Raw genomic sequence first — 52,207 nt, forward strand, 5'->3', positions numbered from 1 at the left:
GCAGAGAAAGTTCAGGTGTGTGTGTGTGTGTGTGTGAGATAATGTTGGATGGATGAAAGGATGTTTGCTAAAGTTCAGGGTAGAATAAAGTTCCTCTGTGAAAAAGAAAGCATGTAATACTCAGAGCTCGTGCGTGTGCATGTGTTTATGTGTGCGTGCTTTTATGTTTGCAAGCACACATGCACATATGTGTTCATCTAATGGATGAACATGCTCCTGAACACTAAATTTTTCTCTTATTTTTGATCTCCCCCATTAATTTTCAATGGCCAGTCATTTCTTTTTAACCAGGAACACCACAAGTGTGACTTTGTGCCATTTTGTACAAAATAAAAGCATTTCAAAACAAGCTTCCTGGTTAAATATTAAAGCACATTAGTGTTATAAATAGTCCAGAATGTTTTCACACTTTATTTAATATTGCCAAAATTATCCACAAATAATGTTTTAAATTAAAAAATTAGGCGCATAAGCTCAGGTCAATGAGGCCTGCGATCAGTAAGTGAAATAAATACAAAACCTGTGCTAATTGAAAGAAAAGTTGACAAAAAAATGTAATCCAATATTTGGTAATAAAATAGCATAATGATTGATTTAGAAGCAATTTTTAATAGGCTGGTCATTTTTGACCAAGAACACAAAAGTGTAACAAAGTGAGGGGGGGGCAACTATTTTGGGGGACATTTTTATACCGTGTGTGAACAAAGTCAAAAAGTTTTAGTCCAACAGGATACCATTATCTAGCATTTTCAGACAAAAGAAAATCCTTTTCGGGTCTTAATGACCGGAAGACAACATGAGGATTAATAAAATGTTTGATATAAGATCTGTGATTTCATCCTAATTTAAGAAAAAACTAATTAGAAACGATTAAAAGTATCAAACTTCAAGATCAACAGATTCAGAATGTTAGAGACAGAACTCACTGAAGGCAAAATAATCCCACTTTTCCATCCAACAAACTCAGTCAGATTTTAACGCTCAATCTCACGTCCAGATATATTGATTTTCTTTATCAAGTTATTTAGTGACGAGTTGCAGTTCTTTGGTGCATGAGTGACGTGTTTTCTGTGTGGAGAATGAATGAAAGACCATAACTGTGAAAACAAATCCTTTAGTTAAAAAAACCAAACACACACAAACTGAACTTCATCCGCTGCAGACGAACCGTCATTACTTAAGATTCTAAATAGAAATAATTCTATTGAAACAGGTGATTGTGTTAAACTGTTCTAAATAAACCAATGTTTTGTGTATCAGTGTACACTGCTTACAGATCTATTTACATAATATACAGAATAGATGTAAATGTTTAGGCACACAAATGAGTTTTATATCCATATTTTATTTCATTTACAAATTTACAATGAACAGAACATGAAGTACACAAACAAACTTTGTGATAATGGTAGAAAAACTGAATAGCTCAATGAAAGTCATGTACATGGTACTAAATATCCAACAGCACAAATAAACTGTAAAAAGTGTAAATACAAATATGCAAATATATGTAATTTCAGGACTGGAATAAAGTCAAATGTTGCAAAATAGGAATAAAAAATAAAAAAAACACACCAAATAATTAACTGACCTAGAAATTTGAGTTTAAATAGGAGTTTCCAAGACAAACCAACTGAAGTGTTTTAGAGGCGAGATGAGACTCTAGGTTTATTTAGCAAACTTTATGGCAAATAAAATTAAACTTTTTTTCAACATGCATATTGTAGTAATCCCGCTTCATGCGTAGGGGGTCGCCAACATCGAGCAGTTTCATCGTTACACGAGTTGATTTGGTACGGCAGCATCTGTCAGTTTTTTCTCAACAGTATTCAATGTCAAATCAAAAGGCAAAACCAATAAAGTACAATTGTGTTCTTGTAATTCACATGTAAAACTGCTGAAAAACACTTTACAAGACTTGATTAGAAAAAGGTGCAGCAACACGATGCAAACTCATGCTTTGGTATTTGTTCTCGTGTTTCAACATTTCACTGTTGTTATTTTTTTTTCTTGTAATGCGCATGCGAGTCGATGACCTGCTCTGAAAACCACTGATGTCCTCGAAGTTTTTCTTCATGAAGCTAGTGTTCTACATACATCATTCTGTAATGTCACTTACAGCCATTTTCTGAAGCGTCTTTTTCGACAATATGTTTCAGACTAAAGAGTCGACACCGCTGTGTGAACATGCTGAAATCTCTCCAAACACTCTCTTCTGGAGTTTCATGTCTGAATGTAAAGTTCCTCAGACGGTTTCATTAAAGGCACTCGCTCAAAAACGCTTGAGTTACAGCGACACCCTGCAGTGGTGAAGAACTATGATGAGTGTTTTATTAAAGGTGCACTCAGTACGTTTTTATGCATGTCGTCTTGGACTCACACTGACACTTACAGCGGTTTGGACGCAGCATCATTCAAACAGTTCAGTTTCCGATTTCATTGAAGAAATTCACTATTCAGTCAGCCATGATGAGTGAGTATCCAATAACAGGCCAGTTACTGAGATTAAACGAGAAGTATTCAACTGGTCATGTGATCATAACATGAGGGGACCCTCCATGTAGAATAAAACAGCTTTTATAAGGTTACTGAAATGACTGGAGTGCTCATGATTTTATACATGTTTCAAAATTACCGTTCACGTGTTGAAGAGTCAAACTTTTTAAATGAGGAAACAATTACTGAGTGCAGCTTTAAACATTACAGTCTTCTGGTGCCTGTAGACAGTTTGTTGGACACTTCCTCTTTCTTCAGTCCTCTGTCCCTCTCTCTGTCAGAATGATCTACTGACTCTTTTGAACGGCCCTCTGTGTTTGTGGAGATCTCCAAAAACATACACCTCAAGTCACTGCAGCTTGAACTGTGCCAGCGGTCGACGGCACTAACGCTCTCTGCCCACACGTCTCTCTGCTCACCTGTTGCTCAACGCTGCCCTCGGTGAGCGTCTCCGTAAAAAGAAGTCAAATAGAGGCGAAGAGCTCCGAGGTTTCATAAACTCCTTCCTCTACATGGGCGGCTCCTCTTCCATCGGTTCATCCTCCGTTCTGAGGAAACAAACCAAATGCCGCACAGATTGTGTGAGAGGACCAAAAGCGAGATGAAAACGAATCTGAAAACACAGCCGTACCGTTTCTCCTGCGTAGTGACAGATAAAGACGCCATCGCCGTTACGGTCTCGTTCTCTTCAGAATCGCCCCTCTGAGCTTCAGTCAGCGATCGGCTCACGCTGGACTTGAAATGCCGAACAGATCTCCAGTACTTACCTGAATACACACACGCGCCAGGACAAATGAAAACTAGTTTTCATGAATTGTGGGTCTTGGTTCAATATAACTTCTATGGAAAAAAACTTATCTGTGACATGCTGAAGATTACCAAAATAATTTTGACTCGTCCCTCAGTGTTCACAAACAAACCAAAAACGTCATGATCATGTAAATCCAGAAACTTTCGCATAATACATTTGAGTTGGAATATTAAATATAACTTTATACAGAAGGGGTTAATAAAATGTTTCTATCACTCAGTTTCATAATTCAGTCCTTGCCCATAAACTTACATTGTAAATGCATAAATATAACTGTGTGATTTTACAGATTGAGGGAAGTTGTTATTTTCTGTGGTCATCAACAGCAATAGAGTTTAAGTTGTTTTGCAGCAGAATATTCCTGAAAAGACAGAATTCAAGGATTTACATTCAAACATTATAAATCAATGAAGACTCACTGTGAATTTCAAGAACTTTTTCGATAGTGTTCACGGCGTTGTCATTGGGTCTCTGTTTCAGGAGTTCTGCTGACAGTGGTTCCGGCTGTTTAACACAAACACACACAATCAAATCATTTTAAAAGCAGCGTCTGAAGAACAATCAAAAACACAACAGAAAGTAACACAAACACCTGACAGCAAAGCATGATGGGAAATGATTTGCGTCTCACCTCGATTCCCAGCAGTGCGGACACACACGCCTCTGATGCGTCACATATGGCTCTGAGGTCATGACCTCCCTCCAGCGCCAGCACCACACGACCACCCGCTAACCCCATCAGCTGTTTAGTTAGGTGACCTAAACCTGCCACAGTGACGATACAGTGAGCATCAGATGATCTTAATTACACAGAGATGATGAACTGGTTTGTGTCATGAGCAGTTAAAGAGACGGCACTTACATCTGGAGGTGAGTTTATAACCTCCGAGTGGAGGAGGATGTCCGTCCACGGCATCAAAACCTGCAGAAACCAACACGATATCTGGAGCGAACTCATCAGCGATCGGCATCACCACCGTCCTACAACATCAAACATTTCAACGCACAAATAGGAGCAAAAACATGGTGCAGTTTTCTTCTTTCTTCTGAATATTGAGTGCTGGTGTGAGAGAAGCGACTGTGAACACTGTGTGTGTGTGTGTGGGCATATTCAGGAACTTTTATGTTTGGATCCTATTTTTACAAAACATCAGCAGACGTGGTTTTTAAGAGATTCACTAAAGTGTGAAACTAGTGTTTGAGATTTTAGAGACGTTAGGATTTCCACTTTAAAATCATTAAAACATTAATCAAGTGTTCATCTGGAAAAATACGCAACAAACAAGTCTCGTCATTTTAATAACTGTTTTCGCCGTCAGATCGGGTCTGGAATGGGTCAAACTCGGTGTTTGATTTACAGCGTTATTCTCGTGGTGAATCTCTCATTTCATATTCACACATGAAGAGTGTTTCATTATTTCTTGACAAGCTGTCCTGAGAAAAGGAGCAATACGATGTCCAAATTACATTTTAATTGGCTTAAAAATGTGATTGGACCTTTTGGAAGAATCCTGAAGCCACTGATCAGCAGAACGGCTTGAATGTACTTTTCAAAAATGAGCATTAATATTCAACTCAGTCTTCTGAAATCAGTCTGTGTACTTACAGTAGTGTTAGCAAACATCAGATTATTATTGACATGATTGTGGTTTAAAGAGAGAAATCTGATCTCACTGTTAGACAATCACAGACTTGTACAGCACATGTGATGATGGTGATGAAGATTGTTTACAGAAATTAGTTTTCCTGAGTTTGTGATTTCTCGTCTGAGCTGAAGGGTAATGGTGGGTGAAATCAATATTTCCACCTACAGCTACACACAAGAGCTTGACAAATAAATCATATGTGTGTGTATGTGTGAACAGGAGTCACTAAAACAGAAATGATGTTGTGTAGAACTGAAGTCTTGACAAGCTGCACTCACAACAACACAAACAACACAACTGCTGAAATCTGAGCTGAGAATGAACAAATCTGATGAACTTCAGCAAATGAACACACTGACCGACGATGGAGAGTCGTGAAAGGAATAATTCACCCAAATATGAAAATTGTGTCATCATTTAGTCATCCTCATATTTCAAACTTGTTTGACTTTCTTCTGTGGAACACAAACAAATGTTTAGCAGAATGAGTTTCATTGTAAATAAAAAAAGATGTGTTGAAAGTGAATAGTGACTGAGGCTCTCGTTCTCATCACATGGGTTTGGAACAACATGAGGGTGAATAAATGATGACATTATTACTTAATTTCCAGGTGGATGAGTTTTACCTGAAGGCAGCGAGATATTCTGCATCTCCCATCGGTGGCTCCAGACCGCCAGTAAAAGCCACATTGACGTTGAATCCGACACCTGAGCTGCTGCCCACCTGATGACGGTCAAAAGAGAGACACTTGCTCACTGGGGACATGAACACACGACCTTCTGTAAAGCTGCTTTGAAATGATACAAACGACCTGACACGAGTTATAAAATAAAAACAATCCACTCGCTAATGTCATCTGTACAGGTATACCTCTTCAGGAGCTCCGCTGCCCGGGAAGAAATTGCCATCATCATAACGATGAAGCGAAATGTAAAGAACGTTTGGATCGTCGTAGAACGCTTGCTGAGTTCCGTTGCCATGATGAACATCCTGTAAACATCATTTCATCGAGAGGATTCAATAAAACGTTACGGTGAGAAAATAAAAAGATCTTTTGCAGAAAGTTTAACGTAATTCTTCAACAAACTCACCCAATCAACAATGAGAATTCTGCTAATATTGAGTCTTTGTTGCAGGAGTTTAGCTGCTATGGCAACAGAATTAAAGTAACAGAAGCCCCTGTGATTGGACGAGAGTGTGTCAGAGTTTATTGATGTTTATAAGTTAAAGAGTGACAGGTAAATAACAGTGACGCATCTCACATCGGTGTGCTCTCCTCTGCGTGATGTCCTGGCGGCCGAACCACAGCAAAGCCGTTCTGAAAAAAGAAAAAATTTGATGTTTTAGGCATGAAGAGTGAATCACATGATGAGATGAAACAGATCAGACAGAAACCTTCAGCTCTCCTGTTGCCACTTTAAAGACGAGCTCAACCACAGAACCGACAGCTAAACGCGCGGCGCTCGACGAGTGAACTTCATTCCAGATCGTGTCGCTGTCCACCTGAATGCACACATCAAATAGATCAGAAACACACAACATATAAATGAATAACTGAACGTGTTACCACATGACAGACACGTCATCTTTTATACTCACCCCAATACCACCACACGGCAACCGCACGAACATTGATATGACGGAACCTGAGCGAGAGAGAATGACTTAATCACAGATTAATGTATTATTCTTGTACAATAATACTCGAGTGAACACATCCAACCGTCCGTCATGTGTGTGTTATCTGAACATTATGTTAGTTTGCATTGATCTGTTAGAGGGGTAAGTGATAATGTCTTACTGTCTAGTTTTTGTCGTAGTGGGTTTGTTCCATACAGCATCACATGAGCTTCAGAATGAACTGTCTGTAGTTCCTCTAATGAAGCTTTTCTTCCACGAATGCACTGAAGAGAGTGAGAGAGAGACATAGAGACAGTCAGCACTGGCACCCTCTGCTGATATAACATGAGAAGTGCACTACATGTAGTTCTGTTATAACATCACCACACTGATGATCAGAAACATGACTGTTCTGTTCGTACTGCTACATGATTGATTATTGGTCAGTGATTATGTTAATTAAATTAATCACACCTCACACTGGCTGCGCAGCCCCGTCTCCTGCAGTCGAGACCAGATGCTTTGAATGCGACCGGCGTGTTCCGGGTGAGTGTTTGTGTTGCCGCACATGCATTGGTGCTTCTGCATGAGAGAGTCATACACCAGACCTACACAAACACACAGCACCCATCACATATATGATGATTCACACTTCTAGACATTCAAACACTTGATATCACTTCACAGCTAGTCTCGTGTGGCCACTAAAATGCCAAAGATTGGCCAAGAACAGTCTACTTGCGTGCGGTTTAAGGGCAGGATTATCGGAGATATACGATTCCAAAATAAAAGACTGACATGGGGAAAGAAATCATTATGGCACAGCAATCTCCGCTTGGTATTCCACAGAAAACCTCATCGCTGAGAATTTCAAAAACTTAACTGATAAACAATACAGAATATGCAGCTCTGCTTGTGGATTCCACTTTCTGCAGCGTGCCTTAAATGAAACTCTGAATATCTTTAAAAGGTTTGATGTCACTAACCTGGCAAACGTGAGCAAATCTGGTGATTTTTTTTGTCCTCAAAAGCGCTCATTGTATCAATGCGTAACCTCGTGAACATTACTGTTTCCAGGTTGAATGTGTGCTTCTACTTACAGCAGTTCCATCAAACCAGCTAATCAGATTTGTGCTGAGTGTTTGAGAAAACATTTTCCACTTTTGTGTGCTATGTGCATCAGACGGTTAGTGAACAGACTGTGGGCGTGCCATCTGAAGCAGAGACTACTTCACAGCAGACACATACATTATTACTGCAGCAAATACAAATGATTAACTTCTTATATGTATATATATACACAAACACACACACACTGGCGGCCAAAAGTCTGGAACAATGTACAGATTTTGCTCTTATGTTAAGAAATTGGTACTTTTATTCACCAAAGTGGCATTCAACTTATCACAATGTATAGTCAGGACATTAATAACATGAAAAATTACTATTACAATTAGAAAAAAATCTTCTTAAACTACTTCAAAGAGTTCTCATCATACAGATCCTCCACGTGCAGCAATGACAGCTTTGCTGATCCTTGTTATTCTAGCTGTCAGTTTGTCCAGATACTCAGGTGACATTTCATCCCACACTTCCTGTAGCACTTACCATAGATGTGACTGTCTTGTCGGGCACTTCTCAAGCACCTTACAGTCATAATCTCTTAATAGAATTAAAGCTCCATCCCCCAGACTCTGAATTAGCAGGGAGTAATACACTGATGCCTCATGACCTTTTCCAAAAGCAGTAATCACCCCTCCCAGAGTATCTGCTGCTTTAGGAGGGTGTTTGCTACTCCAAAAATAGTACAGAGCAGGTGGCACAGCTGTAAATACCTAAAGAACTGAGATCTGGGAATCCTAAAATGTTGAACCAAATTCTCAAAAGATCTCAACACTCCACCCTCATATAGGTCACCGAGTGTAGTAACCCCCCCTCACAATCCAATCTGACCAACAGAAAGGGGACTTATTAATGCATAATTTGGGGTTGAGCATAATCATATGCTCGAGGCAACATTTAAATAAATATCCCAATTAAACACTCTGGACACTTTTGTCCATACCGAGTGTAAATGTGGGATAACGGAGTGTAACTTCACTTCTCCAGTTAGTTTGATAGAAAGGCTTTGCAATGGCAAAATATGGGCAAGGACTTCCTGTTCAATACAAAACCAGGGAGGAGCTCTCTCAGGTGGAAGTGACCAATGAGCCAAATGTCTGAGACCGAACGCATAATAATAAAACAAAATCTTGGGTAGGCCTAGCACACCTTTGTCAATCAGCCTACGTAATTTATTAAAATGTAATCTGGGACGCTTTCCATTCCAAATGAAGGACTTCGCTATGCTATCAAATTGCTTGAAATAAGAGAGGGGGACATCTATAGGGAGGGACTGTAGCAGGAAGTTAAATATTGGAACACAGTTCATTTTAATAACATTAACCTTCCCAATCATCGATAAACGTAATGAAGCCCACCTGCCCACATCACTCGAAAACCTTTTTATTAAGGGGTCAAAATTAACTCTAACTAAACCAGACAAATCTGCTGGGAATAAATTGCCTAAATACTTAATGCCCTGTTTGGGCCACTGGAAGTCGCCCGGCTGAAAATCCATTACTGGACAGTACGCTGTCAGAGCCAAAGCTTCGAATTTACACCAACTAATTCTGTATCCTGAGAATTTAGAAAAGGAATTAATAATTCTGTGGAGGCAAGGCATAGATCTAGTGGGGTCGGAGACATATAATAAAATATCATCTGTGTAAAGCAAAATATTATGCGCCATACCTCCCGCCACCACCCCTGGAAAATCATCTACCTTTTTTTTATCGCAACTGCTAATGGTTCCAGGGCAAGACAGAACAATAATGGGGAAAGAGGGCAACCCTGCTGGGTGCCCCTATCCAGAGTAAAACGATCTGAAATTTGTTCTGCTACTACCGGGTGTCTATAAAGTAACTTAATCCATCCAATAAACGTACTCCCAAACCCATACATTTCCAAAATCTTAAAAAGATAATCCCATTCTACCATTCCAAATGCCTTTTTGGTGTCAAGTGAGATGGCAGCGATCGGAGATTGTTCATTTGACACTGACCACATGATATTGATGAAACGCCTGATGTTATCAGAAGAGCTGCAGCCCCGAATAAACCCCACCTGATCTATATGTGTAAGTGATGTCATTGCTTAATCGATTAGCTAAAATTTTTGACAATATTTTAACGTCTAGCTGGATCAGGGAAATTGGACGATAACTCTTACACTTGCTTGGATCTTTGTCCTTTTTAAGAATCAGACTGATCCGGGCTTGTGTCATGGTTGGCGGAAGCTTTCCATTCTTTAATGATTCCATATAAACTTCTAACAAAAGTGGAGCCAGTTCTGTAGCATAAGATCTAAAAAACTCAGCGGCAAAACCATATGGCCCCGAAGCCTTGCCTGTAGGCAGATCCTTAATTACCACGCCAAGCTCCTCCAAGATTATCTCAGAATCAAGAGAATTTTTTTGCTCAATTGTCAGTTTAGGAAGATCTAATGGTTCCACAAAGTTTCTAATATCCTCATCAGTAGACGAAGACGTGGAACTATTGAGATCAAGATAGAATTCTTTAAAAGCATTATTAATATCAATGGTTGAGATAAATATTTCACCACCAGCAGATTTCACTGAGGGAATGATAGAAAAAGACTCTCTCTGCTTTATATATCTAGCCAAAAGCTTCCCTGCTTTGTCCCCCGACTCAAAGGATGACTGTCTTTCCCTGAATAGCCAAAACTCCACCTTCCGTGACAAAATAGCATTATATCCGTATTTCAATCAGGTCAATTCTCTGAGGCGACATTCGACACTTCAGCTCTGCCTCGGCACTTTTAATATTCCCTTCCAACTCCACGAGTTCCTGTGCTTAGGATTTTTTGGTGAATGAGGCATACTGTATGATCCGGCCCCTAAGAACCGCCTTAAGTGCCTCCCAAGCCACGCCCACAGAGGATACTGAGGACCAGTTGGTCTCCATATAAACATTGATTTCAGTCTTTAACATTTGTTGGAATTCAGGATTTTGCAAAAGGAATACATTAAAGTGCCAATTATATGATTTCTTTTTCTCTATATGTGGCAACACCTCTAAACTCACCAGGGCGTGATCTGAGACTAAGATGTTTCCAATTGAGTAATCAACAACAGATGAAATGAGGGACTTAGATATAAGAAAAACTCTATACTAGAATAAATCTTATGGACTCTTTTTATGGGGTGCCCCAAGCAATTCACATTCCACGTGGAGAGAGACAAACTATTCATATTAACATTTGACATTTTGACATATTAGAAAAAATTGATTGTGTCAAAAACAAGATTATAAAGATCACTTTCCAACATTAGTGCAATAAACAAACCCTGAACTTCCCCCAGAACAAAAGAAAAACACGCGCATTAACCCCACATATGACAGCGCCAACTGGTGTCCATCCCTCTAAACTCAAACAGTCCATGTACGCCTATTAGAGCCCCCGTGACAACTTTGCCGTCGGATTGCTCAAGTCCGGTGATTCTATACAAATTTTGTGAGACAGAATTACACAACAGAAAATAATCTATAAAACAAACTTCAGCCAATATGAGGCATAAGCACAAAGAGCATGTAGATTCATCCACATAACTGTCCCGAAGGTGTGTTCATACACAAAACAAACTCCAGCCACTAGCAGAACCAGCATACATTTTTTTCTTTTTTTTTTTTTTGTAAAGACAGTTCAGTTTCCTCAGGCAGTCAAACGAATGTTCAGTGAGCCGGCCCATTCGGCTGTTACATGAGTGTAACCCATGCCCTAATCACTCTAATGTTTTGCAAGAAATATTCCACAAAACAAACTCCATCTAATAGGAGGCATAAGCACAAAGAACATGCAGATTCATCCACATACTGTCCTGAAGGAGTGTTATTCCACAAAACAAACTCCAGCCGCTAAGCGGAACCAACACATATATATACACACACACACACATATATATATACACACACACACACACATACATATACATATACACACACACACACACACATATATATACACACACACACACACACGTATATAATACCTTCTACAACAACATTATACACACAAAATTCACAAGCAGGATGTACCTGTGGTTTTGGAAGGTTGTTCTTGCACACTAATGAATGATGCAGACGCAGGAGATGATTGGGCCCTGGAAAGGGGGCGGTGCCCTGGAAAAGTGATTGATGCACCAGCTGCCTCCATTGATGCCTGATAGTTTTTTAGCTGATGAATTCTCTGCTGTTCTAATAGAAGAGCCTGCTACACACACACAGATTTTTTTTTTTTACCAACCACCACCACAAGAGGGCAACATATACAACAAACACAGTCTTTCTCTGCCAGTTTCACTGGCATGATTGTTCAACATATATCAGTACTTTGTTTCTGTCTCTCACCTGTTTGAAGAGCAGCTCTTGTTCATCCTCTTGCAGATCAGGAGGTTCTTGTTTAATGTTGATGTTCATGTGAATCTGTTGTGTCTGTGTGACGGCCTGTTGCTCTCGCAGCTCCTCTTCCGTTTCCTCCGGGTGACTCTGGTGCTGTCGCTCATTCGGTTTACTCAACATCTAACACACACACACACCCCCCAGAAGAGTAAAGTATGGTACCTTGTTTTTACCACATCTGATGTGAATACACAGTTTTAGTCTTTAGCTGATGCTTTTTTATCCAAAACCTCTTTTACAGAAGTGTTTGAGAAATCAAAGTGAGTCAGGGTGCGTGTGCGTTCAAGCAAATATTCAAGATCAAGGGGACCAAGTGTAAAGATTAAGAAGCAACTGAGCAAGTGACTTTGTCATTAACAAGCCAGCAGCTCCTGCAGAGGTCATGACCCTACTCACTCTCTTCTGTGACTGTTAGTGGGCGGTCTCTCATGGACCTGACAGTGACCAATGAGCTGCAGGCAAAAGAACAATTCAGACTGGTTCTGACTGGTCACTCGTAATGTTGATTGAAGATGGACTGTACTTGGTTGTAGATGACACATAATCTCTGTTTTCTGCTGGCTGATGGGAAAGAGAAAACATTGAGAGAAACGCTGTAGAGAAACGGTTCACTATCGCTGCAGTGTTTCCTCAGTGTGTGTTTATCTGTTGTGAAGAGCTGTTCTGAAGTCAGTGCAGGTCAAATGGGACGTAAATTCCACGCAGGTCAAATGGGACGTAAATGAAGCATGTGGCATGATGGGAAGGTTCTGTAGAGCTGATCTCACCTGTGTGTCCTTTGTGTAGCTGCTTGATGACAGAAGAACAGTACTGTCACAGACCATACAAGTCCTTTGAGAGATTAGTGTCAGGGGTCATAGAGGCTCATAATCTGCTTTTGGCACATCACAAAGATCGCTCAAACGCCACACAGTTCCATCAACACGACTCTTAACAGCCAATACTGACTGAAAACCACTCTTGTTTTATGAAACATTTATGTGTTGAACTGCTTCTTAATTTATGCAACATCAAATTAACTTGCACTGAAAACATTTGTGCTTGGCCAGTGACACAGACAAGCACCCTGAACTCAAGTCTGGAAGTATCCTGTTGTCATGGATACAGCTGCAGCATCCCAAATCAAATACACGGCTGTAGCGAGTTGGCTAATGCTGGCCAAACACCATAGGAACATTATTGACATCAGAGAGTGTCTCGTGTTGATTCATCTTCATACTCATTTACAAACAAGCGTCTCCAAATCCAGGGCGTGCTGAGTGACTCCAGTCAGGCTTCCTAAGCAACCAGTTGGCCCGGTTGCTAGGGTGGGTAGAGTCACGTTAGTTTAACCTCCTCGTGGTTGCTAAAATGTGGTTCTTGCTCTTGGTGGGGTGCGTGGCGAGTTGTGCATGGATGCCGCGGAGAATAGCGTGAAGCCTCCACGTGCGTTAGGTCTCCACGGTAACGCGCTCAACAAGCCACGTGACAAGATGCGCGGATTGACGGTCTCAGACATGGAGGTGACTGAGATTCGTCCTCCGCCACCCGGATTGAGGCGAGTCACTATGCCACCACTAGGACTTAGAGCACATTGGGAATTGGGCATTCCAAATTGAAAAAAAAAAAAATAAGCATCTCTTTCCCCCGCTCGACCGGAGTCCTGCTGCTGAAAGTTTGATGTTCGGTGGCGTGTTTAAATGAAGATGACAAACACATGCAGGGCTCGCTAACCCACACTAAAGCATGCAGCGCACTGAAGGTTTACCACACAATTACAGAATGAATCACACTGCACACACAAGCCAGATTCTGCACAAGCAACATTAAGTATTCAAACACTGAACGTTAAATCACAGTATCAAACCAGACTCGTCTATTGTATTTGCTTTACAGTGTATGAGCTTCAGAAGGTCATTGCTGCAAAGATGTTGGGTCATTTAGCAGACACTTACTCCAAAGCAATTTTCAGTACAATAATGACAGGAACGGATCGCATGGAGAAAGCTTGTGTTCCAGTGTTACGAATACTCTCTAGCGTATGTGTCGCCTCTATCAGGGTCTGAACTTGTGACCTTTGGACTTCCATCTCAGAACCTCAGCTGTTAATGCACCACCAGCTGCAGGTAAAATGAAAATTCTGATTTCAGCGCAGCACTCACTATAACGGGAGTAAACTGAAGATATGAATCGCGTCCAGCATCTACCTGAGAGATTCCAAACAAAGGAGTCACTCTCCGCTCGCATGTGACATTCATCCTGCTCAAACAAATACGGGCTATTTCCTTTCGGTTGCCATGACACTACTGTGACCGGGACAAGAATCACGTGTTGTTCTTTGGATCATGTGCACCATAGCTAACCACCAATATAATTGTAATAATTAATGCAATCAAATGAGAAGGTAATGCATCTTCCGTCTGCACTATTTCACGGACAAATGCATTATGGAACAGTTTACTGATTGCTGTTGAATCTGTCACTGAAAGAAGTTTCATTTCTCACCTTGTTGATGTGCAGCTGTTGGAACTGTTGTTTGTGTTTCTCCAGGAACTGTTGATGCTGCTGTTGGACCACTAGCTGTTGAAGAGCTTGTGTGCTCTGAGGAAGAGGAGCCGACTGCGTGCGGCCCAACGGACGGTGCTGCCGCAGCTTCTGTAGTGGGACACCCCCCATACCTGCAGGAGAAGACAGACCCGCTTCATGAATGCAACAGGGGGACCAGAGGTCATGATAAAACAGGGGCAGTCCCTATTTTATGAGCCTTGTCTCATATCTTGGAGTTACACTATGTATGACAATCAGTCTAGCTGGATGCCATTTGACAAAGTTTAATTGATGAATCAATCAATCTAATAGCTTCTAAAAACAAACTTCTACTCAGAGCTCCTACCTAAACCTGTTTAAATCATTGTAAAATCACAACAAGACAGCATCTTAAGCTGACTTCAGGTCAAAGAACTTTTGCTTTGTGATGGATTTTAATATCAACTTTTAAAAGAACAGTTTAAGGTTGACACGTTGTGCCGCGTCCCAAGATCAGATGTATCCAAGCCATTTTCAATAAACAATGTTTCTTTAATTTCCTTTCTGTTCTTGTCATGCTGTTGTGAATTACCACTTAAAACTTAAATCAAATCAGGATTCTTAACATCTTAGTATAATGATGAACTCATTTAAGCTGGAAATTTTCAAAAGCGCCAGTGACAATGAAACACCCAGTACAATGCGCTCCATTAACAGTTCTCCACAGACATCACAACTGTCATGCATGGCTGCACTGGCAGCTGAAAACATTAGGAGGCTTTCGGAGGGTCCCTGCACTCATCTGAGCTCCTTCATTGTTTCATTTACGTGTTCCATTCAGGGAACTACAGATATATTCTTCTGCTCTAGTGGGAGTGCGAGCGAGCCCCCCCACCCCCGTCACTTGGCCTGGCACACTGTGTTCTGTTGCTCGGGCCTCCTGCCAGGAGTGGATCAGAACACAGATCTAATTAACCAGACGGACCCCTGACTCTGCTGCACTCGGAGTCCTGATAGAACTGCGATGCAGACCGGGTCGTTCACACATTTCAGTGTTTATGTAATCCTGTGACAGTGGCCTGGGAAACATTCGGTGAGGCCGAAACCCTTCTCGTTCTGAGGTGATGAGACTTTCAGCCACACGAACACAGTGACACAAGAGAGAGACTTCTGTGTTTCGTGTGCCAGTACACGCTCGATAAATATTATGCAAGTCAAGAGGTCTGACAGCTTCATCATTACTGATGGGCACTTTGAACAGCGTCTTTATCCTCGTACAACCCTGCGTCCACATGTGTGGACGTTGTAGTTTGGCTTCGCTGTAACTAATGCATAATTAATTATTTTAACCGACTGATTTCTGTTCACAAGACTCTACACTGTCATTTAAGGGTTCAAATTCTGGCGCACCAAGTCACGTGACAACAGCAGGGCGCTGATTTCCATGAATCGCTTTTATGGGCGTAGCAGCAACAAAAGTGCCTCTGGTAAGAAACCTCTGAGTTTTTTATTGAAACCTGTTTGGTTGTAAAGAGTAGCATCTCTAGTTTCGTTTGATATGCTGCTTTAAATTTTTTTACAATTTTTTACGCATCAGCGCACTGATAAACATGATGTCCACATATGTGGACATTAATTTTTAGGAAAACGATTTGTTCTAGAATTTTTAAAACATTTTGTTGCTTGTTTATATGGTGCTACTAGTTACACATCAAAAAAGGAAATGGAAAATGCACACCGCAGTCACACTCGGGTCTCAGGAGCTTATGATAGAAACTTTGAAAAGCTCAGACTGAATCAAACTGGACTCACCTGCTACTAAAGGACTGTGTGGAGCCGATTGCTCAAGAAGGACCATGTGCTGCATCAGTGCATTGTGGGAATTTGCGGTGTCAGAATTGCCAAGATATGACGGAAGGTGCGAGCTGGTCAGGAATGAAGTTGTTATGGGTAAACTGGTCATAGACAAAAGCTCGCTGTCCTGCTGTGTAGGCGTCACCTTGACAAATGAAACATAAATTGAAATAATTTCAAAGCATCTTATAAAAAAAACAAATGAAATTGGCAACTGACTACACATGGTCAAAACCAGTCCAGAATCACAAGGCCAAAAACACATTTCAAGATTATTGGGACAGTTGCTCACATACAGATAAGCATTGGACTAAATAACTGAATAATACTTCTTCATTGAAAATCCGGCATTAGCTTCAGTGTCACGAGCTCTTACTGGTGGAGGTTTTATGTTAATCTGTCCATGGCAACCTGTAATTGTGGATGAGTGATATATGCGGTTGGACACTCACATTGTTGGCCGCAGAGGCGGGCAGACCCAGTGTAATGTTGGGTAGTGAAGGAGACGTATACAGAGATAGTTGACTGACTGAAACATCATGACCAGCTAACCGTTGAGCTAGAGACGACTAGAGTGCGCGCACGCACACACACACATACACACACACACCACACACAATCATCAGGAGTTTATAAAACAACTGTTCTCTTTCGTTACTCTTTACGACACTCTCCAAACATGACACTCATTCACCATGTTCGTCAGCGTTACCTCGTTCGATGATGTGGAGATAGTCACACTGACGCCGTTCTCGCACAGGTTGCCGTGTGAACTGTTGTTAGGGGAACTGGGCCCTGAACCAGGTGCACTGCTGCACGCCGAATCTACTGACAGTCAGAATAAGAGGAAGAGTGAGTATACTGCATGAAAATATTCAGGTGTCCAGGAGTGATGCGTGCGTTTCTAAAAGCACCTGCCATGTCCAGCGAGCGCTTCTTCACCATGTTGATGGGGCTGTCTTTCCGTCGCAGTAATGGGCTGCTCCGCCGCTCCGTCACTTTCTGCTTTAGGCGAGAACGCAGCTTTAGATTCGGCTCCGATGCTGTAATGGAAGAATGACAGCAGAGAGCGCTTCACATTTGACATTTATTACAGTGCTGCATTGTTTTACATAGAAACCATCAAGGGAGTCATCTGGCATGATTCACTCAGGACACGGTTAGGTTAGGGTTAGGTCAATCACTTAGGGTTAGGTCAATCAGTGCGGGTAACGCTCTGAGACATCTACAGCAGCCCGCAAAACTGATGATGCAAGTAATACTAGAGCTCTCGACTGTTGATGCTAGTAACATGAGGAACAATTGAAAATATAACCCTGAAGAGCAGCTTGACAATAAGGGTGAACAGCCTCTTTATAATAAGAGCTTTGAATGTAAATATTTCAGACACTCCATAATGCATATGATTCACATATGGTGTCATTTCTCAAGAACTGTCAGTTAAATGGGCACAACTCATTCTGTCTCTTGTGAAGATCAGTTGATATTGAGCAGTAGAGTCTCATTAAAGTCTCATTAGATGCTCAACTGTCACACAGACAGTGACGATCATCTATAAAGACAAGTGATCATTAAACATCAATGAAAGATCAAAAGAACAGTTCATGTAAAAATCATGATTCTCTCATCATTTACTCACCCTCATGCGCACTCTCAAACTTGTATTCTTCTGCGGAACACAAAAGTAGATATTTTGATGGCAATATGATGGGTTGGTCCATACAATGCAAGTCAAAAGGCCATAAAGGCACCATATAAAGTTAATCTATAAGACTCCAGTAGTTTAATCCATGTCTTCTGAAGTGTGTACCGCTCTCTGCACATGCATCAAGTGCAAGGAAGTGTAATCAAGCTTGAAATCATGATCCTGCCTACAGACTTTAAATGTCAATATTTATAGTGAAAAAGGAGTTACATTTTGGTCTGTTTGGTGTGATCTTACAGTTTTAACCCTTCTATGGTCATTTTTTATTTAATAAAAATGGTTTCCTTTATCTGAGTGGTACAAGACTTGGTGACTTTTCCTCCACTTACCATCTGAACATAAAAAATAAAAAAAATGTGGGCATGATTCGATAACTAAGTAGGCGTTAAAAAAGCAACACCTATCTTCGCGGTCAAAACTGAACAACCATTGAAAATTAATCGGAAAGACCATTACACAGAGCAATTTTTTTTTAATCTATCAAACACAATCAATAAATCAGCCACAATGCAGAATAAAACACACTCAGAAATTAAAGGGTGAGACCATAAAACATCCAGAGTGCAAAACATACACACCTACTCACTCACACAAAAACTGGTGAGACTATAACACAGAGCATTTTTTTTAATTTGATGAAATAAAACCAATAAATCAGCCATAATGCTAAACACACACACTCAGAAATGAGGGGGTAAGACAATAACACAACCACAATGCACTACTCACACACACACACACACACACACACACACACACACAGCCAGATGGGAGAACACAAAACACACACACTCGTGCACACACACACACAACAAAGAACAAATTCTGAGTGACCCCAAATGTATGAAAGTATACATTTTCCAATGTGGGAATGTTTACACTTAGGTGCAGGTGCCTCACCTTCCAGACAAAACACTGCATCTTTCTGTTATAGAAACAAAGACATTTTCCCAAAGATCCAAGTTATAAATGTGGCCTCGTCGAGCCTTGCTCACAGATCATTCTGTAGCAGCACCATGGTGAAATGCTTTACTGTTCAGGAGACCCTGTAACCATTTACTGGCTATTATTATCATCACGCCATGATTTTCGATAACTAATTTATATTTTGTTCACCAGATAGCAGCAATCTGCCTCCAATATGTCACATTTTCAGATTTTCTTCATGTTTCAATTTATAGAAGTGTAGGTTTTTACTGTACTAAAGTTTCATAAATAAAAATTGCATATGCAAATTAATGGTTAAATTGAGACATTTAAATACACTATATGGCCAAAAATATGTGGACACCCCCTTCTAATTAAAGAGTTTGGTTACTCCGTTAATACCAGTGAAGATTAATCATAATTCTACTCCAAACAATGGTATTCTAGGGCTTTCGGTGCTTCCAATTTTATGACAACAGTTTGAGGAGAGCCCTTTTTTATTCCAGCATGAAAATGCCCCTGTGCACAAAGGAAAGTCCATAAAGAAATGGTTTACTGTGTCTGATGTGGAAGAAATTGACTGGCCTGCACAAAGCCCAGACCTGAACCCCACTGATCACTTTTGAGGTGAACTGGAACAGCAACTGTAAGTCAGGCCCCATCGCCCAAGATCAGTGCCGGACCTCACTGATAGTCTTGTGTCTGAATGAGAGCAAATCCCTGCAGCCATGTTACTACATACAGTATAGTGGAAAGCCTTCCCAAAAGAGTGGAAGCTGTTATTGCACCAAAGGGGGAAATTGATGCCTATGGTTTCATCAAGCACATATGGTGTCCACAAACTTTTGGCCATATGGTGTATAAAAAAGATAAAAAAATAGCATAAAATAACAAAAGGAGTGCATAATTTTATTGTTATTAATTCAGGGAAGAAGAAATGGTATCATTATCATTAAAATCATTATCATATCATTTCCGGTCAAAAATGACTGTGAGGACCAAAGTTAGGGCTCATTCACGAATCCCATAAGAGGGTTAAAAGACATGGATTAAACCACTGGAGTCAAATGGATTACATTTATGATACCTTTATGTGCTTTTGAGCTTGAAAGTTGGGACCCCATTGACTTACATTGTATGGAAATTTTCACTTCATATCTCCATCAAAATATGTGTTCAGTAGAAGAAAGGTCATTTGAGTTTGAGACAGTACAAAGGTGAGTAAATAATGAGAGAATTATAATTTTTGGGTGAACTATTCCTTTAATGAAGAAAACTGATGTGAGGAATCCACAGATCACATGATGTCTGTATTCATAGGCACACTGCTGCTGCATGTGCGCTGTGATGATGTCAGCAGTGAATTACACGATGTCACCTTACACATCATGTGTGTACAGTATACTGAGCTGTTATAAAGTGGGTTAGGGTCATAATCACTGAAAAAAATGAAAATGTACTGTATCAAAGATAAAAAGAGCAAATAATAAATGAGGAGGAAAGTTTAATGAGAACAATGCAAGACCGCTTTATTACACTTTGCACTTTTCATATTAAAAGGTGACCATCAGTCTGCATTAATTGCATGTGACAGACATTGCTGTGAACCCGCTCTGCAGTAGATTTTCCTCTGTGTGAGATTTTTTATTGGCTCAGAATCTAACCGTTCATCTACACACGAAGAAAAGCGCTGTTGATTTATTTGGCTGTTACTGGAGGCGACACTGGTATGGTGCACACGGGCTGTGAAATAAAGGAGGCTCCTAACTAATGGATTGCCATTAATATAAACAAATTCCACAAACTTGTGGTAGCTGGAAGAAGCTTTGAGAATGAATCGTGTTACTGAGGAGAGACAGTGCTGAGAGAACCATAAGATTATTTACTGTACACCAACATCGCAGTTTCCTCTAATCTGTCTGCGACACCTGACATGCATCTGTTTGCAACACATACGCTTTAACCGCCATCAAAAACTCTTGAATATTCAGCTGAAATCGGTGACACTCATATTCCACCTGTGCTTCCCTGCAGAATTTATCCATCGCTTCGAGAAACACACGAGTTAAACTGAAGTCATCGTTGAGTCATGAACGACCTGCAGCGACGAACCATCATGATGGAATCAAAACAAGATGATTTACACAACATGAGGCAGGACAACACTTGTCTAGTCAAAGTGCTTCAATGGACTCGACCAATGCTCCAGTTACACACACACACACACACACACACACACACACACACGCACCCACGCACGCAGTGGTGGTAGCCAGAGTAAACGGTGGCGTATTTCCAGCACTTGAATCAACAGCATCTTACCCGCTTCACCACTAGGTGAATAATTATATTGTACCAGTGGCACTGAGCTGTACAGCTGTCCGGTAACCGCTTAAACAGCCTTCTGAAGAGTTAGTTAAGGGTTAGTTCTGAACAGCTAGTTAACGTTAACACTTACAACATGAACAAGTTATTTCTTTCACTTTGAAAAAGGTCTGACGAAACATCTACAGAAAAGACCATGACACTTCCATGTTGGTTCAGGTTGGTTCATGTCGGTTTGGGGCTTGTCTAGTTAGCTTTGATTTTCACCAGTAAATGCTGCTCAACCAGCAGCACACCAACATCCCAATACTGATGAGCAGCATCCAAACACAACATGCACTGGTGAGCAGCAGCAGAATCTAATTATTCTCAAGATTATTTGTGCGTCACAGGCTTCTCTTCTCTGTATCATGGTCAAATATATTCAAGAATACGAGTGTTTTAATGCGTGCAGTACCTGTTTTGCGAAGAGGAAAGTCATCTTTAGATTCGTAGACGCCCAAGGCAGTCTGACTGTATGTACTGATGGCCGTCTGAGGAGGAGGACTCTGATCTAAAGAACTGTGCTGAGTTTTCCTGAGCAGAGAGAGAGATGATCAAAAACACAATTAACTCACTTCAGCAGACTGAATCACAGTAATATTCATAATAAAAACAGATTTTTTGCTGGAGTTGTGTATGCCAACTGTTGACTAGTGAGAAAACACTGATCTGAGCATCATGACACCGCAACATTCACTCAACCAATAGTGTGAGTTTGAGAGTAACCAGTACTGTTAAATGTGTAAAACATTAGTCTGTGTTAATCTGAGTTACGTGAGGTCGCCCATCTCCGGTCAGGACTGATAAACTGATCTGGTTAACTGTTTGATATTCTGACTGATATGTTTGTGGATAAAGCTGCAGTCAGTGTCAAATTTACACAGGAAATGTTTTAATCAGTGTGTGTTTAAACTGCTGCATTATGATGTGTGACGGATAACTTTGAGCTTTAAGAATGAATGAACATAGCTTAAACACTCAAAAAATAAATGTCACATTTCCATCAACACAAACTCTGAAGAGGCTCTGAATGATCTGAGCACAATTAATTATAGAAACAGATACAAACTGAAGCGGAGAAGCACGTGATGCTTCGGTGTCGTACCAGTAGCGCGGGTTGCTGGCGATGCAGTGATTGAGACTGCGCTGAGCGAGAGCTTTCTTTTTATTCAGAACAAACTCCTGCAGTCGCATCTTCACTTCTGTACTGGCCACGGCACCTGTTCACAGCAAACACACACACACACACTTCATCAAAACAAACTGACATTTAGCCATGAAAAAATGCGTGACAAGATTTAAAAACCAAACAATACAGTTTTATGAATTCCTTCACACAAAGTATAAAATATTGTACTGCTCGGAAGAATGTTTTAATTGTTCAGATGTCCGATCGGATTGTTCAGATTCAGTTATCTGAAAGAGAATGATGAAAATTTGGTGTGAACAGTTTTGATGAAAATACTGCAAATATTGTATACTTTGTGTTTTTGTGTTGCATTAAATGTGCTTTGAGCAGGCTGTTTAATGGGAGACTGTGATTAAATCAGAACTGCATCTTTTGTTTGTAACACACAAACACTGATGGGAATTTATCACAAAATGATTCAATTCAAAAGAATAAAGTTCATTTGTGTTTTTGGGTGTCGCAGTCCAGAATGACACTTTTTTTAACAAATATATAAAAGTATGGAAAAGCAGCTTGCTCTGAAACCAGTGAACTCTCTCTCTCTGTCAGTGAAGGTCGAGAGAGACACTGCCACCCTCAATTTACAGCAGAACCACTGAAGATACCAACCGTGTTTACCTCAATAAACACCCTGATGTTCATTGAGATCGCTGATCGCTACTGTAAAATACAGAAATGACCCGCGACAAAACTACAACACAAAATACCCTAACACAAAATAGAGCTGGAAATGGTTTGCACATATTCCAAATAAGTGTTATTATTCTATTATTAAATGGAATTATATGATTCTGTTGGGCCTGATATTAAGTTTGTCACTTCTATCTGAAGGTGAAGTTATCATGACATCCAGATTGTGAATGAATTCGATGAACTGTGGTGATGAAGACACACTCACTCTCCTGACCACGCTCTTTGTTCTTGAGCAACTGAAGCTTCTGCTCTCGCTGGTGTTTCTCCATCTCTTGCTCCAGACGCTGCTGCTCCATCTTCCTCTGGTGCTCCAGAAGCTCATGCTGATGTTTGAGGGCCAGAAGATCCTGCTGATGCTGAACACACAAACATTCACACAAATCAACAGCTGCGGACAGCTCTGGAGGTTAAATGCCATGTGTTTCATTTCACTCTGATGAGTTTGTGTGTGCTTTTGACCTTCATGTGCTCCTGTAGCTGGGCCTCGTGTTGTCGTGACAGCTGCTCTTGTTGTCTCTGAAACTCTGTGATGAGGATCTGCCGCTGCACCTGCTGCTTGTGTTTGAGCGTCATCAGTTCCTGCTGCTCGTGGCGAGTTGAGTCCGGCGACGCATCCACACGCAGGTCCATTGGGATCGCCGCAGGAGGAACTCGCACAGGCAGCGCTGAACTCAACTCAACTACACAAACGAGATTCACACATCAGAGGACACAAACAACCCTCAGACAAAACACACACATGTATATACACACACACACACACACACACACGTTAATGGAGCTATCTACATGAGAACATACCATAGAATTTTTTTAATGATGACTATAAACAAACCCAATGACTTAAAGAAAACTTTTTGCATGATTATAATAAAAACAACTTGTACTTTATTAATTATTTTTCCAATTGAGGACGTCCCCAAATTGAGGTTGTCAGATGATATAGCACAATTTTGAAAACATTTAGTAAATAAACACACACGCGGTCAAAACTGACCAACCATTGAAAATTAATCGGAAAGATCATAACGCAGAGCAGTTTCTTTTAATCTATCAAACACAATCAATAAATCAGCCACAATGCAGAATAAAACACACTTAGAAATTAAAGGGTGAGACCATAAAACATCCAGAGTGCAAAACATACACACCTACTCACTCAGAAATAAATGGGTGACTAAAACAGCCAGATGGGAGAACACAGAACACACACACACACACGTGTCAGAGCGGTGATCAATTTTCCAATCCTTACATCAATTCTTCAAATCCCAAGATTGATCTTTTATTCTGCCTATTTTCAGTGGCTGTGTGAAAATATCTTTATTGAGCATTCAGCTGAACAAACTCACACAACTTAATAAACAATTAATCAGAACATAACAAATGAAACCACATGCCACTGTTGTTCATATTTAAAATTCATATTTTCCATAATGTACAAAGTTAGAAGGTTCCCTGTAGAATTACCATAATTAGCGGAGAGAATTTGTGTCATATGGAAACAAAATGGACATTATAACTGAAATATACCCAAATGATTTACAATATAATCAAACTGAATTGAAATCAAATAAAGAGCTTGTGAATCGGAACTGAATCAAATCCAATTGAAAACTGTATTACTACCAGCCCTAACAACACCACATAATAAAGACAAGACAAAAATATCACACAACAGTTTCACTGCAATAGTTGTTTATAACAAAGAGTCAGTGCTGATCATTTAACACATGCAAGTGTCTATTACACAGATCATAACAGAATAAAAAGTTAAACATGTCAAACTCAGAATAAAGTTGAGCTCACCACAAACACTGAAACACCAGACGAGTGTGTGTGTGTGTGTTGCTCTTACTGCTGTCTGTCTGTAACTAACAGTCTAACTCGATCACTTTCTCTCTCTTTCTCTCTGATGACATCATAGAGCAAATGTTTACACACACACACAGATATTATAGACATTTTTTGAATTTAATAATTTATGAATATTTTTTCCAATTGAGGATGTTCTCAAATGTCCCCCAGATTTAGAAATCGCTAACCTCTGAGGACTAATGTTGTATTTTGTCACTGTGTTATATCTTAGTAAACCGATCAGCTGGAAGTTAATGTCATGTGATTTACTGTGAGTTATTAATGCGGCTGCATGAACTGTGAGTGTCAAACATACAGAAAAGCTTGTTTTTTTATTTTATTAATCACATAGTTTATCATTAGTATATCCACAATACAAAAAATTGATAATGCAAATTTGCTTTGAACAACATTTGGAAAATCAGATCTTCCAGATCGGCACGTACTACACAACTCTTGGTCCGGGCTCTTGTTATATCAAGACTGGACTACTGCAAAGCTCTTCAGGCAGGACTTCCTGCATGCACAATGAAACCTCTGCAAAAATTCGGTAGTGAGTTTGGTCTTTAACGAGTTCAAGAGTGTCCGTGCTAACATATGAAAGCCATGCAATCTAAAGTGAATCGGTTTAATTGTTATCTAAATACAAATGTCAGCCAACTGCTGTCAATCACTATTACTAATCAATAAATAACAAGAGAGCACAGACTCTCATTGACTGAACCACGGACAATATTTTGACATATTATGGAGCACTATAGACACACATACTGAGAGCAATGGGCTCAAACACACATGTAACCATGGCAACCTCCATTCAACATATAACTGTGATATGTTTGAGTTCATAGGCGCTCCCCTCTGAATGTTTGCTGTGAAACGTCAAATTCCTGACATAACACTCTCAAACTTATCATTCAAGGGTTCCGAGCAGTGATTGGCTCAGAGGAACCGTCACTCATGACCTGCAGAAAGCGCAGCGTGGTGTCTAACAGTCGCAGCTCACGTGCAGCACTGTGCAACAGTATGTGAGGTAAATGACTATCTGCATCTGCTGACGTCAGATATTATCGCAATAATGAACGATTGTTTCATTTCAAGAACGGCTGATATAAAACTCGCTGGTTTCTTCTGCAGCTGCTTTAAAGTATGTATAAGCAGCATGTTAATGAGTTCTTGTTATGTAATCTCTCTCCTGCATTCAGAGGCACCTGACACATGCAATCATGGGTTTGGCGCAGGTAGACAAATGTGCTGCCAAGAGATTTCAGACGGATCAGAGAGCGAAGCTTTGAGAAACTCAAAACTCCCGAAAACTCAGATCAGCAATACAAACACACACCAGAGAGAAACAAACTCTTCCCTACAGATTACACACATCTGGAAAACAACATTCTCACCGTTCTAATTTATAGCTTAAATAAATTTTTACAAACACATGAAAATATCATAGTTATCATTAATATCTGCACTCCCTTTATTTCTTAAAGTATCTCCCTGAAGACATAGTGAGCAATGTTTTATTGATCATTCACTGCTGTTATTTATTGGCCGGCTGTTATCCTTCTGCCAGAGTGATATTCATAATGCATGGCTAATTGAAACAACAGCAGCATTGGCATCTAAAATATTATATAATCGTGTATTTCATATGACATGCCACACTGATCTGAAGTCTGTATATAAATCACAATGACCCCTTTACGTTGGCTCAATCTGGAAGTTAATTTGAACTAGAATTGAATAAAAACACAAATAATAGAAATTATTTATTCCAGAAACCTCTGCAGTGCAGCAGAAAACTTTTTGGTTTTCCAGAATGTTGTCAGTTGCGTTGTACAACTGTTTGACTGTTTCAGCCCAAAACAATCACATTATATCACACAAGCTTCATAAAATGTCTGTCAAACAGAATGTCTCAACGCTGAATGTATTTCTCGGTTCTTCTCCGTGGATTTGAGCTGTCTGTGTGTGTGTGATACTAGTCATATAAAGTGTGTGAGCGTCAGGTGTTTACACAGAGAGTGTAATAAGAGTGTGGAAAGTGTCAATCGGAAAATGGAAAAATGTATTATCCTGGTTTAAATGAAGCACTTAAGTGTTACAATAATCATCTTGCTGCTGATTTGAAATGAGGCAAAACAGTTATTTGTACATTCATATAGCCGTAGCATTGACAGCTGAGCTGCAAACAAATAAAACAGCAAAACATACATATGTCTCTCTGTCGGTCTCGTATCATCCAGTGTGCTAAATAAATGTGTTGTGCTGGTATGAAATGAAAACATCAAGACTGCTGCGGTTTAATCTCTGCATTAGAGGAAGCTGCAGCGCATCCTGCTCGTGAAACATCATGAAACACTCAGACATCAGGTGTGTTACCTGCAGGAATGTGATCAAACGTTGATGGCTTCAACATCTCCACCGACTCATCCATCTGAGACTCTGAGAGAGAGAGAGAGAGAGAGAGAGAGAGAGAGAGAGAGAGAGAGAGAGAGATCAATAAACGTCATCAAAAGCTGAGAGAACAGACAATCACAGGCTGATCAATCAGCTGATATCTTGCCATTCTGAGGTTACCAGCATCGACTGAAATCTGTGTCTGATTGGCAGATGGACAGAAGCTATTTGTGCTCGTGTCCGTTCCAAAATCAACTGACGGGCTTGATAACAGATAATGTACATCTTCTGTTTTCAATTATTTATTTATTTTTTACATTTTGAGTGAATATTTTGTAAAATAGGTGTTCAATTCTGTACACATTTCATGTGCTATCATTAAACTGTAGAAATAACATCTGTTTAAACTCATAATGGTTGATGACAAAATTACTCTGAACCAACAGTAAATGTCTGCTGGAAAACTAGAGAAACTCTGAACGTGTTTGTGCCCTTTGGAAAGAAAAGACTTTCAGAGAATCACACAAACAGAATGAAGAGCGCAGAGATGCAGCGAGTGCAACAGAGTCGAACGCATTTTAACAATGTCAGTGATGAGCTGCAACAGCACATGATCATTACAGAGAACATGAAAAGACTTTTACTTCAGCCACAACAGGAGTATGTATCATAATAACACATGAAACGACAATAAATAACTGCAGAGAGAGTTAGTATTTCAATAACATATGCAACACTAGTGTTAGGAACTAAGAAATGGTTATTGTTCAGAAACGGTTCAATTTTTCCATTTCAGTGTAAATGGTTTTCACGACTTTCGGTTCCATTAACGGTTCTTGCTCATGCAGTTTTCCACCAATGCAGACGAAACACTGTCTTAAAATACTGAGTGTTTCCAGCAGCGCATTTCAGTGGCAGTGCTGCCACCTACTTAATCTACAACGTAAACCATGCAGCGCGTCCAGTTTCATCTGATTACCGAACAGAGAACTCATATGATCTGGTTCTCCTGAAGTTTGCAGATGACACTACTGTCATCGGTCTCATCCAAGATGATGATGAGTCTGCATACAGAAGGGAGGTTGAACGGCCAGCTCACTGATGCAGTCATAGCAACCTGGAGCTCAACACACTCAAAACAGTGGAGATGATAGTGGACTTTAGGAGGAACACCCCAACACTGACCCCCCTCACCATTCTAAACAGCACTGTGGCAGCAGTGGAGTCATTCAGGTTCCTGGGCACTACCATCTCACAGGACCTGAAGTGGGAGACCCACATTGACTCCATTGTGAAAAGGGCCCAGCAGAGGTTGTACTTCCTTCACCAGTTGAGGAAGTTCAACCTGCCACAGGAGCTGCTGACACAGTTCTACTTAGCAGCCATTGAGTCTGTCCTGTGCACTTCAATAACTGTCTGGTTTGGTTCAGCTACGAAATCGGACATCAGAAGACTTCAAAGGACAGTTCGGAATGCTGAGAGGATTATTGGTTGCCCAGTGCCCTCCCTTCAAGAACTGTACACTTCCGGGGGCCTGGGTAGCTCAGTGGTAAAAATACGCTGGCTACCACCCCTGGAGTTCGCTAGTTCGAATCCTAGGGCATGCTGAGTGACTCCAGCCAGGTCTCCTAAGCAACCAAATTGGCCCAGTTGCTAGGGAGGGTAGAGTCACATGGGGTAACCTCCTCATGATCGCTATAATGTGGTTCGTTCTCGGTGGGGTGCGTGGTGAGTTGAGCGTGAGGCAACGTGCTCAACAAGCCACGTGATAAGATGCGCGGGTTGACGGTCTCAGATGCGGAGACAACTGGGATTCGTCCTCCACCACCCGGACTGAGGCGAATCACTACGCAACCACGAGGACTTAGAGCGCATTGGGAATTGGGCATTCCAAATTGGGAGAAAAAAAAAAAAGTACACTTCCGAGAGTCACGTGGCACCATGCGAGGGTTGGACGTGTGAACGGCGAGCTCTGCACACTTTGCTAGTTTTAAAACTTTTTGTTTCATAAACCGGTCAGATTCGATACACCCTGATACATAACTGTTCTATGAACACAATTAAAAGACATTAAAAGACATTAAAAGACACTTACGTGCTCAAGCGGACACCCCTGACAGGGCCGCAGACCAGGGACTCAAATTGGACGGTGCAGCGGGAGAGATTTAGCGTCAACTGTCGAGCATGTCGGCAATGCTGGCGAAGGTCGTTGCTGACTTGGAGGATCTTGCTATAATACGTCGATCGATCACTGCCATGGAGACGAATTTCACTGAGATGGTTACGAGAATGGCGGATGTTGAGAAACGGATTGACTATCTGGATTCATCGGAGAGGGAATTAGCTGCTAACCCACTAGCGACCAAAACGGACTTGCAACGCATTTGGGAAAAGTTGGAAGATTTAGAGAATCGTAGCCGGCAAAACAATGTCCAAATTGTTGGAATTCCTGAGAACGAAGAAGGTCGAGATATGGTGAAATTCCTAGACGAGCTCTTCCCGAGTCTGCTCGGCATAACAGGACATAAGCTGGAAATCAAGCGAGCTCACAGGGTCCCGGCTCAGAGATCCGCTGAGGGAGACAGGCCCCAATCAATTCTGGCCAAATTTCTGAGATCATCCGATAAAGATTGTGTGTTACGTGAGGTGAGGAGTAAAGGAAGGCTTTCTTGGAAGAACCACAGCATTTTCTTGTTCCCAGACTTTGCGAATTCGACAAGAGAGAAACATGATCGATTCAAGGAATGCAAGAAACTTTTACATCAACGGAAGGTCGCTTTTGCACTGATGTTCCAGGCCAAATTGAGAATAGATACTAAGGATGACCACAAAATATTTACATGCCCATAGCAAGCCATGTCCTACATAAAGTCAATGACGGAGTAAGTCATTTTGTGATACTGTTTATGCAGCCGAGTGGACCTGACTCACTGAACATTCTCTTGACTGTCCAAGGAAAGTGAGCGCATTGTTTATTTTTTTTTGTGCTGGTTTCGCCTAGCAGCTGGAGTTTGTTTTGTGGAGTAACACTCCTTCGGGACAGTTTGTGGATGAATCTGCACATTCTTTGTGCTTATGCCTCCTATTGGTTGGAGTTTGTTCTGTGGAATATTTCTTGCAAAACTTTAGAGTGATTAGGGCATTTTTTCCACTCATGTAACAGCCAAGTGGGCCTGACTCACTGAACATTCACTTGATGGATGGACTCAAGATGGCGCCGAGTATGGCTGCTGCGTTGCGAGCTCCGACACAACATAGCAATGTTTTGTTTGTTTTGTTCACAATTCTTATGTTTTTTGTCTTGGATGTTGTCTGCCTTATTGTCTACGACAGACAAACACTTTTGGACATTGGTTCAGCGATCTCACACCGAAAACCGGACGTCACATTCCTCAATGCCGACCCGCTGTTTACAAACACGCAAGCAGAGCCCTTTGTCTGGGCAGCACGGCCGCGGAAACGCAGGAGGAAAAGGGGAAACAGAGCCAGAGTTCTCATCAGAGTAAGACGCCGCGCAAATCGACCCCCGCTACCCACTATTCTACTGGCAAATGTTCAGTCTCTGGATAACAAGCTCTGCGAGCTGAAAGCGCGGATCTCTTTCCAACGAGAGACGAGAGACTGCTGCATTATCTGCCTAACAGAAACTTGGATGTCTGCGGAGATTCCAGACTCAGCCATTGAACCCGCGGGGTTCTCCGTGCACCGAGCGGACAGAGCGAAAGACCTCTCAGGTAAAACTAGAGGAGGTGGTGTATGTTTTATGATCAACAAATCCTGGTGTGATCAGAGGAACGTACATTCCATCAGGTCTTTCTGTTCTCCTGATCTAGAATTTCTTATGCTTCTGTGTCGACCATTCTGGCTACCGAGGGAATCCACAGCGGTCATTATCACTTCTGTGTACATCCCGCCACAAGCCGACACAGACCGGGCAATCAAGGAACTGTATGGGAGAATAAGTGAGCAGGAAACCGCGCACCCTGAGGCCGCGTTCATTGTGACCGGGGACTTTAATAAAGCCAGTTTAAAATCAGTCGCACCAAAATATCACCAGCACATTAGTTTCAACACACGAGGGGACCGGGTTTTGGATCATTGCTACTCTCCGTTCCGGGATGGCTACAAATCCCTCCCCCGCCCACCATTTGGCAAATCGGACCACTCTTCCATTCTGCTTCTGCCCGCTTACAGGCATCAAAACAGCAAAACGCCAGTACAGGCGCAAGATTGAAGGACAGTTTAACACCACCAACTCTAGAAGCGTGTGGCAGGGAATTAATATCATCACGGACTTTAAAGGGAATAAAAACTCTGCCATGAACACCGCTGCCTCTCTACCGGATGAGCTAAATACTTTTTATGCTCGTTTCGAGGGAAATAACACCGCCCTCGCGGAGAGAGCTCTCGCGGCTGAAGCTACAGAGGTTAGTTCACTCTCCGTCTCTGTAGCGGATGTAACCCGATCCTTCCGACGGGTGAATATCCGCAAAGCCGCTGGCCCAGATGGCATTCCGGGCCGCGTCATCAGAGCGTGCGCGAACCAGTTGGCTGGTGTTTTTACGGACATTTTCAACCTTTCCCTCTCTTTGTCTGTAGTCCCCACATGCTTTAAAACATCCACCATTGTGCCTGTACCAAAACAATCAAAAATAACTTGTTTAAATGACTGGCATCCTGTTGCTCTGACCCCCATCATCAGCAAATGTTTTGAGAGACTAATCAGAGATTACATCTGCTCTGTATTGCCACTCAATCTTGACCCGCTGCAGTTTGCTTACCGCAACAACCGCTCCACTGATGATGCCATTGCATCTACAATACACACTGCTCTCTCCCACCTGGAAAAAAAGAACACTTATGTGAGAATGCTGTTTGTAGACTACAGCTCAGCATTCAACACCATAGTGCCCTCCAAGCTAGATGAGAAACTCCGGGCTCTGGGCTTAAACAGCTCACTGTGCAGCTGGATCCTGGACTTCTTGTCAAGCAGACGCCAGGTGGTTAGAATGGGCAGCAACATCTCCTCATCACTGACCCTCAACACTGGAGCCCTGCAGGGCTGTGTTCTTAGCCCACTACTGTATTCCTTGTACACACATGACTGTGTGGCAACACATAGCTCCAATGCCATCATTAAGTTTGCTGATGACATGACGGTGGTAGGTCTGATCACTGACACCAGTGGAGAGAGTCAGCAGCTTCAAGTTCCTGGGTGTCCACATCACTGAGGAACTCACATGGTCCGTCCACACTGAATTCGTTGTGAAGAAGGCTCACCAGCGCCTCTTCTTCCTGAGACGGCTGAGGAAGTTTGGAATGAACCGCCACATCCTCACACGGTTCTACACCTGCACTGTGGAGAGCATCCTGACTGGCTGTATCTCCGCCTGGTACGGCAATAGCACCGCCCACAACCGCAAAGCACTGCAAAGGGTGGTGCGAACTGCCAGACACATCATCGGAGGTGAGCTTCCCTCCCTCCAGGAAATATATACAAGGTGGTGTGTGAAAAAAGCTCGGAGGATCATCAGAGACTCCAGCCACCCGAGCCATGGGCTGCTCTCACTGCTACCATCAGGTAGGCAGTATCGCAGCATCAGGACCCGCACCAGCCGACTCCATGATAGCTTCTTCCCCCAAGCAATCAGACTTCTGAACTCTTGATCTCCCACGATCAAAATACATCAGCACTGCACTTTATTACTCTTATATCTCACACCGGACTGTCATAAATTATATTATTATTATTATATTATGTTCTCTCTTAACAACTGACTATCATCCGACAGCCTGAATGTCAATACAGTACAATACTGTACATTCTATATATATATATATATACACACACACACACACACACACTTTTCTTTTTTTTTATATATATATTTTAATTTGTAATTTTTATTGAATAATGTGTATCTATATAGTAAAAAAAAAAAAAAACAGCGTATTGTATACTGTACAGTGTATGTTATTATTTGTATATTGTTGAGTGTAATTATGTGTATAACAGATGTTTAAATTGTGTTGTGGTAATTTGATGTTATTGTAAATTGGTATATGTCTCATCACTGTCACGACTGCTATATTGATCGGAACTGCACCCAAGAATTTCACACACCATTACACTTGTGTATATGGCTGTGTGACAATTAAAGTGATTTGATTTGATTTGATTTGGGACTGTCCGAGGAAACTGGGCACCTTTTTTGTTTCTTTTTGTTCTGGTTCCGCCTATTGGCTGGAGTTTGTTTTATAGATTATTTTCTGTTGTGTAATTCGGTCTCACAAAATTTGTATAGAAATCACCGGACTTGAGCAATCCGACGGCAAAGTTGTCGCAGGGACTCTCATAGGTGTTCATGGACCTTTGAGTTTAGAGGGATGGACGCCGTTTGGGGCTGTCGTGCGCCGGGTTAATGCGCACATCTTTCTTTTTTCTGTTTGTTTGGTTCTGGGGGTAGTTCGGGGTTTGACTGTTGCACTAATGTTGGAATGTGGTCTTTATAATTTTACACAATCTATTTTTTCTAATATGTCAAAATGTCAAATGTTAATATGAGTGGGTTATTTCTCTCCATGTGGATTGTGAATGGGTTGGGGCACCCCATAAAAAGAAGGAAGGTTATTTCTTTTATTAAACGTAAGAAATATGATATTGTGTTTCTTCAAGAAACACATCTTTCCCTGCAGAAAGCTGAAAAATTTGGGAAGATATGGGGTGGACATTTTTTCTTTAGTGCTGGCTAAAGTAAGAGCAGGGGAGTCATTACATTGATAAGTAAACATCCACAATTCAAATGTCAAACAGATTAATGATAAATTAGGAAGAGTCATTATTGTTTAAGCAGAAATTCAGGGGCAAAGGTTGATTTTGGCTAATAATTACGCACCTAACGCTGATGATCAGGGCTTTTTTATAGATCCTGAAGGGATGTTGCAAGCCGTTGGCACCCCTCAAGATATAATATTGGGAGGAGACTTTAATCTGCTGATGGACTCAGTCCTTGATCATAGTGAAGCAAAAGTGTGCAATCCCCCTAGAGCAACATTGACGCTTCACAGGATGTGTAAAAATCTTGGTCTTACAGATATTTGGAGACTTCTGAACCCATCTGGTAGGGACTATACATTTTTTTCATCAGTCCATAAAATTTACTCTAGGATAGATTTTTTATTTTTTTTTATATCCAAGTCCCTCATTTGATCTGTTGTTGATTGTTCAATTGGAAACATCTTGGTCTCAGATCATGCCCTTGTGAGTTTAGTGGTGTTGCCACATATGGAGAAAAAGAAATTATATAGTTGGCGCTTTAATGTATCCCTTTTGCAAAATCTTGAATTTCAACAAATGTTAAAGGCTGAAATCAATGTTTATATGGAGACTAACTGGTCCTCAGTATCTTCTGTGGGCGTGGTTTGTGAGGCACTTAAGGTGGTTCTCAGGGGTCGGATCATACAGTATGCCTCATTCATCCAAAAAATCCTAAGCACGGGAACTCGTGGAGTTGGAAGGGAATATTAAAAGTGCAGAGGAAGAGCTGAAGTGCTGAATGTCTCTGATGGCCTCAGAGAATTGACCCGATTGAAATACAGATATAATACTATTTTGTCGCGGAAGGTGGAGTTTTGGCTATTCAGGGCAAGACAGTCATACTTTGAGTCGGGGGACAAAGCAGGGAAGCTTTTGGCTAGATATATAAAACAGAGAGAGTCTTTTTCTACCATTCCCTCAGTGAAATCTGCTGGTGGTGAAATATTTATCTCAGCCATTGATATTAATAATGCCTTTAAAGAATTCTATCTTGATCTTTATAGTTCCACGTCTTTGCTACTGATGAAGATATTAGGAACATTGTGCAACCATTAGATCTTCCTAAACTGATGACTGAGCAAAAAAATTCTCTTGATTCTGAGATAACCTTGGGGGAGCTTGATGAGGTAATTAAGGTCTTGCCTACAGGCAAGGCTTCGGGGCCATATGGTTTTGCCGCTGAATTTTTTAGATCTTGAGCTACAGAACTGGCTCCACTTTTGTTAGAAGTTTATATGGAATCATTAAAGAATGGAAAGCTTCCGCCAACCATGACACAAGCCCGGATCAATCTGATTTTTAAAAAGGACAAAGATCCAAGCGAGTGTAAGAGTTATCGTCCAATTTCCCTGATCCAGCTAGACGTTAAAATTGTCAAATTTTGGTTAATCGATTAAGTTATGACATCTCTTATACGTATAGATCAGGTGGGGTTTATCCGGGGCCGCAGCTCTTCTGATAACATCAGGCGTTTCATCAATATCATGTGGTCAGTGTCAAATGATCAGACTCCGATCACTGCCATCTCACTTGACGCCGAAAAAACGTTTGATATGGTAGAAGGGGATTATCTTTTTAGGATTTTGGAAATGTACAGGTTCGGGAACACTTTAATTGTATGGATTAAGTTACTTAATAGACACCCGGTAGCAGCTGTACAAACAAATGGATTAATTTCAGATTATTTTACTCTGGATAGGGGCACCCAGCAAGATTGCCCTCTTTCCCCATTATTGTCCTGTCTTGCCCTGAAATCATTAGCAGCCGCAATAAGAAAGGAGGATGATTTTCCAGGGGTGGTGGCAGGAGGTGTGGCACATAAGCTTTTACATTACGCAGATGATATTTTATTATTCCTCTCCGACCCTACTAGATCTATGCCTTGCCTCCACAGAATTCTTAATTCCTTTTCTAAATTCGCAGGAGTGAATTGGTCTAAATCCGAAGCTTTGGCTCTGACAGCCTACTGCCCAGTAACAGCTTTTCAGCCGGGCACCTTCCAGTGGCCCAAACAGGGCATTTAAGTATTTGGGGATTTTATTCCCAGCAAATTTGTGTGATTTAGTTAGTTAATTTTGAACCTTTAATAAAAAGGTTCGAGCGATGTGGGCAGGTGGGCTTCATTACATTTATCAATGACTGGGAAGGTTAATGTTATTAAAATGAATTGTATTCCAAAATTTAACTACCTGTTACAGTCTCTCCCTGTAGATGTCCCCCTCTTTTATTTCAAGCAATTTGATAGCATAGCGAAGTCCTTTATTTGGAATGGTAAACGTCCCAGATTACATTTCAGTAAGCTGCATAGGCTGATTGACAAAGGTGGGCTAGGCCTACCCAAGATTTTGTTTTATTATTATGCATTCGGTCTCAGACATTTGACTCATTGGTCACTTCCACCTGAGAGAGCCCCTCCCTGGTTTGGTATTGAACAGGAAGTTCTTGCCCCTTTCGCCATTGCAAAGCCTTTCTATCAAACTAAATGGAGAAGTTAAGTTATACCCCGTTATTTTGCATTTGCACTCAGTATGGACAAAAGTGTCCAGAGTGTTTAATTGGGATATTTATTTAAATGTTGCCTCAAGCATAGGGCTGAACCCAAAATTATGTATTAATAAGTCCCCATTCTGGTCAGAGTGGATTGTGAGGGGGGTTAATACACTCGGTGAGCTATATGAGAGTAGAGTGTTGAGATCTTTTGAAAATATGGTTCAACATTTTGGGTTTCCTAGATCTCAGTTCTTTGGGTATTTACAGCTGCGCCACCTGCTCTGAACTATTTTTGGGAGTAGCATACACCCCCCTAAAGTGGCAGATATTCTGGAAGTGGTGATTACTGCTTTTGGAAAAGGTCATGAGGCAGTGTATTACTCTCTGCTAATTCAGGGTTTTAAGTTGATTCCGTATGTATAATTCTGTTGTTAAATCTATTCTTCTTGTTGTTGGAATCAATAAAAAAAAATTTATAACAAAAAAAAGAACTATACACTTCCAGAGTGAGGAAAAGGGCTGCTGAACAGTTGCATTCTGGCCGACGCTACAGAGCTCTGAGCATCAGAACCATCAGGCACAGGAACAGTTTTTACCCTCAGGCTATCCATCTCATGAACAGTTAAAACTGCCCCATTGAGCTATAATTAATGTGCAATACACAGCTTAATCTATTTATATTTATCCAACATACCATACTTCTTCTGCCATTACATTCCCTTGCTTCTGTATATAACAGATTTGTATTTGTATATTGTACGTAAGAGTGTGTGTGTGTGTGTGTTATATATATATATATATATATATATATATATAGTCTTACTGTGTATTTCTTTATATACTTTATTTTCTATCCACTTTTTATTTTTATTCTATTTTTTTATTATTATCTCTGTCTTGTTGCTGTATTGTTTGTGCACTGGAAGCTTCTGTCACCAAGACAAATTCCTTGTATGTGTACATGCACTATAGTCACTCCGGACCTCCTTTTATTTATTTACGGACATGACGTAAACACACACGGACAACTGACAGAAGTATGCAATTTCCCGCAAAATCCGTCCCGACAGCTCTAAAATATAAATAATTATTTTACAGTAGTGAATCGGGGAAAGGCAAATACATGGTTTGGAAGACGGATTGTTGGTGTACTTGCTCATTAATTAAATTGTTCATTTCTAAAAAAAATAAAAATAAAATAAAAAAAAATATTGTACATAGTGTAGTTTTAAAGGTGCTGCAAGTTATTTTTTCATGGGAATGTATGCAAAACATTTTCCCACTCCCTGAAAGATATTAATGAAAAAAGTGTCATGATACATACACACAGTGGTGTTCCTCCACAAACTGTCACATGAATGATCTTACATTGATTATGCTTAATAAATAGACAACATGCAAGTTTGCATTACAATAAACACTTGAAACGCAAATCACATGGTTGTGACACTAGATGAATCAGACTGACCCTTTGAAAAAATTACAGTATGTATTACAGTGAATGTGGATTTGATGATGGCAGCTGTAATTCTGTTCAGGAGACATGGAAAGAGCATCAGTGCTGATCACATCTGCTCAGAGCGGTTTTGCTTTCTACTAACAAGAATTTCCTGCCTCGGATAAAAAGTCCTAAAAATAATAAATCCTCCGCACACATCAGTTCATCAACGGGCAAAACAGCCTGTTTGCTACACAGTGAAAATCTACACAGAATGGGTCTGATGAGCATCATGTTCACATGAGGAATACAGCAGCAGTGTTGGTTTAAATAAAAGCTAAAGTATTTATTTATTATTAGATGACTAAATAGAAAAAAATAGAAGGCTGAAACTAAGAGCAGTTTATGAAGAATTATTATTTTGACTTTAAGGATTTAAAGATTTTGAAAGGAAATGAGCTATTGAGTTATTCTGTTCTCTGGTTTGATGAGCTTTCTCTCACTGGTAACATACACACATTACAGTCTTTGTGCTTTAATACAAACTAGAGGTGGCAGCAATTAGTCAATTAGTTCTGCCACTAGTTGACACAAGACTTCAGTTGCACTTGTTCTTTACATGACGACAGGAGGAGGAAAATTCCTGTCCACAAACTGCATTCCAGTGACCTGTAAATGCGCAGACACTCACACCTGCATCATCTCAGCTGCGCAGATTTTCGATGCACTCATTCTCTCTATAAACATGCGTTGAACTCGTGTGAAACCGTTAAGACTTCTGATTCTGCATGGCGTATGCAGAGTTATTTAATTGACTACATTAAATGAGAGTTCTCTGCAAGTGGAATTTTACGTAACAGTGAAACACTGGCAATCTGGTATTCAACCTCTACTTCACAACGCAGCACCTGAGCGACACATGAATCACTATGAAACATGAAAATATCTTTTATCAAATTGCCAATTAGGCCAACTTGGGAACATCTGCATCATCACTGTAATTAGTCGTGATATCATCAGGATTTTAACATGAATGTCCAAATGGACACAGACAAACGGCCGATATGTAAAAAATTGTGATGTCAGAGACAGTTCCCGTTGCGACTGTATTTGGACCTGTCAGCAGTTGGCAGAACATTGAGTATTGGCAGAAAGTGCTGCACCCGATCACCCCGATGACTCGCTCTTCAGTTTGCCAGTCCTGATTCCAATTAAATTCAGCACGCTTATGTGCGTCATCTGCAAATGAAGCTCAGACGCTGTGTGACTGTGACACAAAACCTTCTGAGAGGAAACGACTGATGCGAGACAGAGACCAGCCGTGTGTGTGTTTGTGTTGTCTGGGGAACAGAAACAATCGGCATGCTTGTTTGTAAAGTGCACGTGCAGAATGCAGATCTATAAATAGATGCGAGTTAAGCCACTGCAGCCTTTAATCTGAAACGGAGTGGCGAGATAAAAATAAACACGAGACGTGGATCGCGGAGTGAGATACGGAGCGGCACAGAGAAATAAAAGAGCATGACCTCTACATCACTGAAGTCCAGTGAACCTATAACTTCACTCTGACTACAACAAACATTTGTGTGTGTTTGTAGCTTCACTTAAAGGTGCTGTAAGAGATTTTTTTTTTCATTAAATTACATGCAAAAAATGCCTCCATTACTTGTCAGATATCTCTGAGATATACTGTATGTGATGAAATATCACATCTGTCTTTGTAACAGCCCTAGGCTTGGTAAATCACGGGGCAAAAGATGTCTGTCAGATCGTTTGTTTAGCCAATCAGAAGACTCTCTGCCTGTCAAATTATTCTGCACGTTCAATGGGCAGCCCGTATCTGCTCGTATAAGTGCCGGTGTAGTGTCTCTTGTGAAACACTCAGGGTCAGATGGCAAAATGCTCCCCCTCTCTAGTGTGTGTGTGTGTGTGTGTGTGTGTGTGTGTGTGTGTGTGAGTGAGCGCGTGTCTCTGGAGGGCGGAGGTTTGGAAAGAAGGGGCGTGGCTAATTCATCAGTTAGTCTGGTGGAAGCTCAAATGTGTAAAATAGCTTACTGGACATTTAACATCATACGACAAGCTGAAAGATCCCAAGCATCTCATTTTGATGACTAGAAGTTTGAAACAGAAGTGTCAGAGAGAGTCAAACTAAAACCACTGTGAGCAAAAACTAAATGTGATTCAACTCAGTGAATCACTCATACCGCTGTGTGTCCTGAACCTGTGAGCAGTTATTGCTGTTGAATCTTCATGAGATTACAATACGCAAGAGAGATTTCCGTTAAAAATTATAAACAGAGAAAAAGCTTGTCATACTCAAATAAATGAAAAAAAAAAAAAAAACAACTAACAAACTCTGGAGTGTTCAAAAGAAAACAGTGACACTGTGCCAGAAAATTATTTATTACCTGTTCATTAATTCTTTAGAGAGCTCAAGAAACACAAATATTTACTGTCACATTAATGACACTGACAGACACAATCACATTAAATGAAGCTGCTGTTATAACGGCCTTATGTGCTTCTACTGTAACAAACAGCATTCGACAAATCAACACAAACACACAAATGACTCATGATGAACTACACACTAATGTGTTTATTACAACACAACATAAACAAATGAAGAGTGATCATCTATTAGAATGTGATTCTTATTTGTTTTATCAGAAAGCTGATTAGACAGCGAGGTGAGATTAGCAGGTGATCTGCATTGTAGTAAAACTCATTAAATCATTAAATGAATCCTGGATTACTGACGCTCAGATCACAAAATGAAACTGACACACAAACAAAGACTATTGTTGACCATCTTTTAATTTAAAATGACTTTAAAGGTGCACTCAGTAAGTTTTTATGCATGTCGTCTTGGACTCACACTGACACTTACAGCGGTGTGGACGCAGCATCATTCAAACAGTTCAGTTTCCGATTTCATTGAAGAAATTCACTATTCAGTCAGCCATGATGAGTGAGTATCCAATAACAGGCCAGTTACTGAGATTAAACGAGAAGTATTCAACTGGTCATGTGATCATAACATGAGGGGACCCTCCATGTAGAATAAAACAGCTTTTATAAGGTTACTGAAATGACTGGAGTGCTCATGATTTTATACATGTTTCAAAATTACCGTTTAAATGTTGAAGAGTCAAACTTTTTAAATGAGGAAACAATTACTGAGTGCACCAAGTCTCTTCAACTGCAGACAGTCGCTGCATTTTCTGTACGCTGCATGTGTCCAGAAGCAAAAAAACAAAATCACAACAAATGGAAAGTTGAAGTCATTATACACACAGAGAATCGTACCTGAATGACTTTGACTCATAATGTTCAGCTGCGGTTCCGTCACAAATGTTGAAAAAACTTCAAGTGAACTTTCCTTCTCTCGACTAATGCACACAGCAGCTGTAAGAAACACAGATTCATCATCAAAATATAATCAACAAAATATCTAAAACATCTCTACAACTGAGCATTTCCTCTCCTTACAAAAGCAGAATATAACAGAGGACAGTGTGATCTCTGACACTCTTACAAACTGTAGAAACACACACACAACATACTGTATGTGAAGTCACTGGATATTATTGACAGGGAGATAAATATGCTATTAAACATCCACTAATATCTGAGCATGAAGTGTTGCGTACAAACAAAGACCTCTTTAAAAGGGTCATGACAGGAGGAATCACATTTTCCTTGATCTTTTGGCATGTAAGAGTTAATTGTACAATAAAAACACACTAAGTTTCAGAACTCAAAACTTCCTCTTCACTGCAAAAAGAGCATTTATTGAAACTAAGCTGCCAAAACAACTCGTTTTCTACTTCCTCCATATTGTGATGTCACACTGTGGTAGACATTTGCATCGGACCGCCTCCACAACAACACATCAACACCTACTTAGGGCTGCTTGATTATGGCAAAAAATCATAATCACGATTCTTTTGGTCAATATTGAGACATCATGCAACTTTTTAAAAAAACTTGTCTTTTTAACAGTGGATTTCCATGAACTTGAAATGTAAACTGCACTGGGAAGGGGAGGAGAATACTGTCATATGATCATTATTTTATGTTACGTATGGTAGTCAAATAAAGGAAAGCCTCCATCGCCATCATTTACAGCAGCAGTGCTCACACTTCTATAGAATGAGATCTACTTTTTCAACATGTTATTGCAGTAAGATCTACCATGTACAATAAAGACTATACATTATCACAATACCAAAATTTCAGTAGTCGGTAGTGAAATTTGACGATTCTCAATACCAGCTTCAAAACCATAACAAATAACACTAATATGATAATTATTCCATAATTATGGAATGTTCAAGTTCTTAAGTAATTATTCAAGACTAGTAAACAGTCAGTAACAATTTAACAATAAAAAACATAAATTAATAGAAACAGATTAAAAATAATAAACAAAAAATACAAATTAAGAAAATGCAGTGCTTTTTAACAGCTTTAAAAGTTTTAAAAGCAGTTTCAAATATTCAAGTAAACATTCAGAATAAAATGCAACATAAAACTACTGCTGGTCTTCACTCTATGATACTACTCAGTATTACAGATACTACTGTAAAATACTTTTTAAAAGCTACTAAATAGAGTTGTACGATTAATCGTTTAAAATAAATAAATAAATCGCGATCTCGATTCAGACACCCAATCAATCTCATTTCTAAATGACAATGATTCTGCAATGTATATTAATGTTGGTCAAATTTAAATGAGCAATTCACTTGAAGACTTAAACTTTAAATGGCATCTACAAAACACAGCGCATGAATAAACTAAAACATTTGACCAGAACAGTGCTTTACAAACTGCAGGGTACAGCCACGATTATCCAGGACTGTGACAGAATCTCTGCTCAATTCAATATTTTAATAGCCACCCATGCTACAAAAATACAGGCATTACCAAGATCTGACAAATTTCACTATGGGAGTACTGTTTGATCACAGCCGGCTGCTTTCCAATGCTCACATGTGTGTGTCTGCCCATGCACTTGTGTCTCGTGATGAATGCAGCGCTCCTGCACAAGACTCTGCGCAGTTTTTAATCAAAGTACCCCTCTTTAGGTGATATAAATGTAAACACAGCTGTTTACGAATTACCAGTGTAAACAGATGGGATTAAATCTGCACTGTCTTGATGAGATATTAAAGCAAACACAGCCATTAATGTATAAGCAGATGGGATAAATTCTTCAAAGTGTCAGATCTGTGTGATGTCTAAATGTATATAAGCTGCATGCTATCTGTTATAGGCATTCGTGCATTCTTACTGCATCAAATCAGTATTAATGTAGATCTCACACAGTAAAGAGTGTCAGATATTTAAGTAGTTTCATCTTGCATTATATTACATTTTTTATGTTTTATAATGTTTAATTACTGTTGCTGAAAAACTTAAAGCACTGTTTACTCTGTTCTCTATTTAATTACTGGCTCTTGAATAATTCCTTTAAAAGCTTGAAGCAATTTTTACAAGAGACACTAAAGGCCTCATTGTTTTAATTTAAATTGTTAATATATATATATATATATATATATATATATATATATATATATATATATATATTTTTTTTTTTTTTTTTTTTAAATGAGTAAAATTACAGTTTTATTGCATATTTGCCCAAAACTAAGTTGAAAAAACTGTTAATGAAGCTTTTTTCTGCTCGTTTTGCTTTTTATTTAGCATGTGAGAAACAGGCTAAATCGTTTCATTTATTTTTTATGCACTTTAACAGAATTATTATTATTTAATTATTTATTTTGCAATAATAACAAGGTGCTGTTTAGTTCGTAATGTATTCATTGCGCCCTCTTGTGAACAGTTGTGCTCAAAAGTTTGCATACCCTGGCAGAAATTGTGACATTTTGGCATTGATTTTGAAAATATGACTGATCATGCAAAAAAACTGTCTTTTATTTAAGGATAGTGATCATATGAAGCCATTTATCATCACATAGTTGTTTGGCTCCTTTTTAAATCATAATGATAACAGAAATCACCCAAATGGCCCTGATCAAAAGGTTACATACCCTTGAATGTTTGGCCTTGTTGCAGACACACAAGGTGACACACACAGATTTAAATGGCAATTAAAGGTTAATTTCCCACACCTGCGGCTTTTTAAATTGCAATTAGTGTCTGTGTATAAATAGTCAATGAGTTTGTTAGCGCTCACGTGGATGCACTGAGCAGGCTAGATACTGAGCCATGGGGAGCAGAAAAGAACTGTCAAAAGACCTGCGTAACAAGGTAATGGAACTTTATAAAGATGGAAAAGGACATAAAAAGATATCCAAAGCCTTGAAAATGCCAGTCAGTACTGTTCAATCACTTATTAAGAAGTGGAAAATTCAGGGATCTCTTGATACCAAGCCAAGGTCAGGTAGACCAAGAAAGATTTCAGCCACAACTGCCAGAAGAATTGTTCAGGATACAAAGAAAAACCCACAGGTAACCTCAGGAGAAATACAGTGTGGTTGTTTCAAGGAGCACAATACGACGATACTTGAACAAAAATGAGCTGCATGGTCGAGTTGCCAGAAAGAAGCCTTTACTGCGCCAGTGCCACAAAAAAGCCCGGTTACAATATGCCCGACAACACCTTGACACGCCTCACAGCTTCTGACACACTGTAATTTGGAGTGACGAGACCAAAATAGAGCTTTATGGTCACAACCATAAGCGCTATGTTTGGAGAGGGGTCAACAAGGCCTATAGTGAAAAGAATACCATCCTCACTGTGAAGCATGGTGGTGGCTCACTGATGTTTTGGGGGGTGTGAGCTCTAAAGGCACGGGGAATCTTGTGAAAATTGATGGCAAGATGAATGCAGCATGTTATCAGAAAATACTGGCAGACAATTTGCATTCTTCTGCACGAAAGCTGCGCATGGGACGCTCTTGGACTTTCCAGCATGACAATGACCCTAAACACAAGGCCAAGTTGACCCTCCAGTGGTTACAGCAGAAAAAGGTGAAGGTTCTGGAGTGGCCATCACAGTCTCCTGACCTTAATATCATCGAGCCACTCTGGGGAGATCTCAAACGTGCGGTTCATGCAAGACGACCAAAGACTTTGCATGACCTGGAGGCATTTTGCCAAGACGAATGGGCAGCTATACCACCTGCAAGAATTTGGGGCCTCATAGACAACTATTACAAAAGACTGCACGCTGTCATTGATGCTAAAGGGGGCAATACACAGTATTAAGAACTAAGGGTATGCAGACTTTTGAACAGGGGTCATTTCATTTTTTTCTTTGTTGCCATGTTTTGTTTTATGATTGTGCCATTCTGTTATAACCTACAGTTGAATATGAATCCCATAAGAAATAAAAGAAATGTGTTTTGCCTGCTCACTCATGTTTTCTTTAAAAATGGTACATATATTACCAATTCTCCAAGGGTATGCAAACTTTTGAGCACAACTGTATTTCTTATTCACAACTTTATTGCATTTTTGCATAAATTAAACTAAGAACATTTTGTCAGGACTTCTAGTACAATACGTTACTTTGTTTAGTACCTTTATGCCCAGGTTTTGTAAATCACACAAAAATTGTGATTCTCAATTTATCCAGAATCGTGCAGCTCTACTACTAAAGTTATTCAGTGAAAAGCAGCGAGTGTTTTCTCGTTCTGGTTGTTTGATGATTATAATGACACACTAGACAGCAGCAGGTCAATTAACTTACATTTATACTTACATGTCTGACATTTTAATACAAATACGCTTTTTTCTCTGTTGTTTACGTTCACTTTAGACATCACTCTCTGTGTTTACATGAATACCTCACCAAGACGGGCATTTTGGCAGAATTTTGAAATGTATTTGAACGTTCAGGTGCATGCGAGCATATTCAACACAAATGGGACCTATGTAAGGTGCATTTTAATTACCACAGAAGCACATCAAGTCTCAACTATCACCAAAATGCAGATTCAAAATTTTTTGGTCTGCAAGCGTGGAGTTCAAAGAGGTGTTTAATGCTGGCGTCGACGCTCTGATGCAAATCATGAACGTATCTTCACGATTGCTGTAGGAAAAGCAGATACCCAGTCTACTGGCAGATTAATATTGTGGAGGATGAGAGTTTAAGATTTATTGCCCATTGCAATGAATATGCAACCTATGTGGGCACTAGTTCTTTCAATAAGTCAAACTCCCACTTAGGCTTTGGGAAGCGTTTAATGTTTCTTTAATGGCTGCTATTTTACAGCATTTCTATCTTTATAGTGTGGAAGGCTTTGCTTGGAAAATGTTAATAAACCATCATATTGTTACATATTGTTTTGCTTTCTTTCCAAAAATGGAAAAGGACATTTTGAAAATCTGCGATTTATCGTGATGAACTGCAAAAAATTATTTGATTAATCGCGATTAAAAATTTGAATCTACTGACAGCACTAATTATAAGTGAACCTCAAAGAACAAATTAAAATAATAAAAAAAGGCATTTCATGACCCCTTTAATAAAAGCCTTCCCACAGTATTCGAATGTATTGAAATGCGATTTAAATATCTGAAAATGTGAATACATTTACAATTTCAAGGAACTTTTCTGGCGTGCCTGATAATCACAATACATTTTCACAGATGAGAAGCACACACATCTCTGAAGCTCTAACACAGGTGCTCCTCTGAAATAACTGACAATTCTGCTCTAAACTTAATGTTTGCACATACATTAAATACAAGTAATTGGCATAAACGATGCACCGCTTTCTTGCGCTTTCATTTTATTATACTTTTTTCGCTTTATTTTAATAAAATAACACACTAATCATGCAGTAACAAACTAACGTCATGACTTAAGTATGTAGACATTAATTCAGAGACTCTCCTCAAAATCCAAACAGAATTGGTCAAAAGACATGCATATTAGGGGTTAATGGTTATGGTACCTGTTAATACATATATTAATCCTACCCGGAAATAAATGAGGCACAGCGGAAGTGTGTGTGTGTGAGAGATAGTGAAGTCAAAAGGTTATGTTTTTCTTATTTTCTTTATCTGTCAAAATGATGGACAGTACGGGTGTAACGGTACACTCATCTCAAGATTCGGTTCATAATACTGAGCTCACGGTCCATTCAGTTTATAATTCTTTAAACTAAGCCTGAATCAAGTTGGAATTTGCTTGTGATATGAATTTGTGAAAAATCCTAACTTAACTGATCTTAATTTAAGACTTAAAGGGATAGTTCACCCAAAAATGAAAATTCTCTAATGATTTACTCACCTTTAAGCAATCCCAGATGTGTATGACTTTTCTTCTTCAGCAGAAGCAAAAATAAAATTTTTATAAGCAGATTTCACTCCTGTTTGTCCATATAATGCAAGTAAACAGGTGCCATCAGGCTGCTGGCTATTTGACAGTCCAAAAATCATATTTTGGCAGCATAAAAGTAATCCACAGGACTCAATTATTGTCTTCTAAACCTAATTGATACGTTTGTGTAAAAAATAAATCGAATATTAAAAGTTTGAAATTTGTAAAAATCTCTTCCTGCCAGAAGTCGATGCATCACGTTAGTGTCACATGACGTTAGTGCAGTGCTGCGTTCACGTGAGAAGTTGGAAGTAGGAATGAAGGTCACGCGGGAATTACTGTAGTTCATTTCAAACAGCAATCCAACGAGTCTTTCTGCAGATTCTGTCTGACACTGCTTTAATAAATAATTTAGCAGGGGTCTGGGTATCTCAACGAGTATTGACGCTGACTATCACCCCTGAAGTCGTGAGTTGTGTGTGGATCGTGGAGAGTAGCATGAGTCTCCACATGCTGTGAGTCTCCGCGGTGTCATGCACAACGAGTCACGTGATAAGATGCGCGGATTGACGGTCTCAGAAGCGGAGGCAACTGAGACTTGTCCTCCGCCACCCGGATTGAGGCGAGTAACCGCACCACCACGAGGACCTACTAAGTAGTGGGAATTGGGCATTCCAAATTGGGAGAAAAGGGGATTAAAAAATAAATAAAATAAAGAATGATGAAGTGGTGACACATCCCGACTCACCGCCTCTCTCTCTGATTACCTGTCATGTGGAGCTCGCCAAAATAACAAAAGTACCGTGTAAGCATGAATAGAGTAATAAGAATAGAATAGCAGAGTGATTTAGGAAGAGGTTTATGGAGTAACTTTACCATGTGAAAGTGTGTGATTGTGTATTTATCCCATTGAGGCTTGCTGTAGAATGTGTAGTTTTCAATGAGTAAAGAAATTACGTTCAATAAAAACAGATAGTTGTGGGTCTCAGGGAAAGTCGGTCATGTATCTGTGCTAATCTCACTTGATGGGCTGGATCAAGGAGGGTATATTCTGCCAGCAGGGAGGGTCATTTACCCATGTGGGCATTATGTTCACTCTGAGGCTTCCATTGTCCCCAAGAAACAGCATCCCACATTACATTAACTATAAGAATAATAAGCAAAAGTATGCATGTGTTAAAATGTAAAGACAGTTACTGCATAATCAATAACAGAACACAAAACAATTATTGAACATGATTTTTTTCCCTTGTCATTGCTTTAGATGTTTTTTTTTAGATTTTTTTATTCTAGGAGTACTTTCTTCTTTCCAAAACGCCAATATATTTGTGAGCTGATGTCGCTTTACATCTGCATTTCATCATGAAGCTCGATCATTGAAACATGAAGTTTGTGTTTCATCAAACCTCCTCGAGCTCATTCACAAAACTGAGCAACACGCCCATCTGCACATCATTGGCCATCAGTGATTTCACCACAACAATCACATTAAACTAGTCAAAGCTGGTTACATCCGAAGAATGGTTTCATTTCAGAGAAGGGTTTGAAACATTTGGTGACGGTAAATGTCTTGAATCATGAACGGAAGCTTCCGTTACCGCGCGGCAACAGTTTCACATCATGTTTAAAGAAAAAACAAACACAATCGCCGCCGCTGTTTTCATTCGCACTTCGGTCATATTCGGAGTATTTCAGTCGGCATGTAAAAGTGATGCTTCGCTGTTTGCTCATAAACTCACCGTATATCAGCGGATGAGGAATCAAAGACAGTCGTGAAACGAGAGCTGACAGATTCCGCCATACTGGATCTTTGATTCGGGAATCACGTGCGGCGGGACTGAAGAGGAAACACACGCACCATCACGTCATTCCTGATCATCATTCAGGGGGATGCGGGTGTAACGGGCTTTAAAATATGTAGCTAACAATTTAGTTTAATTAATATCTAACCATAAGGTGCTGAGTACAATAATTTTCTGAATAAAGGTTTTAAATTCGATAAAGGGCCAACACTGTCAACAAACACTGTCTGTATTCATATTTGCAGGTTTCAGTAATTGTTTCTTTCTTTTTTGTGCTGTATCAAAGAAAAGATGAATATAATTTGAATTTCTTTTCATCATTGATGTATCTGTAAAATGACATGACTGTGTCAGCTGGCTATCCAAAATAAAATACACAAACTTATTTAGTGTCAAGTTGTTCCTCATGTGTTTTTCCCTCAGTGGATCTTTTCTTCAAGAATCATAATGCTGCTCTTTTCCATACAAAACACTTCATATTGATTCACAATTATGAATGACATACGAATCACGTACTGAACGTGACACATTTTCAATTTGAAATGGTGAATTTTGCCAAATGGTTAATAGTTTACACCCTTGGAAATTACTGTCGATCGGTAACCGGTCGGTAATGACTAAAAACGTTTCAGTCATAAAAATGAGCGCAAATATTGCAAGTTTAGTTATATACTGACATCTCATATGACAAACACTCTTAACCTGACCTGCTCGCTGATGAGCGGCATTGGAATAATCCACAATGTTAAACTTGAGTCCCTTCATCGATTTGATCTCATATGACATTGACGAGCGGTGTCAGACTACTGAGCACCATAAAAATTAAACTTTTTAAAACTATTATGTTATTCTAGCAACAACTTAATGACAATTACACAGCGGTGCATAATGGACTGCAGCAGAACAGCAACAAGGATATCAATTATTACAGGGGGAAATTTGGCCATATATGATTATTGGGGGGGACTTGTCCCCCTTAATGTATATTGTGGTTATGACCCTGTTTCAGTGTAATTGTAATCTTGATTACAATTATTTGTACCATCACAAATTGATCATTGATTGGATGTTTCATGAAGTGTGTGGTGCTGCAGCTTCACAAATCTACAGAAAATAAAATGACACTATTTGAAGAACAAGTGTAAAACTGTTATAACAGAAAACACCAGAGAGAAATTAAATAAGAAAGATTACAGACTTTATTCTGTTTTTCAACAGACTGTGTGAATATTGTAGTAGATAAAAAGCACTCTCGTGACCTTTTTCTTTTTTTCTTTTCTTTTTTTTTAATGAATTTTATTTTTCACATAAATTATGTTGTTCCATTAATATTGAATATATATATATATATATACTGAAACTTGATACACTTTGGGACCATAAAAAAGCTAATTTTCCTTAAGGTGTGCCTTTAGCCCCATTGTACCCTATTAATTTAAGGGACGATCACATTCAGACAAGCAAACATTAGGAGTAATTGGCAGTGCGTGTAATGCCAGTGTGTGCCAGTCAGCTTCTTCAAGTGCATTTGCACATTTAAGGTCACACTTTTTTATATACCTTCATTGGATCTCACATTTGGCCTCATCTTTATTCAGCTGGAATAGGACATTGCTGTGTTTAATTTGGTTTATAGTATATTCAACATCTCAGAACAATGTTTATAAGAGCTTTTTTTATGACACTTTTGTACTTGTATTAGAGAGAAGAGTCTGAAGTGTGTTTTATTCTCTCAACAATCAGTCTTTAATGTTGATGCAAAAGTATAATTTACTACAAGCTCTCTCTCAGACACACAGCGGATATTACAGTCAGATTCACAATCACTGATGAATTTCTCAAAGGTGGCATGTGATGTTTGATATCTCTCAAATGGGCTACAGCACCTTCATATACAGTCATGTAAATTATATCTAGGATCAAATCAGATAAATGTCATGAAGACACTTGAAAGGGAAAGACTAATGCTTGTAGTAAATTATACTTTTTGATTGAAGGCCTTTTGCAAGGTTGCTATTTTTCACTAATGATTGTAAATGTTAAATCCTATTTTAGTGGCTAATATGTGTAACATTTAAGTTGTCTCTTAATTGTCGTGTTTATTTCGTGTTTATTTTTATCCTCGGAGCTCTACTTCTTTAGTTTTGCAGTCCAGTCTTGCAAGAAACCACAGACACAGAATTTGTTCACATGAACCAATTGGTTTTCTACTACATAACCTCTTTTTATGGAAAAACCTGAATATGACAACAGAGACACATTAGTTAAACTCTCATAATGGCATTTTTCCAGTAAACTGAGTGCGTGTGCCCGAGCAGAAAATTAAAATGCTGTTAAAGGGATAGTTCACCCAAAAATGAAAATTCTCTCATTATTTACTCACCCTCATGATATTCCAGATGTGTTTGACTTTCTTTCTTCAGCAGAACACATTTGAAGAAAAATATAAAAATATCTCAGCTCAGTAGGTCCTTAAAATGCAAGTGGATGGTGATCTAACTTTTGAAGCTCCAAAAATCACAGATAGTTAGCATAAATGTCATCCATACGACTCCAGCGGTTAAATTAATGTCTTAAAATTAATGGTATGAAAAGATCAGTGTTTAACCTCCTGAGACCCCCGCATGACTGCTGTGTGCATTTTACATTTCCCTTTTGATTTTTAACTAGTAGCCCCTAATAAACAAGCAAAAAAAAAAAAAAAAAAAAAAACTAACCCTTGTTTTTCATCAAATAGTTTATTATGTGTCCAGGAGTGTTGATTATTCA

General features: G+C 39.8%; 1 protein-coding gene across 7 annotated transcripts; it reads right to left on the minus strand.

Annotated features, from left to right (window-relative positions):
* Positions 1-2,332: 2,332 nt before the first annotated feature.
* Positions 2,333-49,473, minus strand: LOC127449268 (histone deacetylase 4-like). 7 transcript variants are annotated; one of them, XM_051712590.1, is made up of 27 exons: positions 49,376-49,473; positions 41,645-41,743; positions 27,573-27,635; positions 23,793-24,013; positions 23,539-23,689; positions 22,557-22,671; positions 21,867-21,985; positions 17,367-17,495; positions 17,165-17,277; positions 16,905-17,021; positions 16,411-16,597; positions 14,578-14,750; positions 12,043-12,213; positions 11,731-11,905; positions 7,049-7,182; positions 6,756-6,858; positions 6,554-6,600; positions 6,350-6,457; positions 6,217-6,272; positions 6,046-6,133; positions 5,825-5,944; positions 5,580-5,677; positions 4,170-4,288; positions 3,939-4,072; positions 3,727-3,811; positions 3,128-3,263; positions 2,333-3,044 (listed from the first exon to the last, which is right to left on the minus strand). In XM_051712590.1, the coding sequence occupies exons 2-27, from the start codon at positions 41,661-41,663 to the stop codon at positions 3,005-3,007; spliced, it is 3,021 nt and encodes a 1,006-aa protein (XP_051568550.1). In that variant the 5' UTR covers positions 41,664-41,743; positions 49,376-49,473; the 3' UTR covers positions 2,333-3,004. The 7 variants fall into 7 exon arrangements, 6 of the variants coding, with proteins under 6 accessions (XP_051568550.1, XP_051568551.1, XP_051568549.1 ...); XM_051712591.1 differs by having other exon boundaries at positions 11,731-11,902; positions 17,165-17,280; XM_051712589.1 differs by having other exon boundaries at positions 17,165-17,280.
* Positions 49,474-52,207: the final 2,734 nt, after the last annotated feature.

The sequence above is a fragment of the Myxocyprinus asiaticus genome, chromosome 12 (assembly GCF_019703515.2).
Source record: "Myxocyprinus asiaticus isolate MX2 ecotype Aquarium Trade chromosome 12, UBuf_Myxa_2, whole genome shotgun sequence".
In the NCBI taxonomy this organism is placed as follows: domain Eukaryota; kingdom Metazoa; phylum Chordata; class Actinopteri; order Cypriniformes; family Catostomidae; genus Myxocyprinus; species Myxocyprinus asiaticus.

Excerpts from the sequence above, each read along its gene's own strand:
- LOC127449268 (XM_051712589.1), bottom strand. Across the intron at positions 17,496-21,866 it reads CTTTCCTCTTCGCAAAACAG|CATCGGAGCCGAATCTAAAG; the intron begins GTACTGCACGCA and ends CTTCCATTACAG. Across the intron at positions 5,678-5,824 it reads GCAGCGGAGCTCCTGAAGAG|GTGGGCAGCAGCTCAGGTGT; the intron begins GTATACCTGTAC and ends GACCGTCATCAG.